The sequence below is a fragment of the Carcharodon carcharias genome, chromosome 25 (assembly GCF_017639515.1).
Source record: "Carcharodon carcharias isolate sCarCar2 chromosome 25, sCarCar2.pri, whole genome shotgun sequence".
Lineage (NCBI taxonomy): Eukaryota > Metazoa > Chordata > Chondrichthyes > Lamniformes > Lamnidae > Carcharodon > Carcharodon carcharias.
In genome coordinates, this window is record NC_054491.1 from 5,551,964 (window position 1) to 5,624,052 (window position 72,089).

The 72,089-nt window shown below is 43.3% G+C and overlaps 1 long non-coding RNA gene across 1 annotated transcript; it reads left to right on the forward strand.

Moving 5' to 3' along the window:
• Positions 1 to 2,605: 2,605 nt before the first annotated feature.
• On the forward strand, positions 2,606 to 52,611 carry LOC121269516. The gene is made up of 3 exons (XR_005941366.1): positions 2,606 to 2,694; positions 2,936 to 3,094; positions 50,628 to 52,611. It is a non-coding gene; the product is annotated as an uncharacterized LOC121269516 (long non-coding RNA).
• Positions 52,612 to 72,089: the final 19,478 nt, after the last annotated feature.

Below are 72,089 nucleotides of genomic sequence, written 5' to 3' on the forward strand. Positions count from 1 at the left end.
TTTTCCTGTTTAATAAATGTTTTATTCTTTTGTTAGAAGTTCATCAGCTGATTCTGGTGGTTCTGTCAGTAGCCACTCTCCATGTATCTAAACAAAAAATAAAAGTTAGGATCTCTCAAGCCGGGTTCCAACCTGGGATCAGGCTTGTCCAGTGGTAAACTCAGCACAGAGTCCATATTTAACGTTATGAATATGACATGCCTTCACTGGGCATAACATATTCAACTCAACTGCAATTCAACGTTTTAACTGCTCTCTGGCTAAAGACATTTCTTCTGAATTTCTTATGAATTCTGAATTTATTAGTAACGCATATAGAATACCACCAGCTTCAGGTTCCTGTCCAAACCACACATCATCCTGACTTGGAACTATCACTGTTGCTGGGTCAAAGTCCTGGAACTCTCTTCCTAACAGCACTGTGGGTGTACCTGCACCAGATGGACATCAGCGGTTCAAGAAGGCGGCTCATCTTCTTAAGGCCAATTAGGAATGATCAGCAAATGGGGGCCTTGCTAGTGATGCCCACATCCTACATAAGAATAAAAAAGAGCCTTGATGAGTTGCTGCAGTGCATCTTATATATGCTACACACTGCTGCTCCTGTGTGCCAGTGGTGCAGGGAATAAATGTTTAAGGTGGTGCATGTGAAGCAGTGGTGTATTGTTGATGGCTGAGTCAGTGAGAGGGAGTGCGAGGAAGAAAGCTTGAATGTACATAGTGACCCAGGGGAGAAGAATATCGCAAGGAGAGTTCGAAACCCTGGACCCTTGCGGAAGGCGTCCGAGAGAAAGCATCAGTTTGGGAGAAAATTCCAAAGCGAGTTCTTGGAGAGTAGAGATTGGAAATCCTCATGTGAAAGACAGAGTTCAATGAGACTGGTTGGCTCACAGTGTGACAAGCGTCTGTGGGCAGTTGATGAGAGATCAATAGCATCTGTTTGAAATGGCATCTATCACTTGGTTTCAGATTGTGATGTGTCTGACCACAGGATGCCTATTGGGTGCTAATCAAGTCTCTTAAGTGTGTTGAAGCTGCATTCATCCAGGCAAGTGGAGATTATTCTATTACACTCTTGAATTTGTGTCTTATAAATGCTGGATGGGCTTTGGGGAGTCAGGAGGTGAGTTATTCGCCACAGCATTCCCAACCTCTGACCTGCTCTTTTAGCCACAGTATTTATATGGCTGGCCCTGTTAAGCTTCTGGTCAATGGTAACCTTCAGGATGTTGATATTGGGTGATTCAGTGATGGTAATGTCATTGAACATTAAGGGGAAATGGCCAGATTCTCCGTTGTTGGACATATGAACATATGGAATAGGAGAAGAAGTGGACCACTTGAGCCTGCTCCACCATTCAATAGGATCATGGCTGATATGTTTGTGTTTGACTTCCAGATCCCATCTATCCTTGATAACCTTTGATTCCCTTGCCTAACAAGAATCTATCTACCTCAGCCTTAAAAGTATTCAATGACCCCAACTACACCACCTTCTGAGGCAGAGTTCCAAAGTCACACAACGCCCTGAGAGAAAAAAAAATTCTCTTCATCTCTGTCCTAAAAGGGTGACCCCTAATTTTAAAACAGTGCCCCCTAGTTCTGGACTCATCCACAAGAGGAAACATTCTTTCAACATCCAACCTGTCAAAGCCATTCAAGATCTTATATACTTCAATCAAATCAACCCTCACTCTTCCAAACTCCAGTCGAAACAAGCCCAGTCTGTCCAATATATCGTCATTAGACAACAAGCTCATTCCAGATATCAATCTAGTAAACCTCCTCTGAACTAACTCCAAAGCATTTACATCCTTCCTTAAATAAGGAGACCAGAACTACACACAGTATTTGAGATGTGGTCTCACCAATGCCCTGTATAACTGAAGCATAACATCTTTACTTTAATATTCAATTCCTTTTGTATCAAGGACTAGCATTCCATTAGCCTTCTTGATTATGAGCTGAACCTGCATACTAACTTTGGTCATTGCCTGGCACAAATGCTACTTGCCACTGCTCAGTTGGTGCATGTGGGCACTTGCTAATGCGATATCTGAGAAATTCTGAATGGAATTGAATGATGATGAATGAGACCACTGCAACCTCCGTGATGATGGGAAGGTGATCGATGAAGCAGCTGAAGATGGTTGGGTCTGGGATGTTGTCCTGAGGAATACATGTAGCAATGTCCTGGGGCTAAGCTTATAAGCATCCAAGATACACAAGTATTTTTATTAATGCTCCAGCCAATGGCTAGTTTTCCCCTGATTCCAACTGACTTCAATTTTACCAGATTCCTTAGTGCCACAAAAGGTTAAAGGTTGCTTTGATGTCAAGAGCAGCCTCCCTCACTCTGAAATTAAGCTCTTCTGTCCATTTTTGGACAAAGGCTGTAATGATGGTTAATTTTGAATCCAAAGGGAATTCCATGAAGGAGAGGAACAAAATGTTCATCGAAGAAAAGCAAATAACAGAACCTAATTATTTTACTTGTGATTTAAAAGTGAGTCATCCTGTTTTTGTCAAGACCTGGTTAATGCAGACATCACAATCTGAAAAAGGAGAGAACCACAAGAGGGCAGTCAGACCACATGCTTTCAGTGCTTTGGAAAGAAAGACAAGCTGCTGTTTGTCTCTTGGTGCACATTCCAACCGATCATCATTTATGTCAACAGACAAAATGTATAGTTGGTAAATTGCACCTCATTTATTAAGACATGCGTGAATAGGCTTGCCTGAGTGGCCTTGCATTTGTAACAAATGTTCGTCTGCTGAAAAAAAAATGATTCTTTTCTGAGAGGACAGGAGTCACTTGATGTTCTCACTGCGTTGAAAATGGGAGACAAAAACACAGGAAGTGGACTGAATCCTGGCTGACAGTGATAAATGTATTAGGCAATTCTAATTTTTTTTTTCTCTTTTTTTAACGCAGGATGAATACCGCTGAAACCCCAGACAGATAGAAGATCCAGCACAAGCTTGGTGCAACCACGGCAGAGACAGATTGCCTCTCCTCCTGCCTACTGGCATATATTAATCCTGTGACGGTGATAGATGGTACTAATGAAGGCCACAGAGAGCAGTTTGCACAGTAAGTTGAAACCTATTGGTTCTCAGGTAAAACAACATTATCACACAAATCGAGTTCTAATATTGTTCAGAAGGTGCCTATTATTTACTGACTATCCTCAAAATTCTCTTCTTGGTGGAAACTGTTGTCCTTTTTAAATGTAATCTCAACATAAAAGACTTAGGAAAATGCATAACAGTAAGGCAAGCTTGTACATGCTGCTGCTAGATGGCATCAGGAATTTCAATCTCTTGCTTTCGTTCTTAAACTTAATGTGCTTTTTTCAAGGAATTATTGACTCAATGTAGTCACCCCATTTAAAATAAATTGAAGAAGTTGCCTGTAAATAAAGGAAATGTCCCTCGTTGTACTAGCAGAAAGTATAATTGTCACAAAGATTTTAGTGACATGGTATTGTAAGAGATAGAACTTTTCTGATGGATCAATGAGTAAATGCATCACATTGGACAGTACCTAAGCCAAAGAAACTACAAGGTTGTTTGAGGCGAGAGAACTGACGTCAAGTAGTGGGTGATGGGGGGGATCGGTGAGGTATCACAATCTCTTTCCATGTTAGGATTGAGGCTTGGACACCAATTCTGGTATGAGGAAACTCCTGCTGATCCATACAATGGCCTTGATTGTGCATCAACAACCCCCCACCACCAATCCCAGAGCGGCAGGAGAGGGTCAGAGTTTTAAAATTTGGAATTAAGCAACCCAACCCCTCTTCCAGTCAGTACGTTATTTGTGGTGATGATTCAAACCTTGGCTGAGGTTAAGGGCCTACTTACCTTGTTGGGTCTCAGCCCAACTCCCCCATTAATATTGGAACCAATGGCTTTCGCTAGCCCTGGGAAACCTGGCCTGCAGCTGTTATATTTATATCAGGCTCCCAATTGTACGTTGGGGACCTGTTTTAAATATGATAATAAAATATCCTTCCTCTCCAAGGCATGTTAGCTGCTGCTGTAACTGGGTTACACACGTAAAGGGTTGGGGACACAGTCCTCATTTTTTTAGGGTTTAACCATGCTGCCTGCCCAGCTCCTCCTGCCCACAATGGTTAATGAAGTTAATAGCAACCCGAATATGTCTGAAACATTTCTATTCTACCGAATACTGTGAAATACAACTGTAGGCTTCAGGTATGTGTCAGGTCATGGACTAAGTGACAATTCCTTTCTATGTCAAAATGTTTGGGATTGACATTTGTAAGCTCTTGATTAAGTCTAATTTCCTCCTTCATGATGGAAGCCTTTTCTTCTAGGAGATGAAAATGTTAAAGATGAGAGATTTCTTTCAGGAGTGGCTACTTTCATTTGACAGAAGTCTGAGTCCTGAGATGTGGAAGATGGTGCTATTTGTGCTCCTTGCCTAACTTATCTTGAACTGCTTGTTTTCCTGCCTCCCAACTGGACAAGTGTAGTGTAGCCTTGTGTTCGGTCTGTCATGAAGGCTTTGAAGCAACAGAAGAGAAAGACACTGGTAAGATGCAATATGGCCAAATAGACAAACAGGTGAAAACAAAATAAACATGCATCAAGCATTCCACTGGGAGGCCACATACTTGACTAGCTGACTCATCACCAATTTCAGAAAGATTGGTTAGGAGGAAGACCCCTGTCCACCATTAGCACCAGAATCCCAGTGAATACAAGTACTGATGACATTTAACGATATGATGCACTTTCCTAACAAGCTGGAGGTTCTGGCAATAGCAATTAATTCCTATTTTATTCAAATGTCTGTCCGTGCCTGACACAGCCTCAGATAGCAAATTAAGCGTCAAATGCAGACACACAACCAACCAATTTGGTGGCATATTCTGCTTTGAAAGTGGAAGCAGCGAAAGATTTAAGAGGGTCCACTGCTCACCTTCTAGAGCACTCAGCCTCCCCACAATATAGTTGGACATTTCCATTTCGTATGGTTTGTGGGGCACCGAACACAGCAGAGTGAGAGGGAAGACTTTTAAAGCAGCAAGTAAAACAATGCAATATCATTACTCTTTCTACAGAAGCAAAGCAGGACAGGACAATAATTGGCTATCATTAGGTACAGTTAAGTCACAATAGGGAATTGCAGTTTACAGGAATATATTTTTGTACAGCTGCAGAATAATCTATTAAGCACAACACTTCCGATGGTTACTATGCAGTCAGAAGGAAAGAGGAGACAGGGAGTAATAATCCTGGAAAATAATGGGGCTAAGATGTTGGAAGGAGAGAGGGAGAAAGAGAAACAGAGAAGGAGCAAAATTGGACATTGGTGAAGGAACAGAACAGGTGTAGCGGTAAAGGACACATCTGATATTTTGTTCTGTTGTACTCAATTGAGCTGAATATCAGACAAAGCATATAACAGGCAGCCAATAAAATACTGGCTGTTTTGTGTCTCCACCCACCCATGCCCAATTTCACTGTTTTAGTCTCTCTCTCTCTCCCCATTTCCAAAAAGTATATATTTGTTGATCAAAAACTAACACTGCTGCCTACCATGTAGCTGGTGCTCAAAGAATTCTCACCTCTTTTTAAGGTTTCATGAAACCTAGATGGCTGGTAGTATACAAAAAAAAGTCACATCAATTGTCAGCACCTGTGTATTAGTGTCAGTTCTGTTACTTGGTCAATTCGTGAAGATCCAACTCCCCTTTGCAATGGATTAGATTGAAAAGCTTTTCCATCTCTAACATTTGGATGTAAGACAGAAGGTTGTGTTATGTCTTGCCCTGTCAGATGTCCTGTCTACCTTGGTGATCAGCTATAAGTAAAACATTACATAGGAGCAAAGTCTTCTCTAATGAATCCAGAAAACTTCAAATGATATCAGTCTAAAATGACTGCTGAAGATGTCAGTGGGTAAATGCTTAACATACCTGAAGGACATTCTTTAAAACTTTAATGGAGACGTTAATCTTTTTAGAATGAATACTTGTCCATTAATAACAACAGTCAATATTAATAAAGCTTTTCAGTATAACCTTGTTTTGTTTTGCACTGTTCACTCCTGATATTTCAAAATTGTTCAGGCACGAAAGGAATTTGAATTGTCCAATAATGATGCTGCAATGGGGCCCACAAGTTATGGAGGAATGCTGCTGCTGTTGTAGGGGTTTAACCATGGAGATGAGAATGCACCTGAGCATAGCTCTCCATCCGGTTGACAAATATTTATCAGGTGCCCCTTTAGTTGATCAACTAAGCCCACCAGTAACTCCACCCATCGCTGAGGACCCTCCTCCCACCTCGAATCCTGGGTCACACCATGCAAGTGCTTTGCCACATTCTAAGTTAAACAATGGTGTGCATATCTTATCAACGAAAGTCCAACACCTTTTACTCTCCCCCTGTCAACCACCAGGTTCCCGCCATTTACCTTCACCTACAACACATTATCTCCTCCATGTTCACCTTGCACCCCCCCCCGCCACCCCCCCTCCCCATTACCCTTGACCCCATAACACTTGATGCCTTTATCCCTGCTCTTCCCTGTTACCCTAACTGTCCAAGTGCAGGTGCCCATTCTGACTCTGACCCCTCCAATCCTGCATCATTCCTCCCCGGACACGGTTAACCTGACCTTTTAGGACCGCCCCCATGATATCCTGCAGTAAACAACCATGACCCTGCCACTCCTACCCTGCCAGATCCAACTCGTCCCTGTCACCGTCACCATGCCCCCTGCCTTCCAGTACCCTAATCTTAACCCTCAGGACACAAACCTTGGCATTCATGGCCCCACCTATTAGAGGCTTCCATCTGCCACCATCAGTACCCAGAAAGCCACTCACCCAACCAAAAATATGACCAACACCCGCTTGAGTGGATCAGCCTCTCTTGGCTCTGGACAGCCTGCACTATTCTTCTCCGGACAGCCTATGCCATCCCTCACGGACAGCCAGCACTGCCCCTCCCTGGACATCCTGTGCCATCCCTCCCCAGGCAGCCTGCACTCTCCCTCCCCTGACATCTTGCCCTATCCTTCCCTCATTTGCCCAGCCACCGCTCCATCCTCCCTCGCTAAGCCTACTTTCTTTTAATTATCCTCCACTGCTACCACCTGGTCTCAAGCAAAGGCTAGTAGTTACAGAGCCTCCCCAAAGAGGACAACGCAGCGACAAGTGATTATTAATCATGGAAGAAGTCTACCTCGCCAGGTGCACACCAGTTACATACAGTCGTAAAAGTGAAAGTTCCAATTTCTCGCTGGCGGGGAGCATAATTTGGCAGAGTAACTTAACTCCAGCAAGGTGGCCTTTTAATGAATATGCATGACATGTTAATGCGTACAAAAGGGCTTCCAGACATTGTTCATTGGGAAGCTTGACTCACCTTTAACGCCTCTTTAAAGCCCCAAGAGCAGAATTCCAAAAGTTCATCCTGATTTTGGGAGACTGATTTTTGGCCTCATGCCAAGTTGAGTTTCCCCCCCCTCACCATGCTTCCTGCTGCTAGTGGGGAAGGGAGGATCCACCCAACGTTTGCTTAAAATGACTGTTGCTGACGTTAGTTAGTAAATGACTAACACTGTTTCTCTCCCTCTTCAGCAGAGAGGTAAGCTTATGTCAGATGAATGTTTGTCCACCAATATCAACGGCATTAGTTACTGACCTCTAACGTTTCCAAACACAACTGAGAAACCTGAGACTATTCAGGAGGCAGCTCTGCTGCCATGAGAATCGCTAGTTTAATGGTCATGGGGGAGTAAAGCCATTTAATCGAAAGTTGCTTCATTCCAGCCAGGGTTGGAGCAGCAGGTGAAGTTTGAGCTGAAGGCCACCTCCTCTTAATGGAGGCAGGGGTGGCCGGAGTGGGAGAGGGAAGAGGAGCTCCACAGGGCCCAGATGGGGGATGGCTCCAATGTGCCAAGTTGGAACATCGAGGTATCTGGATAATTTTGGCAGATAAGTGGTTGTGTGTTACATATATGATGGCAAGGACCAAATGTGTCTCAAGGATTTTGGAGGGCAGCTCAATAGTGTCTGAGGGAGGGTGCCCATAACTCCGGTCCGGGCAATGTGTATACATGCACATGGATGTCTGAATGAGAGGAGCTGTCATCTGTTGTCCTCAAGTCTGGGCTTCATGCTGAGTGTGTGTGTCACGGTAGCTCCCAGCAGTGGACCGATGCTAGATACAGGCCCTCCCATTGGCTGAATTTTGTCAGGGGCAGAGGGCAAGTTTCAAACAATGAGATGACTACATTGGTCATTGTGATGTGTTCACAGAGAACCTCAGGCACCCCTGACGATGGCTTTTGCTGGCCATACTGCCACTGAGGAGGAACTGGTGCAGGGTAGCCCAGCACCAGGAACAACAACGGCCAGAGCAGCAAGGGGTGGCCGCTGCAGAGTCTGCTCAGATAGCATTCTGAGAGGGAGCCTAATCGGGTCACCAGTACCTTCTGGGTGGCCAGATTTGTACAAACCTCAACTTCAACAGTGATGCCTCCTGCACAGTTCAGGGTCCTCATACCTCACACAACACATGATGCAAGACAATAAATGGTGATTGATTAGGCCCACCTCAACCGTGGGTGTTTGGGAATGAAATGCAATGTCCTTAAATGGATGTGATTATTTCAGAAACTAGCAGCATGATGAGAATACAACAAGCAAAAACACGGTGCAATTATTCATATATTTACAATTGCGATAGATATTAACAGCTATGCCACCTTTGTGCCCTAAATCTTTCTTGAAATTTTATTTCCTATTACCATGCCTAAGTGCAGCCCTGGTGTTCCACAGCTGAGGTGGAGGTAGCTCGCTGACTGCTGTGCTCTGTTGACTGTAATGACTTTGGTGTGCGTGTTTGCTGACCAGAGGCCTAGAGAGCCCCAGCCTGCTAAGGGTCTCCTGCACAGGTGCAAGTGCAACCTCCTCAGCCTGACCTGCTGGAGGCGATGGGGTCACTAGCCTTGGGTTGCCTGCCTGACGTGCCTTCTCCCAGTGGGTACCCAATGGCACATCCCTGATTCTTTGAGGATAAGGGACACCTTGAGGGAGGTCGAGGTGCCCCATCCCCCTCTCGCCTAGCCACTGCTGCATTGCACCCATGGCTGGAGCAACGGAATTCAGGTCCGTGCATATAGCCGGCAGCCACTGTGCATTCTGCTGGACCTGGATCTCCAAGGTGGCCGCCACCCTTACCATGGAGGCAGCCAAGCACTCACACGCCAGACCCACAACATCAAACAGAATGTGGATGGACTCCTCTAGCCTTTGGCCCAGCCTACACATGGCCTCTGTCATCTGTGCCTGATGTTCCTGCGCCTGTCTCTGCATCTCCAGCAGGTCTCTTAGGGCCGAGTCCAGAGGCTAGTCATCTGCATAAGTCTCATCAGGGGCCTGGCCTCCAGCTGTCTTCTTAGTGTCAGAGGCCTCAGTTGTAACTACTTCCACTGGTTGTGAACCCGTGTCAGTGATGTGCTCACCAGATGGTGACCCCGAGCCTACACTAGAACCTGACCCACTGAGGTGAATGTCTGCGCTGGTGGAGGACGCAGGTATAAGCCATGATTGTGAATCCTCTGATGATCCTGAGGCCTCCTCCTCAGAGGTGGGTTTGGGGCAGGGGCTGTGGCTGGTCTGGGTTGCTGGCCTCTTCCATTTCTTTCTGGTGCCTGGAATGGAGAACATAAAGATTTAGTGATCGATTAAGCAGGTTCCTTAATCAAAAGCATCTCTCACTCAGTGGGTGCCACTGACAACTGCAGACAAGAGGCATCCTTACTGGCTTCCTGGGGGGGTCCTATCTGGCCCTCAGCACAGGTACGGTCCTGCTCCTCCCAGCTTTTTGGGTATCTCCTCAAAAGGGCTGAGGACTCTGATGTCCGGAATTCCACCTCTAGTCTGGGAGTGCTCACACATGCCGTGGACGTTCTTCTCCTGCAGGAAGGCAGAAGGATAGATTGTCATGCCAATGGTTGCACGAGCAGCTCTGGAGCATGTATGTCAATGGCGGCTGCTGAGTCCTCCCCAGTAAGTGATTAAGACAGAGAATGTCCTGATAGTAGGTTGAAAGCATGAGGTGTCTGGCACACTTTCAGTTCAGATGTCCCACCTGCTGGTGAGTGTTGCAAGCCAAACTCCTGTGTGACATCCCTGTGTACTCACACACTTAGACGGCCTGATGCCCTTATGAGTGTAAGTTTGCAGTGAGTAGATGTATACTTACCCTGGTAGAGTGCAGCAAATTCACCTTCTTCCTACATTGCTGGGCATCTCTGCACTGCAGACTCGTGACACTAACCTCCACTTCAACCTCCATCCAGGCTGCCGTGGTCAGATGCGAGGACTTCCTGCTGCCATCCCAGGGAAACAGCCCCTCCGGTCTTTGTTGGAGGCCCTGGAGGAGAATCTCCAGGAAAACCTCAATGGACTATGGGGCCGCACATTTCTTTCTTCTCTGGGATATTACGGACATCCAGACTGAAGGTCCTGGCCTGCAGTGAGTGAATGGTTGTCCGAGTGCCCTTTAACAACGGCGCCCGCACCTTTGAACCCGCAAGGTAACGGCGGGAATGGCGGCTTCCTGCCCCTCCCCCCCGGCCATGTGATTCGTTTTTCTCCATATGGATGCATAGTTAATGAGCTGACCAGTGCAAAATTGCACATGGTCAACCATCCTCCCCCCCCCAGCAGGACTCACTCCTAATTTGGCATCCACCACCGAATGTAAGCTTCAGAACGGAAGATTCTGCCCATCTTTTCTGCAGTTATCAAGGCGGATTTTCCTCCACTAGTATTGTGACGTAATGAAACACCAAGATGGAACACCAAGGGGGAGGTTAGGTGAGGAAGTGTGGCACATCTGTAACGGAGCCTACTGACCTGCTGTTATGTCGCCCACCCAAACACCATGAGTGGAAAAATCCACTTCAATTTAGTTCAATCTTCTTCTGTTCTGGCCAATTCTCCTCCTTCCCAGAACCACAATAGAGGTTCCCTTGTTTTCACCTCCTGCCCCACCATTCAATAGACCATGCACCATAATTTCCAGCATCTCCGGTACAATGTTACCACCAAACAGATCCTTCCCTCCTTTTTTAACATTCCGAAGGGGTCGTTCCTTCCATGCCACTCTGGTGTGCTCAATACCACCCCCCCCCCCCCCACCAACCCCCAAACACCTTCTCTCCTCCCCACAACACCTTATTGTGCAAGTTCAGGAGGTACAGCACCTCCCTTCTACCTCCTTCTTTCCTACCATCCAGGACCCCACATGCTCTGCCCAGGTGAAATACTGATTTACTTACATTTCTATCAATTTAATATTCTGCATTTGATGCTCATGATGCGACATCCTCTACATTGGTGAGACAAATGAAGATTTGTTGATTACGTTGCAGCATACGTCTGCTCAGTCTGCAGGCGGGATTCCTAGCCTCCAGCTGCCTGCCATTTTAATTCTCTGCTCCATCCCACTCTGACTTCTGGGTCCTTTGGCCTCTGACACTTTTCTAATGGAGCGCAATGCAAGTTTGAGGTACCGCGCTTCATCTTTCGAATAGGCACCTCACAAGCCTTCTGGACTGTGTTCAGCAATTTCACCTCATAATCATTGCTCCTGTTATTGTGGATGGCAGCTGTTGGTAATGTTTCTGCTATTCACATTTACACCTCCTCCAGATCCATCTTTAGTTTTTTTTCTTGTTCTGTTACCATCTGCTTTTGCCTTACATCATCATCATCCCTTCTGTTATTTACCTTCTCCTGCCTCCCACCCTATCACGGACCTTCCCTTTCGTTCTTCCCCCCCACATCCGCTTCCCCGACCTTTCTGACCTTTGCCCCTGTACTTGCTTAAAACCCATTGCACATCGAACATTTTCCAGTTCTGATGTAAGGTCATTAATCTGAAATGAGGTTTGCTTCTCTCTCTACAGATGCTGCCCAGCTGCCGAGTATTTCCAGTATTTTCTGATTTTATTTCTGATTTCCAGCGTTGACAAGGATTTTGCTTTAGAATTTCAATATTATTCTTCAGTGAATGACTCTATAACTGAACTGGCATTCGGAGACATCAGCAGACGATTGATGAGACTCTTTTTTAACTACCAGTCATCTAGTTTTCTGTACATTTAGCCATTTGTTAACACAGCTACTGTAATTCATAGACTCATATACACAATTAGTCAGGCTATTGCTCAAAACATAGAGTACTTGCTCACATCCTTACAGGAAACACAGTTAGGGATGTCTAGGTGCTGTAATTTAGATGCTGTGAACTTTGTCTCAGAGTAATCTAGTACTTTGTGAGTGTAACATTCACCATGAGATATGAGTTGCTGGCAGCAAGTTCAGGGATGCAATTCAACTGAGTGGTTCCAATGACGACATCATCATCAACCACAAGAGTAAAGTGATTTATAAATGTCATCTGCCCCTCAGACTTAATCAACCTTAAGCTCAATGCTTTCCAGCGATCCTGTATATCAAAGGCACAACTGTTGAGAGGCTCCGCTTCCAGCAGGCAATCTGTCCTGTGGCTTGTGTGGGCCTGTAAATCAGGGCTGCAGTGGGCGGAGCCTGGCAGAGTTCCATAAGTATCCCAAACATGAATTTTTATTTACACAGAATGGCACAGAACGCATGTCGGGTAGAATTTCTGCAGGGCCCTAAGCAAAAAGGTAACAAATCTGACTGAGTGTGAGATGGGGCAGAATACTGCTTTCAGCAGAAGGAGGAGAATGCATTATTTTCCCTAATTAATGATCTGTTGACAAAAACTCAATCCATGGTTGCACCTCTCAGAACCACACATTCCTGCACTGTCATTAATGACGGGGGAAAGGCAGACTTACTCCCGATTCATGTAAAATCAATGCAGGAATGTCACTCCCTCATAAGAAGGTAAATGATATTATCTGATGGCCAGAGAAACTGTATTTGAAGAATTTTTGGCAGCAAATTATCAAATGTAAGTTGCTATTCTGCCGGTTCCCTCCCCTCCCATCCTAAGAGGTACCAAAACATCCAGCAGTCCTCGAGCAGCGTACCCGAGTCACTATCCTTCATATGGGAGCCTGCACAATTAGTATAAGTGGGTTAGTCAGTCATGGCAAGCATTATAGCTGAGTTTAATTCTAACACCTGAGTGCTCTTAGCAGAGGCTACTGGATAATGATCATGAATAGAAACTGATGGAGACCCTCTGAAATCCAGGGGCATTGAGATTAGTTAGGTCCCTTGCAGACACCTCATCTGAGCTGTAAGTAAATTGTTTCGTCTTTTGTCTTGAGTTTGGGGTCTAGATGCAGTTTCTTTAGGGCTTGGCAGTTACCCTAAGAATGCTACCATACACTGTTGTTTTGTAGAAACCATTCTTGTTTATTTACAGATCTACATACATCTCAGAATTCTACACAAGGCTGTATTTCTGCTCCTCACCAGGGCCAGAATTTTGACGTCAGCATGTGGGGGCAGGCCAATGGTGATGTCGGGCGTGTGTCTCAATGCCATTGTGCCTCAGTTAGATATTATGCTCAGCAGGCACTTGCCGGAGGCAGCTGCGCACCCACCGACCTGTCAACGGCTCATTGAGGCCATTAAAAAAACAATTAAAGTAATTATCAATGCAAGGTTAGCGGGCAGGCAAAAAGCCCAAGCAGCCTTCGTGTTTTTCAGGAAACCTCATCTACGGGCGGGATGATGCTTCCTAAAGGTTTAATAAAATTATTAATTAGTTTTTGCACAATTCATAAACATGTCCCAGCTCATGTGACACTGTCATTTGAGGGGACATGTTTAAATAATTTTTAACTTTAATACATAACAACTTTTATTCTGTACCCAATCTCCCTGAGGCAGCTCCGTGCCTCAGCGAGACTCCTGCTCTCTTTTGCGCGTATGCACAAAAAAGCAGAGGCCCCAACTCTCCCTCCTCGCCCCGCCTGCACAGGTAGCGCTGAGCGCTACTGGCCGAGCGTCACGCTGGGCAGGCATTAATTGGCCCACCCACGTTAAATGGTGGCAAGCAGCCAATCACAGTCAGCTCCACACCTACCCACGCCCGCTCCAGACCAGCCTGCCTGACATGCAGAAAATTCTCCCCCAGATCTCAGTCTCTTAGTCATGTGATATTGCATCATAGCTGCATCAGTAGTTACAAGAGTATCAGGTGCTCCTTATATTAACCCTTTACCCTACATCTCCCTCCAAGTCTTTATCCCAACTAAGTAATACTCCTATACCCCCCATCAAAGTCTCAGCGTTCACAGGGCTAGTCTCTGTGGCCCTTTGACCAATCTCCCTGATCTGGTCTTGATTTTATTTCGGGGTTGAGGATGAACTGCACTCTTTAGCCATTTGATAGGAATGTCTTCCACCTGCGTCATTGAAGAGTTTTTACTTGCTTTTGGTTCCTTGTCTCCATCTGGATCTAAATATTATGTCCAAGGTACCCCTTGGCTTCCTTCCTAATGATATCAAGGCTCTTCAGTTCTGTCTGATATTTCCCTGGTTTGTCTCAATTCGATAAGATCTCAGTTGTGGAGCTGTCTATTACAATTCCTTCTCTCTGTTGATCTCTTATCCACATTCTCTCCCCGGGCTGTAGCACTTTCAAGTCTCCGGCCTTGTGGTTGAAGTTGAAATTAGGAGCTTGACTGTCTCTTTGTTGCTCCTCATGTTTCCTAACTTTCTCACAATCATCTGAGGTAACGTTACGTTGTTGTGTTTGTTGTAGAGCTGGAAGATGTGTTCACAGCCATCTTCCCATCAATAGTTCTGATGGTGAGAACCCATTTATTAGCAGTGAGTTTCTATAGTTAAGAAGGGCTAAGTTAATATCTTCATCTTTTTAAATAATTCCTTGATTGTTCCAACTGCTCTCCCTGTTTCTCTATTTCACTAGGTGAACTAGTCATGTGTATGAAACCATATTTCTGTGCAAAGCTGTTAACAGCTCGTTAACAAACTGAGGTCTATTGTCTGACACCACTTCATCCGGGAAGCCACGTGTCATGAAGATCCTTCTTAGTGATGTAATGCCTGCCTTTGCTATGCAGTCTACTCACTTTAAACTATCTGGATCGGTGATCAATAACCATGATGAAAACTTTGTCTTTAAACTCAAATAAATCCATTCCCAGATGCTGCCATGTCCTCAAAGGAAAGCAGGAGGGTGCCAGTGTTCACTCTGCTGCTGGCTATTCAGACATAAGGCAATTTTTGAGTGACTGATGCCTGGCCACCAGGCTGACTGCTGGGCTCTTGCTCAGCATTTCACTATTCCCAAGTGACCTTGATGGATTTTCTGGAGAATGTCAAGTCAAAGTGATTTAGGGATGACTAGTCTTTCATTGAAAACTAAGAAATCATCTATGATTGAGAGATGATTTCTCTGCTCGAAGTATTAGCAAAGTACTGGATTGTTAAGGGTATAATCCAGCCATCCAATCTGGTAACACTCTTTTATTTTATTGCATCCATTAATCTGTTGTTGTGCTTGCTTAATTTCTTGCAATCTCTTCTCAGTAGCTGGTAAGTGTTTGTTAATAAGTAAAGCCAATTTTTCCACTTCCTCAATAGAATTTAAATTTTCCAGCCTGACTCGTTGAACTGGTATTCTTGATAATGCATCTGTTGTTGTCTGGTACTTCCTTTGAACGGACTCAGTAACTGAATTGTATCTTGTCAGCCTCAGTCTAAAACATTGACTTCTAGGTGGCATTTTTGCAATTTCCTTTAGGTTAAGAAGATCCACCAAACGTTTGTGGTTGGTTTCAATTTTAAACCTTAATCCCGTGACATAATCAGAGACCGTCTCTCAGACTCATGTGGCTGCGAATACTTCCTTCAAAGTGGCTGCATACTTCTTCTCTGTTGTGTGAGAGGTCTTGAGCCATAATAAACTGGTCTTCTTTGTCCATCTTTTTAAACTTGAAACAGCACTGCACTCAAGTGTCCGCTGCTAGAATTGTTAGCAACTCTGGATCATAGTGCATGAGAAATTCCGGTGAAAGTAGGAGATTTTTGATCTTATTAAAAGCATTTTGCTGGCCCAAATTCCAACACACCTGTTGACCTTGTCTCAACAGCTTTCATAACAGCTCTTTTATTTCCACCAAGTTTGGTAGGGACTTGCCTACTTGATTAAACATCCCAAGGAATCTTTGTAATTCTGTGATGTTTTTAGGCTGTGAGTACTATTGAATAACCTTGGTTTTCAGTGGGTTGGCTGTAATTCCTGAAGCCTTGCACAATGTGGCCTAAGAATTTTATCATAGGTTTTGCGAATTCACATTTGTCATTTAATGTCAAACCTGATTCTTGTAAGGCTTTGAGGACTGTTCTCATTTGATAGTCATGTTCTTCCTTCAATGAGCCGTGTACAAGACTGTTGTCCATATGGCACATTACTTCTTCCATGCCTTCCGGCCATTGTTCTTTGGAATATTTCAGGTGCAGAAGCAATTCCAAATAGTAACCTGTTAAAACAATAATAAATGAGTGATAAAAGCAGTCAACAATCTGGATTCTTTGTCCAGAGGCAACTGCTAAAAACCACTCTTAGCATCCAATTTTGTGATGAGGACGTTTTTTTGCTTAGATGGTGAAACTTTCATCCATTGATGGATTGGGTGGATCTCGCACTCTACCGACTTGTTTAATTAAGTCAAGGTTCTATTTGAACCATTAGGCTTTGGTACTGTGACCATTCCAGAACACCATTTTGTAGGTATGCTTCCCGGAGAGATTACCCCTTGCTATAAAATGTGTTCAATCTTGCTTTCGACTTTGTCTAAGAGTGGGTAAGGGCATCTGCCCATAAGGTTACATGATATTCTATTTTCAGCTTTCTTATGCCTGAAAATAGGGATGGAAATTCACTTCTACCACACTAGAGTGCTTGTCAGCAATGTCATCAACCTTGTAAATCACCCTCAACTGTAAGCATATGTTTCAGTTCAATAATGATGACTCCTGGTTCTGCATAGCTATAGGGGTTCAATGTTTTCTTTATCCTCGTATTTTAATCTTACCAAATGTTGGCCTATTACTTTTAATGTTGTCCCTCCTGGACCTCACAACTGAATGGAGGATAGCTGTAACATGATATTTTTAAGCCATTTTACTTCACCAGGTAATACTGAAACATCTGCACCAGTGTCTATCTTGAATTCTGGGGTAACCATTAACTTCTGATTTAATGCTCCAGCTATTACTTTCTGTTTTGTTAACTTCTCCTAGGAAGGTTGTTTGTTTTAACTTTGGCTCTTGCACTTTGAGATTTTTACTTGGTTTTGTTATTATTTCTTTCTTCCTAAGAGCTATAGGAAGTTTGGATCTGCAGGCTATTTTAAAATGTCTTAACTTCCCACAGTTGTGGCACTCAGCTCCCCCTGCTGAACATCCTTCCCGCTTGTGTAAGGTTTCCCTGGTACACCTAGAACATCTCAAGATGGCGATTGGCATGCTTTTGCTTCACTGCACCTTTTATTTTTTGCCTGACAGACTGAATGGCTTCACTTGGTTTTTTGCAAGGGACATTACCTTCCCCACAAACAATCTCTCTGTTGTGTTTCCTAAGTTCAGTCTGTCATGCTATTTGTACTGCCTTTGTGAGAGTTAAATCTTGTATCACTTGCAAAAAAATCTGATAGGGTTCCATCTCAGACCCCAACTTCTATACAGTCATGTATTAATTACATGATCCCATGGGGATCCCATAGTCACAATTTTCCATGTGTCTGTACGGGTCATTTATAAGTAAGAACACAGATTCACCCATTTTTTTGCCTCCTCTTAATAAATTTTGCTCACTCAATGATTAAATTTTTTTTGAACAGCAAAGTATGAATCGCATGCCTAGAGGACTTCCTCAAATGAGCTTGGCGCCTCATTGACACTGTCTTGCATTAACATTATCTGCTATGGCCCCCACTGTGTAGAGTGAAGTACTGACCTGATCATTCTCTTCCTTCCTATGCAAACCTGACGCTGTTCTGTATCTGGAGAATCTCTTCCCCCAGTTGTCCCAGTTTTGAGCCTGTTGAGGGCCTTCAGTGCTTCGGAAAGGTTATGGCACCGCTAATGTCGACTCTGCGTTTGTCCTAAGCTCTGGACCTATTGCTGCTTCACTAGTTTCATTTGTAGATTGTTATCTGTACTCACCGATGCTGGATTCTAGCTTTATGTGTCTGCTTGTATTTGCAGCACTCATGAAGCACCATTCTCAATTCTTCAACCTTTTTCTTCTTGAACTTTTTCCAAGAATTTGTAGGTCTCTCAGGACTGTAGTTTTCACTTGGAGTTTTCCTGGGTCTTTACACTCTGTCCGTTGCACCATGTTTCACCTTGGGTTAAGGATCTAGATGGGGTGTCTTTTAGGGCTTGTCAGTTACCCTAAGAATGCTACCATAGACTGTTTTATTTGTAAAAACCATTCTTGTTTATTTACATCTCCGTACTCTACACAAGGTTATACTTCTGCTTCGCACCAGATCACAGTCTCTTATTCACATGACATTATATCATAGTTACATTGCTAGTTGCACCAGTACCAGGCCCTTCTGAAGTCAACCATTTAGTACATTGTATTGCACAATATTATATAAATTATTCATTTGTTAGAAATTAGAAACACCTTTGGTCTGCATATATATACATAGAAACAAATCAGTAGAATTTCTGTCTCTCTCTTTTGCCTTGTTCACCTTCAATGCTTTTCATTTCTATCCTGGTGTTTGACAAGTTGTTTACGAAAACTTGCTTTCACAGCCATATCTCCTTCCTCAGTGACTGTCTCTGTCTCTGACTTACCCCATGTGGATTTCTACTGAAGTTCCATCCCTCATGTTTCGAACCCACCCAGGATTACAGGTATATTCAGGACATGCAACGTTTCTCGGACTGCTGTTCTTGTCGCAACCTGAAATCCACACTCAGTTCCATGCGCTGCCATATGAGCACATTCGACCTCTCCCTCCAGCAGCACCGCTGCACCCTTTTTCAAGCTGTGCGTGCCCCCAGTTTCATTTTATTCTTTGTCTCATCCGACGCGTCAACAAGAAACTTTGTCTCTTTCTTTCAGGTGTAAGGTAATGCAAGCTGCAACAACTCATCGACACCAACACCCATCTAGGACCCTCCACCCCTGCCTGTCCCTCCGTCCCCACCCCATCTTCCAATCCCAACCCCAGCCGTGTATTCACTATACCCCCTGACCTTCCCCTCTCCGATGCTGAACGTTCAGTGCTCAGCAAAGGGCTTAGTTTCATACCCTTACACCCTCATCTCAATGAATTTCGGGCTCAGCACGATACTGAACTCTTTTTCCGCCGTCTTCGTCTCCGGGCTCACTTCTTTGGGCAGGAGTCCTCTCCCCGTTCAATGGATCCTGTTATCCACCTCCAATATTCTCCCTCCACCTGGACCCACCCTCTGGATTCTTACCTTCTCTTGATCTTTTCATTGAGAACTGTCGGTGTGACATCAGTCGAGTCAATTCCTCTGCTCCTCTCACCCACTCTAACCTGTCTCTCTCTGAACTTGCTGCACTCTGTTCTCTCAGGTCCAACCCTGACATTGTAGTCAAACCTGCTGTCAAGGGTGGTGCTGTTGTTGTCTGGCCCACTAACCTCTATCTTGCAGAGGCTGAGCGTCAACTGGCAGACACTTCTTCCTACCTCTCCCTGGACCATAACCCCACCACTGTACATCATCAAGCTATTGTTTCCAGGACTGTCACTGACCTCATCTCCTCTGGGGATCTCCCTCCCACAGCTTCCAACCTGATAGTCTCCCAGCCTCGGACGGCCCGCTTCTACCTCCTACCCAAAATCCACAAACAGGAATGTCCCGGCAGACCGATCGTGTCAGCCTGTTCCTGCTCCATGGAACTCATTTCTTACTTTCTTGACTGCATTCTGTCTCCCCTTGTCTAGTCCCTTCCCACCTACATCCGTGATTCCTCTGACACCCTACATCATATCAACAATTTCCAGTTCCCTGGCCCCAACCGCCTCATCTTCACCATGAACGTCCAATTCCTCTACACCTCCATCCCCCACCAGGATGGTCTGATGGCTCTCAGCTTCTTCCTTGAACAGAGGCCTGAACAATCTCCATCCACTACTATTCTCCTCCGTCTGGCTGAACTTGTTCTCAAACTGAACAATTTCTCCTTAAAGTCCTCTCACTCCCTCCAAATAAAAGGTGTAGCTATGGGTACCTGCATGGGTCCCAGCTATGCCTGTCTCTTTATGGGGTATGTGGAACATTCCTTGTTCCAGTCCTACTCCAGCCCCCTTCCACAAGTCTTTCTCTGGTACATCGATGATTACTTCGGTGCTGCTTCATGCTCTCGTCTGGACCTGGAAAAATTTATTAATTTTGCTTCCAATTTCCACCCCTCCATCATTTTCACGTGGTCCATCTCTGACACTTCCCTTCCCTTCCTTGACCTCTCTGTCTCAATCTCTGGTGATAGACTGTCCACCAATATCCATTACAAACCTACCGACTACCACAGCTACCTCGACTACAGCTCCTCACACCCCGCTTCCTGTAAGGACTCCATCCCATTCTCTCAGCTCCTTCGCCTCCGTCGCATCTGTTCTGATGATGCTACCTTCAAAAACAGTTCCTCTGACATGTCCTCCTTCTTCCTTAACCGAGGTTTTCCACCCACGGTGGTTGACAGGGCCCTCAACCGTGTCTGGCCCATCTCCCGTGTATTCACCCTCACACCTTCTCCTCCCTCCCAGAAACATGATAGGGTTCCCCTTGTCCTCACTTATCACCCCACCAGCCTCCGCATTCAAAGGATCATCCTCCGCCATTTCCGCCAACTCCAGCATGATGCCACCACCAAACACATCTTCCCTTCACCCCCCCGGCGGCATTCCACAGGGATTGTTCTTTCCGGGACACCCTGGTCCACTCCTCCATCACCCCCTACTCCTCAACCCCCTCCGACGGCACCTTCCCATGAAACCGCAGAAGGTGTAACACCCTCCTCACCGTCCAAGAGCCCAAACACTCCTTTCAAGTGAAACAGCATTTCACTTGCACTTCCCTCACTTTAATCTATTGCATTCGCTGCTCCCAATGCGGTTTCCTTTACATTGGAGAGACCAAATGCAGACTGGGTGACCGCTTTGCAGAACACCTTCAGACTGTCTGCAAGCATGATCCAGACCTCCCTGTCGCTTGCCATTTCAACACTCCACCCTGCTCTCATGCCCACATGTCCGTCCTTGGCTTGCTGCATTGTTCCAGTGAAGCTCAACGCAAACTGGAGGAACAACACCTCATCTTCCGACTAGGCACTTTACAGCCTTCCGGAGTGAATATTGAGTTCAACAATTTTAGATCATGAACTCTCTCCTCCATCCCCACCCCCTTTCCGATCCCCCTTTTTTCCAATAATTTATATAGATTTTTCTTTTCCCACCTATTTTTAAATGTATTTCCATCCATTGTTTTATCTCTACCTTTTAGCCTATTTCGATCCCTTCCTTTCACCCCACCCCCATTAGGGCTATCTGTACCTTGCTTGTCCTGCTTTCTACCCTTAATGTCACCTATTATCACATTCCTTAGATAATATCACCACTTTCAACACCTCTTTGTCCTTTTGTCTATGACATCTTTTGGTAATATCAACCTATCACTGGCCCTCTATCCAGACCTATCTGTTCCACCTCCTGCTTAAACCAGCTTATATTTCATCTCTTTACTATTTTTCCTTAGTTCTGTTGAAGAGTCATACGGACTCGAAACGCTAACTGTTTTCCTCTCCGCAGATGCTGTCAGACCTGCTGAGTTTTTCCAGGTATTTTTGTTTTTGTTTTGGATTTGCAGCATCTGCAGTTTTTTGCTTTTATATTAGTAGAATGCTTGTTCTTAGATGATGACAGCAGTACTAAGCCTGAAAAGGGGCTCATGGAAACATGAGGCCTAGTGGGAGAGCAACTATTAGATACTTAAACAAAACTGCATTGTACTTTTCATTCAAACTTGTTTAATCCAGACTGGAACCTAGGTTATTTAGTATGTGGAAGAGAATAGAAGTTATTTTAGAGAACAGCGTTATGGTTCAACAGCTTGATAAGGAATTTGGATAGATTGACTGGTTAGCTGTTATGAACAGCTCACTATGGGTGATTTTTGAGAGAGTTATGGAATTGGCAATGGGGAACAGCCTAGGGTGAGATAAGTAAAGGATGAGGTAAAAGATTGATTGATCAAGGCCAGATGTGTCTCAAGAAGCTGAGGGCTGGCGTTAAAGGCAAACTTTTCAATCTAAGATTTAGACAAAGACCTCAACATTTTATAGGGTATTTCAAATTAAAGTAAATCTTTATAGGACAAAAAGGCCTTGCCAATAATTTTCCCAGGTCCATTCCTGAAAAAAAAAAGTATAAAGTAAGAGATTTTGGGAGAGCTCAGTGCAGTAGACAGCTCAGAACTCTCAAGGAGGTCTCTGGCTAAACACTAATGAGGCATTCAAGAAGTCAAGGACTCTTGGGACAACGTGAAAAGGAGACGGAGGAAGGGCTTTTGCATGCCAAGCGACCTGCCCGATTTGGAATGGTATTCGCTACTTGTATATTGTATATTTTTGCTGTATGGCTAATATACTACACTCTGCCTTAAACACTAATTAAGCTCAACATCTACCATACTGGTTGCAATTGATCATGAATTGATTCAATAGTTCTATCCTTCAACTATCTTTCAAAGATTTAAATTAGTACAATTTCATCATTCACAAAGCACTTACCCTCTTATAAGGCCCTTTATTACACAGCCCCCAATAATTAGTCAATGAAATGGAATCTGTATTAATCACAATGTCAAAACAAGCAACAAGATTATTTTTTTAAATGACAGTTTAATGTAAACAAGGCTAGGCTTCTATCAGCTTTTCACAGGGAACAACCAATCCCATGATTAATAAGAAGAAATTGTTTAGTCTTCCTTTCCCTTTATGGTATTATTTGAAATATCCCATTGCCAAAATGCCTTGCAGTACTTAGTCAACATTAAACATTCACCATATGCCTCAAGTTATCAAGATACCTAGAGTACATTGCATCATAGTGTCTGCACCATACCCCAAAACAGCAACCATGTAAACAGGACCCCAGCCATTTGCTCACCTTGCAAGCTTGACATAGAAATAGGGCACATCAAAGCTATCCCTATCAGATCATTGTTCACTATGTATTGCACAAACTCATAAATAGGACAAAGGCCGCTACTTTCTGACCTGAAAAGTGGACAGCCTACCTCAAAACACCCCAGAAAGGCAACGTATCTCAAAAATTTGAAGAACAGGTTAAGGAGACCTATGTAGTGGCTACATGTGGTATTTTCCACTGATAGGATGCTGCTGTTGTTGGGATATCACTTTAAGGGGATATGCAAATGAGCAAGTAACAAGGATGTGACAAGCAGCTTGTGGTGTATGTGCGTAGGAGTTGCAGCTGTGCTGTTTTTGAGAATAGTAGTTGGTGAATCCATAAGGTAGCTCTGTTTACTGAGCCATCCTGTACTGTATCTGCAAATAAAATGAACATATGTAGAGTTTACCAGCTCTAGTGTGAGATTGATGAGTTTATGTAAAGCAGACATAGAAATACAACATGATGGCAGCGATGTGAATTTGAGGACCACAGGATGAGCCACAGAAGAGATTTGATAATACAGAGGCTATATGTGCATTGAAACTCCAGGAGGCAGAGTCCCTCCACAGGCGGTGCTTTGCAGAACCACGAGTATCACATTTTATGGACTAGCCAGATTGGTGGTTAACCCAAGCAGCAAGTTGGTTTTGAATTGGGCAGTAAAAGTTGAAGAGCCATCATGATGTCCTCAAGTGTTGTTTCCGTTCAAAGAACAAAAGTGTGCAAAACGGAAGAAAAACCTGAACTGCAGCCAAAAACTTGAGGGAAGAGAACAAAACAAACACAGCAGCTGCACTGGTGAATCTGCGCACGGTCGAGAGTTTACGAATCCCTTACACATCAGGAAGACGACCACCAAATTTCCCAGCATGAATTGGAAGGCCGGAGATGTCCTGTCTGAGTTTAGGGTTTTCAAACAAAGGATGGAACTATGCTTTTTAGATTTATCCATCACAGAATCGGATAAACAAGTGGTGAAAATTAAAATAGCTCTTGGAAATGAAGGGGTTGCTTAGAGGCAACACTTTGGGCCTGTCTAAGGACGATCAGAGGGCCCATTTAAGCTATGGAACGTGCTTGAGGATCAGCTTTGTGTAAAAGTGAACTTCAGAATTCACCATTTGGAGCTGATGTCCTACAGACAGCAGCCTTGAGAATCAATTGATCAGTTCATCAGCAGGTGCTGTGATAAGGTCAAGGACTGAAAGTCTTTGGAAGCTGAGTTGTCTGAACGCATAATGGAGCTGGTAATAGTTTTGAGGCCAATCAAAGTCTTCCAAAAATACCTTTTGGAGAAAAAGAAAGGAAAAAGAAAGGTCACAACAATGACCCCACACTGCTAAAAGACGGTAAAAATATGAAGCCATTGTAGCTGGACAACAACACCTGCAAGCATTAGGTGCAGTTACCAGTATTGCTGCAGTAGCCAAGGTGCAGAAAATAAGCAAGTCATGTGGGAAGTCAAGTTTTCTGGACCCACCACAAAGCTATCCTGTGTTCCAAGATCTTTGCGAAGTATGAGGTGTAAAAGGACATTGGCCTCACTTATGTAGGAAATCTGGTTCTGGAGGTGTGACCAGAGGTTACAATAAGATATAGCTGAACATCACGTTGGCAGCAATGCCAGGGCGTATGCCAGAGACCAGAGACCCACATAAGCGCAAGCACATACATGAAGTTAGCAGCCAGACAGACCAGGGTGAAGGTTCAGTGTGAAAAAATCAACTGGAAAGTGAACAGGCTTTCCTCACTGTGAATGTGACACAATGTGTGGATGAAGTCAAACAGAGGCTTTAGCTATTATTAACATCACATGCTTGATGAAAAGACACACACACACACACACACACACACATACACACACACACACACACACACACACACACAATCAACATGGGAAAGGGTATGAACTTACCAGACAGAATCCTGAAGGACATGTACCCAGATCATTGGAAGTCAATGATACAACCTATGACACACAAACTAACTACATACAGTGGGCCATCCATTCATTGCATTGGTACATTGACATTAAAATGCAGCTATGGCAAGACTGCATGGAAACCACGAATGTTTTACCTTGTGGACACAAGCGGACCAGCAGTAGCAGAGTTACTGGTGTGTCAGCCCATGACCTACAACAGATCTACCCAGACAGGTTTGAAGTTATATGAAACTTCAGAGGTGATGCTGTACTACACCTCAGGGAAGGTGCAATTCCGTTGATTGATCCTCCTAGAAAGTGCATTGTGCACATACAGGAGAGGCTTCAGAGCGACTTGGGGTGACATGTAAGCTAAATGGCATTATGTGTCGTATGCATCAGCACACCGACTGGGGGAGTTCCAACACTGTCTGAAAAAGGGTGGCACAATCCAGGTATACTTGGATCCAAAATAAATCTTACTCTAAAGAGGTGCCCACACAAGATTCCAACATTAGAGGAATTGGATCCCAAATTCACAGGAACAAAGTTATCTCCAAGTTGGTCACCAAACACAGTTATTGGTCAAAAACAAAAACAGAATTACCTGGAAAAACTCAGCAGGTCTGGCAGCATGGGCGGAGAAGAAAAGAGTTGACGTTTCGAGTCCTCATGACCCTTCGACAGAACTTGCGTTCGAGTCCAAGAAAGAGTTATTGGTCAGTTCATTTGGCAAGAAATCACTACGTTCAGGGCACCATTTAGAAGATACTGCTTCCAGAGATTACTTTATGGTATATCTATCAAACAGGGCCTGTTCCAGCAGCCTATGGACAGAATTAAAGAAAATATTCCTGGATGCATATGTATCGCCAAAGATATTGTGGTGAAGAACATGACCAAAATCTGCACTCACTGATGGCAACAGCTAATCACAAACAACTTGTCCTCAACAGAAAGAAATGTAGGTCAGATTAACTTTCTTGGCTCTATTTATTTAAATTCTGGGATTTGTCCTGACCCAGGTGTTAATAGGATCCAAGCCAGTTAGTGAAGCAGAAATCGAGAACAGAGATTTTCTTTATAGACAGAGTTTATTGATTTTGTTCAGTCTCAGAGCTCTCCTCCCACACACCCAGTGTCCCAGCTATCCCCTATTTACACTTCTTTGGAAAACAAAAACCAATAAAGTAAACAAAAGTCAACGAATGAGAGAAGGTGGCAGCCCCTGGTGGGGCACTGTAACGAAAATAAAAATGTAAAAGGGGATTTTACTTATTAAATCAAAATATCACTCACGGGGGTGATGATGCACCCCAGTCCCCGTGGTGCCCACTGGTCACAGAAGCATACCAGTGGACAGTGCCTGCTTCCTCTCCAGGGCCACCTGGCCATGAACAAGGCCGCTAGGGAAGCAGGCAGTCGGGTTGAATGATCCCCTTGACCACCTGCTGCCAGGACCTGTTGATGGTCATGTTGGTTAGGCCCAGGAGCAGGCGTATGGGGAGGTCCTCCTCCCTCCCCGCCCCCTCCATACTGAGCATGGAGCTGAAGTGCAACCAAAAATTAAGGAGCAGCCCCTTCAAATAATGAAAAGGGGGCTGCAACATCTGGCAGCGTACATACACATGGAGCACAGACTCCCCTTGGCTGCAGAAGACACATGGGGCCTGGGAGTCCATGAGCCACCTTAACCTACAGTTGCATGGCACTGCTGCATGTAACACCCTCCATGCCAGGTCCCTGATGTAAAAAGGGAGGACTCCCAAGTAGACAGCCCCCTCCACTGGGGACCTCCCCCTACTGCCAGACATCAGGACAGAACACCACAGCATGTCCTGATGATGGAGGAAGGCAAAGAAGTGGAGGGCGTGCAGCAGCAAACCATACAGGAAACCTCTCCACACACCGAGGGAGGTGTTGGGACACAGGACCAGTGCCAAATGCCGTCTGAGCAGGGGTCAGCTCGGACCGAAGTCCACCACACATCTCAGCCACCTCGCTGGCCAGAATTCCTCAGCAGGACTAAGATAGACTCCCAGGTGGAGGAGACTGGTGGTACTCATAATGTTCACTGTTTTATATTCGGGTCTGGAGATAATGTTCACTGTTTAATATTTGGTTATGGGAGGATAATGTTCACAACACTGAAGGGGCGACATGAAGAAGAAACAGAAGTCAGTTAAAGTGATCTTACAACTGTAGAAAACCCGGCACTCCAACTGCATCTGAACCACATCCAAGGATGAACTCGGAAGGTGAAATTGTGGAAGACCACCACGAAAACAGTCAACGTTCTGATTAAACACAGGATATCAATGCACCCACAAGCCAAGACCACCTCACCCGCCCACACAGGCAGCGCTGAGCGCTGCTGCTCGCATTTCTAGCTGGGCGGGCCTTAACTGGCCCACCAGTGTGAAATCGCAGTCCGGCCCCAACTGCTCCTGCCCAACCCCCCCCCAAGCCCGCCCGACAAGGGCAAAATTCTGCCCGTAGAACCACAACAGCTGCTAGTCCAAAAAGATGTTCTGCCTATCACACAATTGAGCAACATCATGTATGAATTTCATTACAGTGCGACAATATAACATAAAGCAGAGAGACAATATGGAATAAAGGGGATATTTCTGAAGGATTATGGGAGCAGAGGAACCTGAGTGTATAAGTGTGCGTAAGTTAATGAATGTGGAAGGACAGGTTAAGAAGTAATGAAGCATACGATTAATAAAGCTTAATTGTTAGGGGCAAAGAGTACAAAAACAACAAAGTTTTGTTAAACTAGTATAGAACACTGGAGCATTGTATCCAGTTCACAATGCCAAGCTTTAGGGACAATGTGAAGACATTAGAAAGGGTGCATAAAATATTCATGAAAATGGTTCCAGGGATGAGGAACTTCAGTTACACGGATGGATTGGAGAGGCTGGTCTTTGGAGAAGAGAAGATTGAGAGGAGATTTGATGGAGATATTCATAATTATGAGGGGGCTGGACAGGGTAGATAGGAAGAAACTGTTCCCATTGGTAGAAGTATCAAAAACAAGAGGGCACAGTTACATTTAAGCTAAATGTCCAGAGGGACAATGGAAACATGAGGAAAAAGCTTTTTTACGCAGCGAGTGGTTAGTACTTGGTACGCACTGCCTGAAAGTGTGGTGGACGCAGGTTCAATTGAGGCATTTAAGAGGAAATTGGATTATTAACTGAAAATAAGAATGTGCAGGTCTACAGGGGGAAGGCTGAGGAGTGACACTGGGTAAACCGCTCCTTTGGAAATTCAGCGCAGACACCATGTGCCGAATGGTCTCCTTCTGTGCTTTAACCATTCTGAGATTCTGTATAAGCAAGTATGAGGTGTTATATTTTGTTGGGAAGAATAAGAAGGGTACATATTACTTGCATAATAAGAGTCTAAATAGGATAGAGGTGCAAAAAGATCTAGGAGAACAAGACACAAATCACTAAAAGTAGTGAAACATGTTAATAAGGGCAGAATAGGTAAACAACATTTCTGGAGAGATAGCATTGAAAAGCAGGGAAGCTATGATAAAAATTTTTGGAAAGTTGATGAGACCACAGCTAGGGTAATGTGCACAATTTTGCTTTCCATGTTATAAAAGGATATGGAGGCACTGGAGAAAATGCAAAAATGATTTACGAGGGTAATATTAGAACTGAGTGGATATATTTATTTGAAAGATTGAACAGGCTGTGATTTCTTTTCTATACAAGAGAAGACCGAGGGGTGAATTTCTGGCCCAGATCTTCTGCGGAGTGACAATCATCATCGAATTGCCACTCTGCTCCAATTTTTCCATGCCTTGATGCTGCTCAGAGAACAACATCGCAGCATTATAGTGTCAGGGGGAAGACAGGGCATGACCCCTTCTTACTTATTGCCGTTTGGTAAGTTTAAAGATCTAGTGTGAACGTTAGTGAATGCATGACTGGGTGAGCAGATAAATGAGTGAACGCATAGGGTGGTAGTGTGGGCGGGTGGGTGAGCTAAGCGGGTAAGTGGGTTGGTTGGCAGGTGGGTGAGCTGATAGTTGGGTAGGGTGACAGGTGGATGAGGTGGTAGGTTGGTAGAGTAATAAGTGGGTAAGATGGCAGGTGTGTTGGTGGTAGATGGGTGAGGTGGCAGGTGAGTAAGGTGGCGGATGGATAGGATAGTGAGTAGGTAGGGTGGCAGAGGGATAGGGTGGTAGATGGGTGAGAGACCAGAAGGTCTGGGCCTATAAGCTTTGTAAAATTATACTTTAATAGGCTTACTTCCATCTGTGTAGGAGACCAAAATTAGTGCCGATAAATATAAAAAGTCTCCAATAAATCCATAAGGAATTCAGGAATTCTATATCCAAAGAGTGGCAGATTGTGGAACTTGCTACCACATGGAATAGCTGAAGCAAATGGCATATCTGCACTTAAGGGAAACCTAGATAAGCACATAATGGAAAAAGGAATGAGAGGAATATACTGATAGGGTTAAATGGTGAAGGAAAGGAGCTTGTGTGAAGATTAAATGCTGACACAGACCAGTATGGCAAAATGGCCTGTTTCTGTGCTAAAACAAAAACAGAATTACCTGGAAAAACTCAGCAGGTCTGGCAGCATCGGCGGAGAAGAAAAGAATTGATGTTTCAAGTCCTCATGACCCTTCGACCGAAGGGTCTCTCACCCATCTACCACCCTATCCCTCTGCCACCCTACCTACTCACTATCCTATCCATCCGCCACCTTACTCACCTGCCACCTCACCCATCTACCACCAACACACCTGCCATCTTACCCACTTATTACTCTACCAACCTACCACCTCATCCACCTGTCACCCTACCCAACTACCAGCTCACCCACCTGCCAACCAACCCACTTACCCGCTTAGCTCACCCACCCGCCCACACTACCACCCTATGCGTTCACTCATTTATCTGCTCACCCAGGGTAATGCTTGACAAACTCCCGAGAGCTCTGTACTCCTTCAATTCTAGTCTCTTGTGCATTCCTATTTTAACCAGTCCACTAGGCTCTAAGCTCTGGAATTCACTTCCTACACCTCTCTTCATCAAACTGGAGTCAGCCTAAGTTAAATATTGTACCCAAGCTTCCAGCATGTGGTTGTGAGTTCACTGATAGTTCTCAAAAGCAGGACTTTATATTTTTCAACAGCTTGAAGGGCCAGAGATTGTGATTATTAAATAAAAACAGAAAATGCTGGCAAAGCTCAGCAGGTCTGGCAGCATCAGTGGAGAGCTAATGTTTCGAGGCCGTATGACTCTTCTTGAGAGCTTTTATTAAAACTTGGAAGATGACAAGCTTTTGTAAACAGAACAACAATGTGTGGAAGGACTGACCCAGTTCTCCACTGGGGGCAACGAGATTCTTTTGGAATAAATGTGACAGAGGAGGGGCTCTCTCTTCAGTCCTGGTTGGTGGTAGCCAGCAGTGTGATTACCTCCTCCATGACACAACACAGGGAAAAGCTTAGTGACCTTACCAGATCAGCTGAGGTAGGAGAACCTATCATTATCTTCAATTGATGCAGTATACTTAATGTGGATAAATAACACTTACCTCCTCACCATGCTGCCTAAACTGGAGGGCGGTCATCAAACAGAAAAGTCCCGCTGAAAGAGGATCAGTTCTAGTCAGACCAGATCCAATTCTCCTGCAGTCAACCTTGATTGACTACTTAGGGGTAACTGTTTCGTAACTCTCCAAGTTTTAAGCTTTTTGCTAATAAAAACTGTTAGATTTGCAGTCAGATTGTGTTAGTTGTAATTCTCAATCTCTCAGATGCTACAGAACAGCCATATAAATTGCACATTTGCCATACAATGCATATCCCATATATCACTCCAAAGTACCTAACTATGGACATGTCATTTTTAAAATGAGATAATTGAGTCAGTTCCAATATTCTGTATACACAGGTATGCAATTTACCATCTAAAGACATATGATGCTTGTTATTGTTTACTCGATACTGAGACAAGAGATCGTTCATTCTCAATAATGTCCTGAAAATTACCCATTTGTTAACTAAATTGAATAAAGGAAGTGGAACCAATTTTGTCAAATTGGTCCAACCTCATACTCAGAGTCGATCTATATTTCATTCCAATTTAATTATCCCGGGCTGAACCTTGAAACATCAATTAGGAATCTGGAAATTTGGAAATTTCCGTAATAGTAATACACAATTCTTACTCAGCAATCATTGATTAATACTGAAACTGGAATATATGAGCCCCTGGTACAATAACTCTTTATCTCTGTGGCAAATCGCCCTCCTTGCCTTGAGGGACTGCCAAAAGAAAAGCTCTTTATAATGTTGGACTTCACACATGTCATGAATATGAACGGTGCCATTAAAGCCCTTTAGTGAAATTTGTACTCACCTCTAGAAATCTCTCTATATAGCATGCACATTGTAGTTTAGTTCAGGCAATCCAGAATGTTTGTTATGTATCTTGAAGCAGTGCATGACAATTGGTTTAATTTTACGAATAGTTTACTGGCAAACATTCTGTGGTGGGAAATATCCATGTGTTTGTCATACTTGAACTACTACCTAACAGGGACAAAGGAAAGCACAAGTGATTTTGAAATACAAGTTTTGGGCTTCAGCTTAATCTCTGAGTGTTGCTTATTCTAGAGCCATTAGAATTTGAATTATCACCTTAAATTGTGCCAGCTCGCTGTTGTTGTATATTTGTTTTGTCTACTTAGACTGCACTTCTAACCAGACATCTGCAGCACATTTTAATCCCTGCTTTCTGAAAATGTCTCAATTAATTATTGTAAAAGAAAATAAAATGCCCCCATGTAATGCTAGAGCATGGTTATGTATACCTTGGGTTCTCTGATGAGACCAAAGGCAGAATTTTACGACATCGGGATTTTACGTTCAGTGCGGTTTAGAATGTCTCGCTGCATTTTACCGCCTGTCCCTGCCAAAACAAGGCAGTAAAATTCTGCCCCAAGATACAGTTTTTAAACACTTCGCTGGAAGGCTGTAGTTATTTTGTATATTTTAATAAATCCTTATGATTTGTATTACACATGGTTAAGATATCAATTAAGCATAATTTGGGGGAGTTTAACTGGGTAAATACTCCATTAAACCTACCGGCCCCACCTAACTAATTGTTACTTTCTATTACAAGTATTATTTTTCCTAAGAAGCGTCCCCAGCAACTTAGACGACAATTAGTAACATGAGAGCTTGTCCGCGATTCAAACCCAGGACCTCTCACACACTAACTCAATGGGAACTCCTAAGCCAGAATCGTATTCCTAGACCAATGAGCCGGTACCGTCCCTTATTGTGCATTAAGTAATTGAAGCTTGACAGGAGTAAAATGGAGACACACACTGTTAAGCTCACTTGCTGCTCTTGGCCACTCAGCGCTCGCAACAGTATTTTGGCTCCTTTAGACTGCTGTCCAAGTCTAGTTCAAATAGTAGGAGGTTATTTTAGAAGCCTGTATAACTCACTGCTAAGGTGACATTTTAAATATTGTGTGCAATTTGCAGCATTCTCTCTGGAAAGGATATTGAGAGACAGGAGAAGGACAATGATGATTCTGGTACTTTCACTCTACTTGTTTCAATGGACAATGCACTGAGAGAAACCTTATGCAAACCCTTAAAATGATAAGAAATGTAAAATTTGTAGGTGCAACTTTGTGTTCATAAATTTATGTGGTATTTGTACAATTGTTAGTAAACCTCAAATGGAAGTGAAGATTAAAGTTTTTCCTATTAAAGTATTGAGAAAAATGGATTAAAATGAGCAAAAGTTACATTAATTAGCTGTTTTAGAAGTTGGTTGACTGTCAACGGCAGAATCTTGTGTGGCAATGGTGGTCTCGGCTGTTGGCTGGAGAGCTGGTGAGAGCCCTGTGTCACCTCTCTTCGGGAAGGCCCACCACATCTTGTTCCACTCAGGCATTTGACAGGCCTTCACCAGGGTCAAGGGCCCTGGGGGCGAGAGTGCCACCCACCAAGAGCTGCTGACCAATCAGAGGCCAGCAGCTCTATGGAACAGCAGAGCCACCGGGATGGTGACGCCCAGGAGACACCTATCTGAGGCCTAAGATGGATGCTGGGTCCCAGGCCAGAGGTGAGTGATAGCATGAGGGGGGAGTTGCAGGGTGGAGCTCAAAGGTGAGGGGGAGGAGGAGGAGGGGGCCGCAAGGCTAAGGGGGGGATGTTCTCAGCAGGTCCCCCTTCCTGATACCTGGCCCCTCGATTCATCACTGATAGATGCACTGAGTGTCTTTTAACCAGAGAACCACCCTCCTCAACACCATTTAAGTCTCTTAATGAACTCAGAGACTTAATCAGGGTGGGTGTGGGCAGGTGGCGGGTTTTCTGCCCACCACCTTCCCATTTGATTAAATGCACATGATTCCACCCAATCTGTTTAAGGTTGAAGCTCATGAAGACAACTGAGCAATAATAACAAGAACAATAATGGGGGAGAGAAAAACCCAGGCCAATTTGGAGGGGAAAACCTGGGAAATTCCTCCCTGAAACTGCCCCCATGGTGATTGAAGTCTGGAGATCACTCTGGCCCTGAATTCCTTGCAGCACCTGTTTTTTTTAAAAGGTGATCTGTGCCCAGTCTGAAACAGGTCCATCTCTCACTTGAAGAAATTCACTGTATTGGCATTTACCTGTTGCAAGAGTCTGTTATTCTCTGGGGAAAAAAACTACACCCTGACATCTAACCTTCACCTGGTCCTGTACAATTTAAAATTATGACCCTTGGTCCTTCCTAACCAATGTAATTGGAAAAAACTATTAACTTGAATACAATCTATTTTTCTTGTCACCTTTTAAACCTTGATCAGGTTATCCCTCATGTAGATGACGGAAAGCTACGTGGAACAAAATTATGCTTTGGCTATTGTGAACATGGATGTATCATCAGTGACCTCCATGTGAGCAGAATGGGTTGTGAGGACAGATTCTCATTTGATTATCTTGAGGACTTGGAAATTACGCGGATTTTTTTTTGGAATATTTTCCCTGTGATAAGTCACCTACCTCTTTCAGGAGATTTGAATGAGAAGATGCCAAGATAAACAGAACTCTACTTTGTTGACAGTGTGCTTTAATTGATCAAATGAGACCTTGCCTGGTTTTATATTGTTCAAGCACCAGAAGGGAACTTGTGCTGAATATTTGTCTTTGTAAGTCTTGGATTAATTATCCTGCAAAATCTGCTGTTGCTAAGCTGCTTTAGCAAACTCTATTACACTCAAAGGTAATCCATCTGTTCACTTACCCCAGCTGGTAACTTTGATTTAGTGGTGGCTACTTGATCTCTAATAGACAACTTAGATTGTGTTTTTCTAGTTAGTTTTTTCCTCTCAGAATATAGGTAGAGAAAATTTCTGATCACACTGTTTCTGATAATTGCCCACAATAACTTCTAAAGTCACCTAATAAAAATAATTGAAGAGAGAAGCTTCAATATAGCCTGGTTCTGTTTGGTTGCTGTCTGAAACTTTATTCTCCAAAAGTTCTTTGCACTTAATAATGAGATGCTGCAGAGAAAACTTTTCTTTCTCCTTCATTTAGTAAGATTCAAAACTAAAAGAAGATTGAACTGAATATGACTCATCCATTCCATGCCAGAGTCTGTATTCTTAAATGTTGAAAAGGAGTAGTGATCTGTCACTCATTTACAACACTATTGCTGGAGCAGCACTGTGAACAGTGATGGTGCATAACCAGATACCATGAACCCAAAAGAGATGTTTTCAGCTACAATTCAACATTGTGTCAGTCAAAATAAAACATCTGCAGGCTACCTATGGAACACTGCCAAATAATGTTGTCAACTTTAAACTTGTAGGCTTTTTGTAGAAGTGCAAAAGCAGAGCTTATAATTGCCTGGGGAGCTAGACTTGGTTACGCAAGCAACAATGAATAGAAATGCTCTGGGTTATGCATTGACAGCTCAGCGTAAAATTGTGCAGATGTTTCTGTGCTCTTGACATAGAATCATACAGCATAGATGTAGGCTGTTCTGCCCATCATTTATGTGCTGGCACTTTGAAAGAATTGCCCAATTAGTTGCATTCCCCTCCTCTCTCCCAATGGTCTTGCAATATTTTCCCCTTCAAGTACAGATCCAACCCCACTTTTAAACTGTGCATTCCGGATCTGAACTGCATAACCTTTTCACCTCATCTTTCCTTCGGTTCCTTAGCCAATTATGTTAAACTGTGCCCTTGAGTTAATGACCCTTCAGCCAGTGGAAACAGTTTCTCTCTATTTACTCCCTCATAGTTTTGAACAACCCTATTAAATCTCCTTAACTTTCTCTGCTAAGAGTTGAATGATCTCAGTCTCTCTAGTCTCTCCACATAACAGAAGACTGTCATCTTTCAGCTTTACTCTGTAATATAAGTAGCATAGTCTCCTTAAAATTAGTATGAGGTTGAGATGCTTGCTGAGCTGCTTACATTTTTTTAAAACTGTCCAAAGAGTTTGTCCATCTTTTTGTTTGACTGGTATTCATTTACACATTGACATGGTGTATGAAAATATAGCAATAACTCCATTGGACATCACCTTAGAAAGTAACTTCTTAAATGTTCCATTAAAAGACATGGCTAAATGAATAGGTTGGTTGAATAAAAATAACTTAATTCAATCAGGCGTTTGTGATTTTATGGCCTGTCTTTTGGGATTTTGTGCCACTCATAAATATTGTTAGGCTTTACAATGTTTTCCATCATTTTGCTCTATGATAATGTGAGATTCACTTACCAAAGCTCACTATATAGAGTACTGTGCTGAGGGAATTGTTCCAGTCTCAAACTTAGTAATTTATGGGGCAGCAGCAAGAGACTTTGAATTCATGAAGAAGCAGTTTTACATCTCACAATAAATCTCACGGTGCACTACATACAATTGAAGAACATTTCATTAAAGAGAGTGGTAGGTCACTGAAGGGCTCTTACGTATGCTCTGGTTCTCTTTCTGATGTTTATAGTATAATTAGATATGAAAAGTTGTCACAGAAGATCAAGAAGGTACTATGAAAATGCTTCGGTATTTAAATTGCCTCAGAAAAAAAACAAAATACTCTTCACCTCATAGCACTTCAAGAGACTTTTTATTTTAATTAACTGGTATTACATGAGCCCACTAATTTAATTTTGAACATCACAAGTAACACATTATTTACTTATTATTTAGGTTCATTATTTCTAATGGAAGGTGAGCATGGCAGTACATGAGACAACTTCCCTAGAGCTCAGCAAAATGAGTGTCCATTTAGACAGTGCAGTGAATTGTTTTTGGCACCCCATGTTTCTTGGTCAAAGTCTTCCTGAAATATATAATGCCACGCCCAATCCCCTGACAAGTTTACTTTAATTCTCTTAATTAACCATTAATCCTTGTGTTGCTTTAATCTGAATGCGATATTAACAAAGCAGCTTGAATGCTAGAATTGCCTCTCATAGTGAAGATGGAATGGTTATAACATGTCTGAGTCATATTTCCCTTTCATTTTTCTCCAATGTTTGTGTGTGTAAAACCAGTTGTAACTGCACATAATGGTGTCAACTAGTATCCTTAGAATAATTATGATCGGATTTAATTCCTGATGGTCAAAATTAACAGAGGAATAGTCCAAGTTAATTATGGGTCAGCAGCTGCAGTGAACCATGTAAATGTGTTACTTCATATAGTCATCAGCTAACCTTGAATTCTTCTTGTGGCATTGCTAATGAAAGTACCTATAATCAGAGCTTTAGGTTTAATCAACAAAAACATTGGAAGGGATCAATGTTTCTTGGCATAACTTATTTTGGAGGGAACAAGTACAGTGGCCCAGGTTTTCGCTCCCGGGTTGGGTGCAAAGAGATGGGAGAATTCCCAGCCCTGTGAACCCGGCCTTTAAAAATGGCAGCCCGCAGATCCAATTTTTGTTCCAGAGCCAAACTGAATTAGAAGCTGGGCCCACTGACCCCAGAGCGAGAGTGGAGGCTGCCGGGTGTGGAGGCAGGCACTTTGTTGAATTCAGTTAAAAAAAAATGAATGAAACAAAAAAAAGCCTTCCAAGTCATTGCAGCACATATCATGCAATGGTAACCCTCAGACTTATCTCAACAGGCAGAATGAAATATCAAGCATTCAGTTATTTTGGACTCAACTTTTCTAAAAAAAGAAATAATGCTTGCCCGAGTTAAATCTATTGAGAGTGTTGACAGTGCCAATGAGTTTTGACAGTTCAGATTTGACAGTTTGTTGTCAGCTTTGTCAGCTCTGAGAGTTCTTTGACATTTTGACAGTTATTTGAAATTTTGACAGTTCTTTGACAGCTTGGCAGTTCTTTGGCAGCTTTGAAATTGCTCTGACAGCTTGACTGTTCTTTGACAGTTCTTCAACAGCTTCAACAGTTCTTTGATAGCTTGACAGTTCTTTGACAGCTTGGCAATTCCTTGACAGTTCTTGGACAATGTGACAGTTCTTAGATAGTTATTTGACACCTTATTTGTTCTTTCACAACTTTGACAGTTTATGCAATTTTTGTGCACGATCATGTCTCCTTTTAACAACCCCAAAGCATGCTTTACCTCTCCAAATGGTGTCGTACCTCTCCAAAAGGGTTCCTTACCTCTCCTAAAGGTGTCCTGGGATCATATCCAAAGAGGTACCTTACTGTTCCAAAGGTCTATCCAAATGAATGTACCAAGTTCAGACCTCTTTTTACCTGGTCTAATCTGCACATGTCAGGCTTGACACTCCTGGCCTACCTAGTTCAGAGGAGGCAGTTGATTATTTAAATGGCCAGCCACTTCTGTAAACCACAGCCCAATGCCAGTCCCACCCCTGTGAAAATAGAAAGTTTCATGTTCAGGGGAGGAACTTAGGATTTTCAGGCTTGTCTGCTATTTTTGATGGCTATTTCCATGATGGAAAGCCATCATGGTGAAAATCTGGGCCAATGTGTTGAGTAAATGCAATAAGCACTTATGATTGTCTTTGAACAGCAGTAATGTTTTCCAGCCCTTATATATGCCTATTGTCCTATAACTGTAAAAGGAGTTGATGTGCATCATCAACTGCAGTCCTGGTGTCTCTCGCTGTCTCCATCATAGAATACTGTTCCACTATCCATTCATGCTGAAGCTGTAATTAATGCAAAATAAAAATGAAAGGAGATTCACTGTGTGCGACACATGACTACAGTATGCAAGTTCATCTCAGCTAAACCTCATTTTTGATTCTTTCAGTAGTGGTCATTAGGTTGAATCAGTGTAACTGTGAAAATTGAAGGCTTGGCTGCATCTTGTCTTTGAATTGAAGTAACTGTGAACAAGTCTCATGTCTCCTTCCAAACCCTACATACCAAACAAAGAACAAAACTGAATCCTTGGTCCAGAAACAGTATTACAATGCTGAAAGGGTTAAGTAATGATGCTTTCACATCTGTCTCAAAGTGTAAGTGTAGTGAATAGGCCATGTTCCACTTTTACCAGTATTAATGTATTCTGTATTCTCCATCCTGAAGAGGACAGGAATGTCATCCATAAGAACAACTGGGCTGAATATCAGCTCAATTTTAGTGGTGTGCCTCAAATTAGCAACTTATACCAGGCTTCTGTAGCAGCAGGTGAGACAAGCATCGACAACTGCCTGACTTTGAATCTGCTTATTATTTACAGAAATATTCATTTGAATTTTTGGAAAATTGGCCAGATATGTTATGCAATATAATCCTGTCTATAAGTGAGCAAAGAATAAAATTAAAGTGGGTGACCTGTCTTCAGTTTGTGTGTTGCTGGTCGTTCTTCAGTTCTCAATGAGTGACTGAAGTGGGAGCGACGCAGAAAGAAAAAGTTGCCAATTCAGATTACATTTCCCCAAATGTCTATTTTGATGTCTCTGATGAAATATATTGAAAATAATCTTTGTCTCAGGACAAGTTTAACACAGATCTTAATACCTGCATTAAAATCGATAATGCAGATTAGTGATTTTAACAACTGTCAATAATTGAATGGGACTAGCTTTGAAAAACAACTGAAAATATGATTTTATATGTGTGAGATGATTATATTATGCAAGTGCTTGAGAACCAGCATAAACATAGGTTTAGATTGAAGAAATGTACCTTTCAGAGTGTGGTATGTGAAACTGCTGCAGATACGTGCACTGCTTGTGAAGCTGCTGCAGATACGTGCACTGCTTGTGAAACTGCTGCAGATACGTGCACTGCTTGTGAAACTGCTGCAGATACGTGCACTGCTTGTGAAACTGCTGCAGATACGTGCACTGCTTGTTGAAATACCAATGCTTTGGAAATCAGATCTGGCGTCTGTCATTTGGGGAATTTATCTGATTTGATCATTTAATTTTTGCAGACGAATTCCATGCTCATTAAGATTAAAAGAGTTAATTGCTGAAGAATGTGACTTACTTGCAGTTTCTTTTCTAATTATTACAGTATGTGATGTAGCAGGTCAGATATGGGCTTAATTTCAGAGTAAAGGCCCTTCTATAGGGAAAAATACAATCCACTCTTGCTCCTTTCTTGTTAAAACTGCAAATTAATACCAATTCCTAAGCATTTTTTGTTAAAGCTTCATATCTGCTAGAAACTTTTAAGAATGCCAAAATTAATTTTATTTGAGACTTTTCTAGGTAGCAGGAAAAAAAAGGAGACTTTTCTATCAGTTTGGATCATCTCTGAACCCAAGATTCACCAATGGTATAACCCAATTTTTATGGCAACCAATCCTTTGCACCAGTGGTCTCTGCATCTTCTCCAATGTGAATGGCTTTGCAAAACAGGTACATTTGAACAACATCACTAGCCACTGTGACCTTCTGAGCCACTGGCATGGGGTGTCCACCCACACAGTCAGAGCTGATCTCAGGCTCAATCATCTGGCAAATGGAGGTCATGGTCTCCTTTGAGAGATGGAGATAGGTTATTGTGTCTTATCAGGATTGCCTGCCCCAATGTCCTTTCCCTCCTTGGACCATTGCCCGCCAGCAAGTAAGTAGTTGCTGTGCTGTGGGGTCAATTTGTCTACACACGGTTAGCAGTGCTCTTGTTTTCAGTAAGACCAGGGTGCCCTATGAAATTACCCGGGTCAATGTTGTGCCCAAAATTTGGTTTGCTGCCAGTGCGTGGGTAGAAATGATGGGCAGAACTTTTTGTCCTGTGTGCGGGTGCATGCCTGACCCCAAAGGGAGTAAAATAACACGCGATGATGTCAGATGAGCGTCCTGACGTCGTCACACACTCACGCTGGGCGGGCGCACACGGGTGCCAGAACAGTGGCCGCCATTAATCAAGCAGCCAGTTAAGGCCCTTTGACAGTCCAATTGTCTGTGATTTTTCCTTGCCCATGCGATTTTCTGCTCGTCGCACTGTCCAAACGGGCAGGCGGGCAGCCGACATTTTCACAAGCCTCATCCAAGGGCGGGGAAAAAAAGGGTCAGCAGCATTGCCAGTGTGAGTAGTGGGGAGATTTTGGAGATCATTTGCAGCTGGTTGTGTCTTGGTACTTGGCAGCTTCATCTCTGTTCGGGGATTCATTCTTAGCATTTTATGGCTTCATTTCAGGAATCATTGCTGTCTGCCAGGCGCCCAGAGGATTCAGACCGTGTGGACCCTTCCAGATATCAGACAGCCTTCCCTTACCCTGGTGATGGGGATTGTGATCTCTGCTGGAGGCACCTCCTCTGAGGATGAAGAGAGAGGCAGAAGGGAGAGGAGGCCAGGTGTCCCTTTGTAGATTCCAGGGGAGGGACTTGTAGGAAGAGAGGTGCAGGCACAAGGAGTGCAGGTAGTCCACAGAAGACACCACTATCCTGCTGCCAGGGTTAAAGACGGCAATGCAGCTACCTCAATATGTCTGAGCTGCAGTGCCGAAGGAGGCTCCATCTCTCAAAGGAGACCGTGACCTCCATTTGCCAGATGATTGGGCCTGAGATCAGCTCTGACTGTGTGGGTGGACACCCCATGCCAGTGGCTCTGAAGGTCACAGTGGCTCTCAACCAATGCCTCCTGCTCTTTCCAGGGCTCAGTGGGGGATCTGTGTGGAGTCTCCCAATCAGCTGTCCACAGTTGTGTCAAGCCGGTGACAGAAGCTGTTTTCAGGCAGGTACTGATCTTTATTCTTTACCTTACGGAAGGTGCCAGCCAGACACAACGAGCCAGAGGCTTCGCGGCCATTGCTGGCTTCCCCCGCATCCAGGGTGTTATCGACTGCACACATGTGGCCATCAAGGCACCAGCAGGTCAGCCGAGTGCCTTCATCAACAGAAAGGGATTCCACTCCATGAATGTGCAGATATTGTGTAACCAACCACAGGATGCTGATTCTGCAAGTCTGGCAGCTCCCATGACAGGTACACGCTGAGACACTCCCAGGTGTTGAGGCTCTTCAGTTCTCTAGCCCGACTGGATGGATGGCTGCTGGATGACAAGGATTAGCTGTTGAAGACGTGTCTCATGACACCTCTCCACCACTGTGATGTTCGTGTTTAATGCTTATGCTTGTAAAAGGACATTTTAGTTAAAAGGAATTGTTATATAAAACCTGTCAGTAGGGTGTGCTAAGTCCCGGATGTATTGCTCTCTGGCGGAGAATAAGGAATAAAGGAACCTTCTGTTTTTCAAACAGGAAGTTGGAGTTCAGGAGCAGGTTGCTGTGTGTGTGAATTATCCCCCCTTTGTGGGGGGTTGTGTGGGGGGTGGGCGCAGACCCGATCGGTGCCCCCGATTGGTCTGCGTTGCCATCTTGCATGGCCGGGCCAAATAAGGCCCGCCCAGCGTGAAGAGCACCCGGAAGTGCTGTGCACTCCCTGTGTGGGCGGGTTGGGGAGGTGGGGTTCCTACATCGAGAGTGCGCTCTTGCGCCTGAGGCACAGAGGTGCCTCGGGGAGATTAGTTTCACTTATGAAACATTGATTAAAGGTAAATCTGGTGAAACTGTCACATGAGCTGGGACAAGTCCATTAATTTTATTAAAAACTTTTAAAACATTTTAAAAACATTCATGAAACCCTATCCCGCCCATGGATGTGGTTCCGTGAAAAATGCGAAGACCGCCTGGGCTCTTCGCCTGCCCCACCCCACCCCCCCACCAACCTTAAGGTTGGACGGGCTGCTCAGTTTATTAGTTTAATTGATATTCAAACGGCCTTAATAGGCCTTTGACAGTTTGGCTGCCTGGCCCACCGAACTGAAAGTCTAATTCACGCGGGGTGATGTCGGGACACCCGCCCAATGTCACCGCGCATCATTTTACACCTTGGGGAGTAGGCCCCGCCCCCACTTGCTGAGCCAAGGATTCTGCCTTTATTGTTAAGCAGTGACAAAACCCTTCAAATGGCGAGGAGGGTGGGATCATCATTAATAGAGGCTTTTGATCCAGCTGCTGTGAACTTTGTAGTTTATGTTGAGCAAATGGACCATTTTTCATTGCAAGTGGGATTGAAGAGGAAAAGCAGGCTTCAGTGTTTCACACAGTCATAGGGATGAAAAATTTCATGTTCCTGAGAAATCTCATTGCTCCTGACAAGCCAGCAGGTAAAAGCTTTGGAGAGCTTGTGGACGTTTTGAAAAAGCCCTTCAATCCCAGACCAGCAATTATTGCCGTGAGATTCACCGAAGAGAACTGCGTGAAAGTGAGTCAGTTTCCCAGTTCCTGGCTGAGTTGAGAAAATTAGCTGAACATTGTGACTTTAAAGGTTACCTGGAAGAAGTGTGGTGTGATCGCTTGGTTTGTGGACTAAGAAATGAAAGAATTCAGCATAGATTGTTAGCGGAGCAAGAGTTGACACAGAGGAAAGCGTTCGAGATTGCGCAAAGCTTGGAGATGGCAGCGAAACAAGCTGAAGATTTGAAAGCACATTCCAACAATGCTGAAGTTAAATTAGTAAAGCCAGGGTATACTCACTTCCAACCACGTTCCCATTTGTAATGGAATAGGGCATAATGCAGAAGCCTGTAAGTGGAAAACCGCAGATTGTCGCTACTGTGGATAAAAAGGACACATACAGTGTGAATTCAGATCAAAGGCTGATCACTGTTAAGCAGTACTGCCAAGAAAAAGGCATCACAAGGAGCGCACAGACAAGTGCTGAAAATAAACAGGCAGTTTAAAAAGATTCACTACTTGGAAACAAAATGCAAAAGGAATACGTGTCCAGAAGAGAGAGAAATTGAAACTAACAGCCACAATGCAGAAGAGCAATTGTATTGCATTCAGTCTGATCTGAAATTAGATGAAGGGCTATAAGTTGACATTGCCTGAAATGGTAAAATGTTTGAAATGAAGGTTGACACTGGAACATCTGTTTCTTTTGCTTCAGAGAAGACATGGGAGAATATTTTCAAGAAATGCCCATTGGAGAAAATCCTCCTCTAGCTTGGCACCTACACTGGTGAGCCTGTTCATATACTTGGAAAAATGTCCGTTCAAACTAAATATGGAGATCAAATAGCAAGGTTGCCACTTATCATTGTGAAAGGGGATCGTCCATCGCTTATGGGCAGGAACTGGCTAAAAGAAATTCGGCTTGACTGGAGTAAAATAAATAAAGTGCATTGCAACCTCATGTTGCAGTCCTTGTTAGACAAGCATACTGATGGTGTCAAAGAAAGTCTTGGAATTATTAAAGATATTGAAGCTAAACTTGCTGTGAAGGCCGAAGCTTCTCCAAGGTTCTTCAAACCACGTTCAATTCCTCACTCAATGTGATAGAAAATTGAGCAGGAACTAGAACGACTTGAAAACTTTCAGATAATTGAGAAAGTTGATTGTGCAGAGTGGGCAGCTCCATTAGTTCCAGCAGTGAAGGATGACAGGTCCATCAGAATATGTGGTGACTATAAAATTACCATTAATCCTTTCCTGGAAGTGCATCAGTACCCACTCCTGAAAATTGAGGACCTGTTCGCTGCTCTGAATGGGGGTGAATTATTCACAAAGTTTGACCTATCACAGGCATTTTTGCAAATGCAGCTGAGTGAAGATTCCAGGAAGTATACAACCATCAGCACAGACAGCGGTCTGTATCAATACAAACGACTACCATTCAGAATCGCATCATCACCAGCCTTATTCCAGCAGACCATAGACAAAATTCTGCAGGGCCTCCCTGGTGTAATCTGCTTCCAAGACGACATGCTCATCACCGGGAAAAAAAAACCCAACTCTTTTAGAGAACCTAGGCAGGGTCCTGCTTAGGCTGGAAAAATACGGCATCTGCTGTAAGAAATCCAAATGCTCATTCCTGAAGCTCCCAGTGGAGTACCTGGGACATGTGATCAATGAAACTGGCCTCTCAAACTCACCTAGAAAGCTGGAGGCAATGGTGAATGCACCACAACTCAAAAATGTTAAGGAGCTTTGTTCGTTTTTGGGACTTGTGAATTACTACAGCAGGTTCATTTCCTGTTTGGCCACCAAGGCAGCAGCACTGAGTAATCTGCTGAAGAAGGATGCAAAATGGGGTTGGTCACAAGCCTGTCAGGAAAGTTTCAAGGAACTCAAGCAAGAACTCACTTCTGCTGAAGTCCTGGCGCATTTCAATGAAAAGTTACCTGTCAGCCTGGCTTGTGATGCATCTGGATATGGTGTTGGAGCTGTCAGTGCCCACACATTTCCTGCTGGCAGTGAAAGACCCATTGCATACACCTCATGCACATTGTCCAAGGCAGAACAAAAGTATGCTCAAATTGAGAAGGAAGCTCTTGGACTAAACTATGGAGTCAAGAAGTTCCACCAATATTTGTATGGGCGTAAATTCATGTTAATTACAGGCCACAAGCCTTTGACCTGGTTGCTTACCCCAAAGTCACTTGCCGCTGCGTGCCTACAAAGGTGGGCACTGATCTTATCTGCTTACCAGTACAAAATTATATTTTGCTCTACTGAGAATCATGGAAATGTGGACACACTTTCCAGACTTCCATTACACCACAGTTCCACAGCCTGAAGTGAAGACACTGATTTCAATGTGAACCAGACTGAATGTTACCTGTTAAAGTGGACCAAATTTGACTTGAAATACAGAGGGAAGCTGTGCTCTCCAAAGTTTACCTGTACATACATAAGGGTTGGTGTGTACCTCAAGAAGTGACTACTGAGCTTAAGCCTTGCTACATGCTTAGATTTGAGCTGACTCCACAAGACGGTTGTTCGTTATGGGGAATCAGAGTTGTTATTCCTCCAAAATTCCAAACACGAGTGTTAGAAGAACTTCATCTCAGTCACGTGGGAGTCATCAAAATGAAAGCATTAGCTCCTCTACATGTATGGTGACCACACCTGGATAAAGACATCGAAGGCATGGTCAGTGATTACCTTCCAGGCCAAGAAATGAAGTCTTCCCCTTCACCTGCCCCATTACATCCATGGGTTTGGCCTGACCACCTATGGCAGAGACTTCATGTGGACTTTGCCAGGCCACTTCTCACTCATACATTCCTGATTGTGGCTGATGCCCACACAAAGTGGCCTCATGTTATTCCCATGAAGTTGACAACTTCTGCAAAGACCATTGATGCTCTCCGGAATGTGTTCACTATTTTTGGATTGCCGGAGCAGATTGTGTCTGACAATGGCACACAGTTCACCTCATGCGAATTTCGAATATTCATTAAAAACATTGGGATCAAACAGATTCTCATCTCGCCTTATCACCTGTCGTCAAGTTGCGAAGCGGACCGCTTTGTCCAGACATTCGAAATGGCCATATTGAAGGGGAAGAGCAAACAGTTTGGAAGTTGAAGCTGAAGAACTTTTTGATGATGTATCCTAACAATCCAAATTCAACAACAGGTGTACCTCCTGCTGAGCTGATGTTTGGAAGGCGACTGCGTACCAGAATGGATTTACTGTGTCTGGACTTGAAAGGAAAGATTGGTTCAAGGTAACTTGACCAGAAAAGGTCACATGACACAAGTAAACCAGCTCATGAGTTTAATCTGGATCAGTCTGGTTGGGTCCGAAATTACTGTGGGACAAGTGGCTACTGGGAAGAATCATCAAGCGTTGAGGAACACCGAGCTAAGATGTTGAATCTTTCTGTAGAATCTGGTGAAAGGAACACTGACCAGATTAGAGAAGCCAAATCCAACTAACCAATTTCCAGCGATCTCCAGTCACAGTGGAAGATTTCTGGGAAACATCTGCTTCAGTTGGTGAAACCCAACTTGATTCAACTGACAAACCTGTAGCTGCAGCTGTTGAACCTGAACAGAAATAAGTGGAACTGCAGAACAAACAAACGGATATACCTAAGCCAGCTCTCCTCTCAAGGCCAAAGTGAATCTGACCGATTTGTTCCTGGCTAAAGGGGGAGGAGATGTAATGATTGTGTTTAATGGTTATGCTTTTTAGTAAAAGTCCATTTTAGTTAAAAATAATTGTTGTATGAAACCTGCCAGTAGGGTATGTTAATTCCCGGAAGTATTGCTCTCTGATGGAGAATAAGGAATAAAGGAACATTCTGTTTTTCTTACAGGAAGTTGGCGTTCAGAAGCAGGTAGCTCTGTGTGTATTCTTAATTGTTAAAAAGTGACAAAGCACTTCAGACACCCAGGAACAGAGGCAGAGAAGCGATATAATATGAGTCCTACCTCCACAAGGGCGGTGGTAGAGAGGACCATAGGTCTTCTCAAGATGTGCTTCCAATGCCTGGACTGATCGGGGGAGCATTACAATACCCCCCAGAGTGGGTGTCACTGATCACGGTTACATGCTGCGCTCTCCACAATCTGGCACTGGCAAGGGGGGATCCACTGGAGGTAGAGGATCTTGATGCAGCTCCATAGGCCACAGATGATGAGTCCAGTAGTGAATCTGAAGAGGAGCACAGTGAGGAGAATGCTGAGGGCGTGGAGCCAGACCTCAGTAACCTGCAGGGAGGCAGGGACACCAGGGATGCCTTGATCCAATGCTCCTTCAGCTAGGCTACCATAGATCAGCTTCAACTGCACGCCAGGGCTGTCACCTCCATCCTGGATGTCTGAAAGGACTCTTTTATTTGAACCCAAAGAACACTCAATGCCTGTGCAATAAAGTTCAGTGCCACCTATGCCCAGCATCACAACCTGCCATTCCCCACACCAATGAAATAAAAAGGTGAAGAATACTCAGGCCATGACAACAAAAACACAATTTATGTCATTCTGCCAGTTCAATAATCGTAACAGAACATTTCTGGTATTCAACAGCAGGCCAGTATACACAAAGTAAACAAAAATGAACATAAAATCACAGTGACCCGTCCCTTTTGTGCTCGTGGAGTCTTTAACTTATGTTTGTGAGGACTATGTCTAGGTGCTTCTCCATCACTGGCACCAGCATTGAAGATAACCTGCCGACAGTGCTGTCTTGTTGGCCTTGATGTTTTTGTCAGTCATCCTGTGACCAGTGGAGCCAGTGCTGGCCCCACCTGGCATCTCCCCAGTTGACGTGGCCGCATCAGATGCTCCGGTCACTGGCGGAGGGGCAGGGGAGCTGCTGCCATCAGCCAAAGCACCCTGAGAGGAGCCCACAGAGATGACAAGCAGTTCGTGCACCAACGTGAGGTCACTCTGGACCTCCCTGCTCACCATTGATGGACTGGCACCTATCTGGGATACTGGGTGCCCCATCCATCTCCCACACAGGCATTGACCACCTGAGGTTATTGCCTGTTTGAGTTCTTGCAAGTCCGAGTGCAACCCCAGGGACCCCTCATTCTGTCCCTGGAGCTGTCTCTCTATGTAAGTCACCACTTTATCAATGGAGGAGGCATCCGCATGACAATCAACGCAGTGACCATGGCATGCAGACCCTCATGGATCTCGACCAGATCCTCCCTCCACATTCCTCTGGACATCCAGCATCTGCTGCCTAATGGACGACTCCAGAGGCTCATCATCAGCCTTTGACTGAGCATTGTCCTGGTCCCAGCAGTCCTCCAACTGCCGGTACCCTGGGCACTCTCTGCCTCTGCCTGCACCTCAAGCGATTGTGAAGTGTCCTCACCAATGTGCAGCGAGATGCCTACCAAGGTGCTGGTACCTGCGCTGGTGCCTGCTTCAGAGAGTGGGTGTGACGTAGGTGCAAATGACACCCGGTTGTCCTCCAGTGTCAGGGATGGCCCTTTGGGGTCCAGAGGTCGGATACCTGCTGGTGAACTTAAAAGGGAGAAGGAGGACATGTCATTAGTTAAAGCCATCACACTTTCACTGTGCATTTCAGGCACCCTGGTGAAGCCATGGAGATCTGCATCATGGTGCCCTCTTCTCCCAATGATCAATGGGGACTCCAGATTCGAGGCTCACATCAATGAAAAGACTTCACGAGAATAGTTGCACAAGCCAAAATTTTCACCATATGCTCTGCACCCTTCATCTGGCACTCCCGCCTCTCCACACCTGGTTGCATGTTGGACATGCCGGCTCTCAAGCTCTAGGGTGTCTGGCTCATACGTCAAGAGAATTAGGAAGCTAGTTGGACCTCCGCCAGCCCACGGACTTTCTATCTTGTTGTGGGCCTTCTTCTCCTGAAACATTGATTAGTCCACTCCCTACTGATAGCGCCATTGCAGCCTGGCCAACCCCAGTTGTGGAACACCTGGCAGGGTGCATCCAAGTCATGGCCCTCAAGCCACAAGGTCACCCGCTTGGCCAACTCTGGCATGATTGACAGTTGACACTCAGACTCTGGCATTCCTGACACATTCCAACACTGTACTCACCCTTCCTGAGGGCAGCAGGTCATTGTAGTGCGAATGGCATTGCACCCATGTACGCTGCACCATGTCATGGCTGCTGACCAGCGCTGCCACCTTCTCCCATGCCCTTTCGGTGAGGTGCGGTGGCCTCCTCCTCCCATCCCTGGGGAAAAGGGTGTCCCTCCTGGCAGCCGCCTCCTCCAGTGGGACGGCGAGACACTCATCAGAGAAGTGGGTGGGCTGAGTGCCCACCCAACTTGCCCTCCCGCCTGCCGTGTCCAGCTGCACCCGGGTCCATAGCGTCAGCTCAGGGAACGTCCTCTGTGGCAGCCCTCCAGGGGCTGCCTGGGCCGTTTTGAAGCTGGGCGCTGGGTCACCATTGGACTCAGTGGCCCATTGATGCCCACCCTGTCTTGACGCCTCCTGGGCAGTGCAGAGCTGTGTTGCATGCTGGGCAGGCCATAATTGTCCCGCCAGCGTGAAATCGCAGTCAGGGCTGAATTGCGGGCAGGAGTTCATTTTGCGGCCGCTCCCAGGCTTGCCTGCCCGATGTTGGGAAAATCCTGTCCGATGGTTCTGATGGAAGGTCACAGACCTGAAGTTTTAACCCTGTTTTTTTCTCCTCAGGTGCTGTCTGACCTGCTAAGTATTCCCAACATTTTCTGTTTTTATTTCAGATCTTCAGTATCTGCAGTTTTCTCTTTTGTTCTAATCTGGCATTTTGACAACCATTGCATTTGGAAGGATGTGTCTATTGAATTGGATGCAATGATACATCATTGGGCCATGTTTCACTGTAATTGACCTTTAGATGAGCCACTTTAGCTATGCTAAATCTATACTTGGAATTCACATTGTATTTATGAGAATATATTGGGACACTTGAGATGTCTAGGCAAAGATCAGATCCTTGTTGCCATTAGCACTCAATAAAAAAACAAATAGAGAAAAAGCAATAGACTTATAATCATAATTGACCATAAAAGCATGATGGTGAAAAGTTAGTCCATCAGTTAATTGCAGCTGTAGTGAATATAAATGTTATTTTGTAGGAAAATGGTATAATGGTCTATAGATTTTCTGTTTTATTGCTCTCATCATGGGCACTTTAGGCTGTGTACACATCCATATCTAGATGAAGGAAATATTTTCATAGGACTGCAATAATATTCTTAATCATGAGTCGTTTCTTTGGAGTACTTCATTTTCCTTAATGAATCTTGTACTTGCTCGGCCAAGACCTAATTAATATAATTTCCTGTCAGGGAGAAAAGTTTCATTAAGCCTATATAATTTACTGGCTGAACTGCAGTTTAAATATTGTGCCCAAAATTGAGCTATTCAAATTCAGGAAGGATGTCAAGGGCAAGAAGGAGATAAGAGGTTCGCTAGCATGATACCAGGATTAATAGACTTTAGTTTTTGAGAAACTAGAGAAGAAAAAGTTGAAAGGAAGTCGAACAGAGGTGTTCAAGAGGAAGGGATTGATAAGTTAAATAGAAAATGTATACCAATACTTGGATATTGTCAGTATATCAGACACTGCATTCCATAGGATTCACTTTGATATGGTGAGAAGGGTTACATTCTTTAATGACCCAGAACAAAAGTGATGAATATAACTCTTGGTAGGGACACCTGAGTGAGACAGGTTAAAAGAAAGCAGACTAAAGGCAGCTCACTGACTTCCAGGTAGAGACCGGTGAGTCAGGTTAACAAAATGTTGATGCAAAAGAAATTATGTTTTTCATTATAGGAACAACCTAAAGATGAGATGTCAGTTACAGAATTGCACGTCAACTTTGGAGAACCACGATCTGCTGGATATAATGCAAGAAATTAAGTCAAATATCTTGCTCTGGACATACAGGACTGGAAGAATTTGGTTACCTGATGTACCAAAAGTCACAGATTTTTACTAAACTAATAATCAGACAATTGACATGTTGCACATGGGAGCAAGTGTTCAGAAGTCTATTTGTATCAGAAGTGTGAAGAAAGCTCAGCACACCTGGATGCTCTCTGTCTCATGCAAACTGGAGGGCAAGGACATATCTGAATTTAATGGACAGCTTTTATAAAGAGCCAATTCCATAGTTGAAAGGGAATTTACATCAAGAAGTTTATGATGATTAGTTTGAAATGTGTTTCTTCATTTACCAAAGGAGCTGGAGACAACATATGATAACTGGCTGTAAAATTATTAAATACAATCAAAGAATTCATTGTAAATTGATTAATCAGATGGAAAATTGGAAGTGTCACTTGGCAGTGCCTAATAAATGACCCCTAAACCATTGGTGATTCTATGGTTTCCAAGATGACAGAACCAGATATTTCTGCCTCAAATTATGTATTTTTGGTAGTAATTGAGGTTTTGGAGGCTTATTGGTCCAGCTATTCAAAAGGAAGGAAAAGACACAAATAGATTGCAAATTTTCTGATACCCTGAATTCCTCCCCAGGTCCAATTGGAGATGTCCAAAACAGGCATTTGGTTGGTTTAACATGAGATACAGAAAATACCCAACTTGGCCAGTGTAGTAATTATGGTTTTAATTATTGTGTAATACACCTTTAAGAATAAATGATTGTTAAGGGAGATCATATGATCTTTAGTACCCAATAGGAGAGTAGCACAGGCTACCTTAGCAGTCAGTAGCTAGTAGTTTGGAGTTAATGTGTAGTGATAGAGTTTGAGTTGAAAGCACATATGTAATTGCTGCTGAGTACCTTATAAATAAACTTAAAGTTTCCACCCAAGATCTGCTGATCAACTCCATCAATAGTACCAACTCGGCCACCATTCACAACAAACTGGCGATGAGGATGAAACAAGTTTAAGACAAGAAATCCAGTGAAAAGAAATTGAACCTGTACCTCGCCCAGTGAGTGTGGGTAGACGTGCTGTTCGAATCGATGATGTAAGTCCCTCTCAAGATGCCACAATTCAGAAGAATTGACCTTTTTGATCCAGCCACCGACGTTTGACCTCATTACATTGAATGTCTCATGTTCTTTTTCCAAGCAAATGAGATTATGAGAGATAAGAAGAGGTGAGGGGCCTCTTAAGTACATGTGGGAATAAAACCTATGGCTTGCTTTGAAGTTTGACGGCATCCAGTGACCCAGATTTGACAACTTTTGATGAATTAGTGGAACTCATGAAGGGTCATTATCAATCAAAGCCCTCAGTAACGATGCAAATGTTCAAGATGAATTTAAGAAATAGAGCCCCAAGTGAGCCAGTTGCATGCTATGTGGTAAGTTTGAAGCAGTTAACAGAACATTGTGAGTTTGGTACATCTCTAAGCAACATGCTCAGAGATTGTTTAGTGTGTGGTCTGAATGAGGTCATGATTTAGGAGAGATTGTTGTCCAAAGCAAATTTGGATTTCAAGAAGGCGCTAGAGCTAGCACTGGCCATGGAAAGCACAGTAAGAGATTCAAAAGCAATAAAGGGTGTGCAAAATGGCACCATCTTCCACATCAGGTGGGAAACCCCAGCCAAAAAGGGCGCAAAAATGCAAAACTCTGCAGAGAAGCAGGGAACAGCCCCCATTCACCACAAAATGGCTTAGCGGTGAAAACAAAGAATAATTTCAATAGCGGTGGAAACAAGCAGTTTTTTTAACATTTGGCAGTTTAAAGAAATTGAATGTTATTTTTGTCTTAGAAATTGACTTATAATGAGACAGTGCAAGGAAAGATTCAAGCAGGCTTTTAAACAAAAGAAAAACAACTGTGAGATCTACAATGTAGAAGAGCCTGAAACAACAAATTCAGATACTTACTCATTGTTTAATCTGAGAGTTGGAAAGTCAGAACCAATATTTGTAAAAGTGAAAGTAAATGGCAGACCTGTTAGAATGGAAGTGGACACAGGAGCTTCCACTACGGTAAATGGGGAACATATTTTCAGATATGCGAATAATAGTGAACATCAATTAAATTTAGAAGAAACAGCTACCAAGCTAAAAACATACACGGGTGAAGACATTCAAGTCAAAGGTATAAGTAGGGCAACTGTTCATTATGGAAGCCAATCGGCAAAGCTGCAGGTGTTGGTATTGAGAGGACCAAGCTTTCTAGTGCAAAATTGGCTAAGGGAAATCAACCTTCAGGGGCCACTGAGATTCCAAAAGGAAGCTGGATGCGTTCCTGTTTTGAAAAGGAGTGCATAAGGACTCAACAAACTGCAGAAATACAGGCTGTCTTAAACCAAAACCTGAAAAAACAGCAGAAGAAACTCAAAGAGACCCTACTTGATGACAGAGTTCGAGATGAGGTGAGCAACCTTTGAAAGGGAAAAGAAAGCCTGTTAAAAGGACCTTCACACACTACAAGATTCCCTCAGGTCAAAGTTTGTACCACTGGAAAGGTACAAGGAGAAATGGAAAGAATTCAGCACTTCTCTGAACAAACTGAAGGATAAGTTGGCAGAGGAGACTCCACAATGTTCAATTTTCTAGGAAGCAACAAACAAGTACAAAAAAGAGACAGAAGAGCTGAAGAATTAGCTAAATGAAGCCAAAGAGGCTTTGGAAGCAAAAGCCGCAGAATTTTCCAAAAGGCAGATAGGTGATGAAATTTTGGGAAACTCAGCCACTGAGCTCGGACAAGTTAAACTTGCATCTGAGAGCAATGTGGCCAATAGCGAAGTCAAAAAGAAGGCCGAGATTAAAGTCTGCGCTAGAAAGAAGAAGGAATGTAGAAAGAAGATACAGAAATACTAAGAGGATTTTAATCCTGCAGCACTTAAGTACACTTTTGTGCATTAGCCTGGGAATCAAAACACAAACGCTGATGCACTTAGTCATTTGTCTTTACAAGAAAATGACGAGGATGTCCCAGTTCCGCAGGAACTTGTTTTACTGTTAACTTTCTTAAATTCCTTGCTGGTATGTGCTCGACAGATCAGAGACTGGACAAATCGAGACCCAGTCCTATCTCAGGTACGAGAACAAGTGCTTCATGGCTGGTCACAAGAGTCCGTATCTGATGAAATGAAACCGTACTTTATTGGAAACATGAAATAACCAGCCAGGATGGCATCTTATTGTGGGGAGCACGAGTGATAGTTCCTCCAAAGGGTAGGCAGCCACTGTTAATTGAACTACACAGCACACATCCAGGAATATCCGAATGAAGACCATAGCACGCAACTACCTATGGTGTCCTGGAATGGATGACGAAATGGACAGTTTAGTGAAGAACTGTGTGCAATGTCAGCAACTGCAAAAGTTACCTTCAACAGCTCCATTACACCCTTGGGGGTGGCCAGGAAGACCATGGGTGGGGTTACACGTTGACTCTGTTGGACCTTTCATGGGAACAATGTTTCTGCTCATTGTCAATGCCCACTCAAAATGGATGGACATATATGAAGTGAAGTGACCAACGTTGACTGCTACAATTGAGAAACTATGTCAAAATTTTGCCATCAACGGACTACAGAAATAGTCATTTCTGATAACAGCACAGCACTTACAAGTGCTGAGTTTCAATGGTTTATCAGCCTCAATTGTATCACTCATGTGAAAGCTTCATCATATCACCCTTCCTCAAATGGACTGTCCGAAAGCGCAGTTCAAATGTTCAAGATAGGCGTGAAGAAGCTAACTGGAGATGCTTTAGCAACCAAGCTAGCACACTTTCTTTTCTGTGTCACACCTGCAGAGTTATTGTTGAAACACTATCTCAGAATGAGATTGAGCTTAATAATGCTGAATTTAGAGGGGAAGGTGGAAAGGAGTCAGGTAAGTCAGAAAATTAGACATGACTGGCATGGTTGTGAGATGAAATTTACCATGGGAGAGACAGTATAGGTGAAGAACATTGGAAAAGGACCAAAGTGGTTACCGGGTGAAATACTGCAGTGACTGGACTTCTAGCTTACCACATGGAGGTGGAAGGCCGAGTCATATGGAGACCATTCAAGGAAGAGAGAAGAAGATCATCAAGAATTGATTCCACCAGTGTTCACGGCCGGGCCCTGTTGAGAGTGCTCAATCCAGTACAGACATGTCTGATGTTCCTCTAAGAGTTGAGGATACAGAACTGCAAGAGCCCACCGAAGCACCTGATGTTCAGGCAAATCCAGACAAGGAGACTCCTGACAAAACACCTGTGTAGAGCTGAGATGTTCTATATGCATAAAGAAACTACCATTGCCAATGCTTTATAGAGCTCCTGGAAAATAATGTTTTCTGCTTTACCCCATCGTCCCTCCAGCGGGCAGATGGTAAGGATATTTAAGCTGTTTGAGATATTGAGTTTCCTCTATTGCAATCTTGAGATCCTTCAGGTATTGAATGACTACATTTGGGTAATAAAATCCTATAATCTTGCATAAAGATATTATTTGTATTTCTACACTTATGAGCCCTGTCCAGTTGCAACTGGAGTTATTTTAAGTGTTTCTGTAGTTTGTGGTACCACACAGTAAGTTGGGTTAAAATATAGGCCATCCTACATTACTCTAATAATACATAATTCTGTATAATAGCTGCTGAGCTCCTTTCTCAGGTGTCAACAATTATAATATTTGGGTGTTGGATTTAGTGTGACTTTACTTGCCTAAAATATTAATATAAACTTCATCAGAAGTGACAGACAATATGGCTCCAAGCTGGATACATATTTGCTTATTCTCAGTTTTAGGTATTCTTGTGTTTTAAGCAGCACCTGAAAGGTGTAGAGCTGCCTAGCCCAAGTTGACGCATATAGGAGAAGGGTATCTGACATAGCAAGGGTTAAGGTGGGAGTGGGAAACAGTGCCTCCCACAGTGTGATGTAAAGAGGCACATAACCTGGGATTAGATTCAGTTGTGAACTGCACAGAGACCTGTATAGAAGTAAGCATGGTGTCAGACCATAGCTTGCTATACCCTATATATGTGTTTATATTTATGTGTTATCAATAAAAACCTAATGTTCAACCATATAAGACTCAGAACTTCTTTGTGAGACCTACTGAACATACAACTTACATCAATGCATTCCTGATCTAGGCTGCAACCAGCCACATTGACCTAGAATTGTTATATCTGCAGTGGAAGATTAATTTCAAACATATGACTCTTTTTTTTAATAATGTTCAAATTCATTTCATTTCCACAAGGAAATTTATCTCATCATTTAAGTCACTTCTCTTATCTACTACTATTGAATGATGGTGCATGAGCTGTTCCTTCAGTGTGCTTTTTTTCCAATATTAGTCATATAATTGTTGCCTTCAGTACAAATTGCTTTTGGATCATTATCCAGAATATGAATCAATGTAATGAATATTTATTGATTAGTAATTCTTCATTCCTCAAGTAGGCTAAGGGCTTGGTTGGTAATGATTTTTTATTGGCCTTTTTAGAAATGGCAGAATTGTTGGTTCTAAATTTAAGAACATAAGAAATAAGACCAGGAGCAGGCCATGCAACCCCCTCTAGCTGGTGTCACCATTCAACAAGATTATGGATAATCTTTTAGCTTAACTTCACTTTCATGCCCTACCTCCATATGCCTTGATTCTTGTACTGTCCAAAAATCTATCAATCTCTGTCTTGAATAAACTCAATGTCTGACCATCTTCAGCCCCTTGGGGCAGAATGTTCCAAAAATTCACAACCTCCTCATCTCAGTTTGAAATGGCTGACCCCTTGTCCTGAGGCTATGGTCCCTAGTTCTAGAGTCTCCAGCCAGAGGAAACAACCCTTTAGCATCTACCTTGTCAAGTTTTCTAAGAATGTTGCACCTGAAAAGCTCTCTGTAATAAAGTTTAGCCATTTTTTGCTGAAACCTCTCCACTCTGTCGAATCATTACACTATTTTTCACTCGCTTAACCCTTGTGTTCCCACAGGTCAAGCTAGCAAATTCAACAGTGGCCAGTTTGACTTAATTCAATTGTGTCTTATGTGCATTCTCACAGCATAACAGGAATGTGCAGCTTAAAATTAATCAGTTACATTCAGATATCTCAGTCCATGTCACATGAAACATTCACAGAAACAAGATTCATTTTTAACAACAAGTGTAATAGTGCCAATACAGTTGATAAGTTAGGCAAGATGCGGCTATAGTAGTTGATCATACCCAGTAAGAACTTGAGTTTGGTTACATTGGATGGCGAGGGTGCATCTTTTATTGCCCAAACTTTCTCTTCTACTGGATGCAAACCCATGGCACCCAACCTGTGACCCAGATAAGTAACTTCTGGTACATGAAATGTGCATTTTCCCTTCTTTAACCGCACGCAGGCTTCCGTAAACCTTCGCAGCACCTCCCCCAGGTCGGCCAAGTGTTCGGTCCCATTTGACCCTATGATCAGAGCATCATCTGGGTATACTACCACTTGGGGAATGACTTGCTCTTCATTGTTCTCTGGAAATAGCACATGCAGATGATATTCCAAAGAGTAGGCACCTTTACGGATAAAGACTCTTGTGTGTGTTAATAGTCACATAGTCTCTTGATGTGCTATCCAGTCCTAATTGTTGGGTATATTCAATTTTGTATAAGACTTGCCTCCAGCTAACTTTGCATATTAGTCATCTATCCTTGGAATAGGTTACTTGTCTAGTTTTGCTGCCTTGTTTACAGTCAGTTTATAGACTCCACAAGTGCGTATGGTTTGATCAGGCTTAACTATGGGTGCTGCCCATTCAGAGAATTGGACAGGTTGGATGATGCCCAGCTTTTCTAACCGGTACAGTTCTGCATCTGCCTTCTCCTTCAACGTGTAAGATACACGCCTGGCCTTAAAGAAATATGGTGTTGCCTGAGGATCCGCATATATTTTGGCCTGCACACCTTTTTACTTCCTTAATTCATTCCGAAATACCCTGTCATATTTCCTTAGCAGTTCAGGAACTCCTATTTTCAGGTGAAATATCTCAAAACAGTCAAGCTTGATCTTCTATAACCAGTCTCTGCCTAAAAGACTGGGTCCTTCTCCTTGCACTATTATCACATGTAGCTGGGCTGGTTGTTGCCTATAAGACACTGGTACAGTGGCGATGCCCTTTCCCTGAATATATTCTCCATGTCTTCAGTTTAGCAGTTGTCCCCTCCAGGTTTATCAGCTTTCTACCTTCACTAAGGTATTTGAAATTGTGCTCTCTCCTCACTGTAGTTGAGGCACCTGTATCCACCTCCATTATTAGTGGCTTCTCATTAACTTGAATTGTGACAGTAATATGTTTGGTTTTCACAATAGTTACGTTATACAGGGAATAAATATCGGTTTCAGCAGTTTCAGGTCCTGCTGTATTTTTTAATTCAATCACGTTGGTTTGCTGCTTTACGGGCTTTACCTTGCCCTGAATCGCCTTACTACATGACCTTTCTGATGGCAGTAATGGCATTCTGCCTTCTTGAATTTACAAGTCTCTGGTCCGTGGTCACCTCCGCATCTCTAACGACTTAACCTTGGAGTCGCTGCTGAAGCTACTGGACCTTTTCATGTTTCTAACAATGGACATGTCATCCCGCTTCGATGCTGTGGGTCTGGTTTACGTGCCACGTTCGACAGTGGGTTCCCACCTCACATGAAGAATAGCTCCATGTTGTATGTGTTGCAAAGCCTGTGAGTCTTTCGCAGCACTTTCCATGACGAGGGAGATTTCCAGGGCGTGCTTCAAGTCGATGAAGACCTCGGCAAGCAAATGATGCTGAATCCTGAACTCCACAAACTAATCAAGCCCACGGTTTATCATTTAATACGTCCCCGCAGTTGCAGTGTTCTATCAACTGCTTAAGGTTTGGTCTCCCAGGGCCCTAACTCTGGAATTAAATTAAAAACACTGCATTATTATGGATGGCTTTGGTTGGAAGTGCATTTTCACGATGTCCACTAATTCATTCAAGGACTTAGAATTGGGCATGCTCGGGGCCTTCAGGTTGCGAATGAGATTGCCTATCTTAGCGCCACATACACTCAAAAGGATTGTTTTCTGCTTTTCCTTCACAGTAATTTTATTCGCTACGAAATAAAATCTGAGGCGCTGTACATACTGGCGCCAGTCTTCCATAGTCGCATCATAAGAAGAGTGGCATGTCTGGTGAGTAGTCTTTTCTTTTTCTTAAGATTTGATGTACTCATGGTAACAAGGCAAGGTGCAGTATTGGGGCTATTTTACCCTTATTGCCAATTGTAATGACTTGACAGGGTGGACAGGTTTCAACAAGAAATAGATAAACTTTGTTACATAGAGCTTTTCAGGTGCTACTTGTATAATCAGGACTCTCTTCAGGAAGCCCCATGCTCCTGGATTGCCTGCGCTTAGGGTTCATTGGTTATAGCATCCCAGAACATCATGTGACACCTGATCGACAGCAACAGAGACTGTACCCTCAGTTATTCCAAATAGTAATGGTCAGTTCACCTATGCAGGCAAGCACTTAAACAGAAATGCATTCTTAAGGCAGGATATAGCCATAAAATGACCAAGACCTTCTGATAATATAAGGTATTAGTCAGTGTTTATTGCAGACATTTCAATGGTACAAATAACTATGATTACCAAGATACTAACAAGGTGGACCTCATTAAGGAAATCTTGTAACTTCTTCCGATTTCATGGAATCATCATTGTGGTCAATGGAGCGAGAAGCCTTGAAATTGTGTGAAGGTGCACATGTGTGATGCTAATCAACCATGTGGGATGTTTGGGGATCTTGTAACAGTCAAAAAGGGCATTGTGAAACAGTTTATAAGGGCTCTGTCCATGAGGGGTGACATTGCTTTTGACCAGGAACAGAGTCGACCATGCAGGAAGTAACCAATCTCTGATCACCACAGGTTTTGGACACCTGTACAGAGTGGTGTAAGAAAGGTGTACCTTTCGTTTGTCCTTTGTTGAACAGTTGGATGTAGGCCAACACGTCAGAAGTTAGGTTTTTCCCCTGAGCGCCTATTACGATCCAAGCTGAGGTTGCCCCTGGACAAGCCTGCTCCCAGAGTGGAACCCAGTTTGATAGATCCTATCTTTTATTTTTGTTTGTTTAGATACGTGGAGAGTAGCTACTGAACAGAGTCTTGGTAGTCAGCTGATTAATTTTTAACAAAAGAATAAAACATTTATTCAACAAGATGAAGTATATTACAATACTCCTTCACTCGCAACTATACCTTTACAGATGTATACAGATTTGTAAGGATAACACAAGTTACAAAATCTATCTTATATTCTAATGTTCACAGTAAGTACACAGTTCATATAAACATATGGCACCCTTTGGTCAGACACACTTCACTCTGAAACCAAGTGACAGGTGCCACCTCAAACAGATGATATGGATCTCTCCTCAACTCCCCTCAGGCGCTTGTCACAATGTGAGCCAACCAGTCTCACTGAATTCCATCTTTCACATTAAAGTTTCCAATCTCCACTCTCCAGGACCTCACCTTGGAATCTTCTCCCAAACTGACCTTTTCACTCAGACACTTTCCACAAGGGTTCACCTCCAGGGTTTCATAATTTCCTTCTGACGTTCGTCTTCCCTGGACCACCCCATGCACTCAAGCTGTCTTCGATACACATTCTCTCTCCAACTCAGCCATTAACAGTGCACCACTGCTTCGCATGTCCATCGGAAAGAGTTACGGACCTTCAGTTGTCTCTTTGAACCTGCTTGTTTCTTGCAAGCTGTTCTCACTTTAAACCTGAAGCTTGGAGCCTTTCTCTCTGCCCCTCATTCTTAACTTCACTTAACAGGACCTTTTCCCAGGTTCATGTCCTTTAACTAGAAGAACTTTTTTGGGCTTTCTCTTCTTCCACTCAACTGGGATTTGGGGGTTTTGCTTAGCTCAGGATTTGCTATCTGTCCCCTTTTAGGCTGTCTCTGCTTCACAGCTGCCTTCAAACCAACTGAACTCAAACAGCTTCCAAAACTAACTGCTGTTTTTCTTCTTCTGTGTGTGTATCTATGGGAGAAACTTGCCTATCTTGGCCCCCTGTTGCTAGGCAACAGCACTGTTCTTCCTACTCTTGTGTGTTTACTTTCACTTTATAGGCGGCGTAAACGTCTCACTAGAAATGCAGGCAGCCTTTTCAAGTGAAACTAAAACTCCATTTGGCCTTTCTTAACACAGAGATACAGAAATACAAATCAAACTTAAACTTTAAATCTACAACTTGTTCCTAACACTCACAAATATAAGTATAACTTACTTAAGCTATCTCTATTTCCTAATAGCGTCTGATCAGTGTTCCAGGAGTGAACAGGAGCTAAGGTATTGTGAGTGTTATTCAGGGAACATGCAACCATTTGTCTCCTGGTTGACTTACAGACAGAAGGCTTGGTTAACAAAGACTAGTAGTTTCTCTGTGGTTTAAAGTAAAGAGCTAAAGAGACTGAGGGGTAAGGCTGGGGACTGTGTGAAAGATTCAGCTTTGTGGGTATCATCCAGACAACAGGTGTGTAAAGCTTGATCTCCTAGTTTAAAATAAGGCATGGAGCTGGATGAAAGAGACCAGTTGTCCTGGGCCAGAATTTCGACGTTGGCATGTGGAAGTAGGCCTGATACGCCAACACGTAAAATGACGTGTGGTGACATTGGGCATGTGTCCCGACATCACCACACGTCATTTAGATCTTTTGTTCGATGGACATGCCGGAGGAGGCTGCGCGTCTGCTGAACTGTCAACGGCCTATTGAGGCCATTAAAAAACCAATTAAAGTAATTATCAATGCTGCCTGTTCAACCTTAAGGCTGGCGGGCGGGCGAAGAGCCCAAGCGGCCTTCACATTTTTCAGCAAACCTCATTCACGGGGGCATGTATAAATAATTTTTATCTTTATTAAAAATTCTTAATATGCACTTAATCTCCCTGAGGCAGCTCCGTGCCTCAGTGAGATTTCTGTGTTATTTCACATGCATATGAAAGAGCGCAGGCTCTGACTCTCCATCTTCCCCTCGCCTGCACAGGTGAGCGCCACCGGCCATGCGTCATGCTGGCTGGGCCTTAATTGGCCCGCCCACGTAAAATGGTGGCGCGGAGCCAATCACGGTTGGCGATTGGCTCTGCACCAGCCCACCTCCGCTCCTGACTGGCCGACCCGATAGGCAGAAAATGCTGCACCTGTAGTTTAAAAGGTAAAACATGAACTGGATGAGGAGGATTCTGTTTCTGTGGAGTATTTATAAATTGAAGACATCATTGAATTAAAATAAATCAGCTTGTTAATTTTGTTTCTCATTGGTGGGTCCTGCATGATGACATCTTCCTGTTCATCAGCTATTCATATCCTTGTGATTTGGAAGTATAGTTCAATAAAATTAGTTCAAGAACTTTGTCATCCTCTACCTTTGCCAGCATCGTTATCTATTCTATTCAAGTTAGAGTCCTCTTAATAGTTCAAGTGTTATATTTCAGTGAAATCACTTCTCATTCTTCTAATTTCCAGAGAATGTAGGCCAATTCTATTCTGCTCATGCCTTGAAGGACAACACCCTCACCCCAGTTATCAATCTACTGAACCTTTATCGCAACCCCTCCAAGGCAAACATATCCTCCCTTAGTTGTCGGTGCCTAAGTGTCATGCCAAGTGGCATAGGCAACTTTCCAATCACAGCAATGATGGATGACCTCGTTGCTGGAGTTCTGGTTAAGCCAGTCTTTCATGCTGTCTTGCTGCTTCCTTCACTGCCAACCTCTTGCTCTTCTTCTGTTTAAATTCCTGGTGGTAATTAGGCACTCTGACCCTTCTGCACAGATAACATGCCTGAAGAACTTCATTTATATTATTTTGATTTTTAAGAATTCTCTTGTTCTCTGCCTCAGGCTTCTTCATTAGTTCTTGCCCCCAGCCAGCTTACCTTTAGGAATCCCTTTGAAGCAACACACTACGAAGTTGTTGATTTTCTTTTCTCCCTCTTCTCCAATGCTCCAAGCTTCACATCCATAATTCATTACTGACCAGACATAACATTGTAGTAGACAGATTCTCATTTCAAGAGTCAAGCTGATGTTTCTTAGAATGTTGCTTAATTTTGTAAAAATACTTTTGGCTTTTTTAAATTCATTTACATGATGTGGGCATCGATTGCCCATTCCTAGTTGCCTTTGAGAGGGTGGTGGTCAGCTTCCTTCTTGAACCGCTGCAGTCCATGTAGGGTAGGTACACCCACAGTGCCGTTAGGGAGGGACTTCCAGGATTTTGACCCAGCGACAGTGAAGGAACGGCAATATATTTCCAAGTCAGAATAGTGAGTGGCTTGGAGGGGAACCTCCATGTGTTGGTGTTCCCATCGATCTGCTGCCCTTGTCCTTCTAGACAGTAGTGGTTGTGGTTTTGGAAGGTGCTGCCTAAGGAGCCTTGGTGAGTTTCTGCAGTGCATCTTGTAGATGGTACACACTGCTGCCACTGTTTGTCGATGGTGGAGGGAGTGAATGTTTGTAGAAGGGGTGTCAATCAAGTGGGCTGCTTTGCCCTGGATGGTGTCGAGCTTCTTAAGTGTTGTTGGAGCTGCATTCATCCAGGCAAATGGAGAGTATTCCATCACATTCCTGACTTGTGCCATGTGTACTGTGAACAAGCTTTGGGGAGCCAGGAGGTGAGTTACTCACCACTGGATTTCTAGCCTCTGACCTGGTCTTGTAGCCACAGTATTTATATGGCTAGTCCAGTTCAGTTTCTAGTCAATGGTAACCCCCAGGTTGTTGATAGTGGGGGATTCGGTGATGATAATGTCATTGAATGTCAAGAGGCAATGGTTTGATTCTCTGGTGTCCAATCCTTTCTTGAATTTCAGTATTGCTTTTGACATCTGACATTACTGTGCTTGCTAGATAGTTGAATTGATTAACGTGTTCTAACTTGCTTCCGGTTACTGTGATGTTGCATACTGGAATGTCCTTTTTCTTTGTCAATACCATAGTGTACATTTTCTTGTAGTTGAGTTTAAGCCTGTATCTACCTCTCTCAAGTAAGGAAACCAAAACTGCATATGGAACTCCTGGGGTGGTCTCACCAAAGCCCAATATAATTGCAGCAAGACTTCCTTACTCTTATTCCAATCCCCTTGCCTTAAAGGCTAACATACCATTTGCCCTCCTAATTGCTTGCTATATCTGCATGCTAATCTTCTGTGATTTATGTACAAAAGCTCCCGAACGTCAGCATTTACTAGTCTCTCAACTCCTAAAGAATATTTTATTTCCCACTTATGGAAATGATTCATTGAGCGTAAACACGTTAGATGTAGTTGGAAAAGGAATCTTAGGAATGGGCAGCAGTGTAGGTACTGTTTAGAAGCATTTCACAGATTCTCCACCATTTGCAGGAATGTTAGTATCTTTTTCAAAACACATTCAAATGAACAGAAAGCTCTTGACTGTGGTGGGACTGAAATCTGTAGTGTCCAAACCTGGGACTGTGTTGGGGAGGTGGGGGAGAGCGGTAGGTGGAGGAAGGAACAGAGGTCGGAACCTGGCAAGAAAATACTGCAAACTGGACATATTCATCATGGAATTACAATAGAGGACTAATAGAACACCATGGTGTGCTCTTTTTGAATATTACAAATTCTATATAATTTGAGCTATGCGTGTGCAGGATGGCTAATTTTCTTTAATTTGTGGTTTACATTTACAAAAATGTCCGAATCTCCATTAATACCAACATTTACTCCTCTGGTTTTCATGGCCTTTTTTATTAAAATGAGAAACATGGTGGCAAATCTTGTAGCCTTGGACAGCTCCAATTTAAAGATTAGTCACTGTGATAATTAAGAAGCTGTTGTTATTTCGAGGTGCTCAAGTAACTGCCCAGGGGAATTTGTGGCTCCCAACATGGGAATTTGGCCCTCAAAGCCCCTGGCAAATTTGTCGTACATGACTTTTTATTTCCTATTCACAGGCTTGTCCTGTTTTAGCCTATTTCATGGGGCTAATGGTTTGGGAAGACCTGTCGTTAGCATTCTTTTTTCACTGTTGGATAAATCCTGATAAGACCCCTGAAGAGATCTACAATTCAGTAACCTAAAATGAATGAAAATCAATGGGAAAACGTGACGTTTCTATGATCTGTGGAGCACCATGACATGCAAACATGTAGTCCGCTAAGACAAGACATTTATGCCTCTGGATTAAATTACACTACATATAGCTTTTAATGGACTGTCACAAGAAAGCAAGACCTGGGAGGAAAAGAGTTGTAAGTTTTGAGATATTAAGAAATAGAATTGGAATAGGATATTGTGTGCTGAGTCTTTTGGTGATGATGGTGAATCAGTGGATGTGATAGTGGCAAGAAATTATTGTTGCCTCATCATCTTGTTTAGGTTAATATCGCTATTGAAACTGGCTGTGGATTTCAGCACAAGTCAAAACCTAAAGATTATGATTCATGCAATAGCAGTAGATTGAGAAAACTTGCTAGCCTTTATCCCTCCTCACTAGATTTTACTCAGGAGTTTCTATCTTATTATATATTTTCAACCTACTTCCCTTCGCCGTCCATAGATAGATCGACACCATCTCCTCAACTCTGTCATGTGCTAGCATTTGTATAGATGCTGGTCCACAAATAAAGTGACAACCCCTTCTGCACAACACACTTATTAATTCTGAGACAAAATGTAAAGTTAATCTCCCTGATATGTAAAATGAGAACTCTTTTGGCAGCTGTGCATTTTTAGTTCTGCAGTGAAAAGGTTAAATATAAAATGACTTTACAGAGAATAACATGACAGCTCCGGGTGGCTGTAATAAAGCACTTTAAAACTTTGAAGGAAAAGTAAGGAATGTGGCCTTGGCAAACATTTCAAATTACAGCTCGGCAAACAGACATTTGCTGGTTCATTCCTCAGGGCAGTACCTTGACCAATCAGTGACAAGCTGCCTCATTTAAATGCAAAACAATGCTTGGCAGTTAACTGTTGGGCACCATTAACTGGTGCATTCTCCATGGTAATGCCTCTACCAATCAGAGCCCACTTGCCAACCAATCAGCACCCTCCTCTCATATATTATAAATTGTTGCTCCCTTTACATTTGGTATTCTTGTGAATTATCCTGATGAGTGCAAGGTGATAAACTTTGACAAAAATGTCCCTTTTTCAGCAATACATAATGGCAAGTCTGAAATGCTCTTTAAAAAAACCCACCCATTCAAAAAACTGCTTCGATAAAAAAAAGCTGCTGCTCCTTCAGCTCTATAAAAATGTCAGTCAGGCAGAATCATTATGTTAGCAATAACAGAAGCTTTACCTCACTTCACAACTCTTAATCTTGCCCAAAGAAATACACAAACATTGAAAAAACCTGTTTAGAGAATAACTTATCATTATCTCATAAGGAGGTCAATCAATCAAAGAAACACACTCCACTCTCACCTGTGAAAACAGACCTCTACTGAACTAATCCATTATTGAGGCTTGGAGCTCAACAAAGCGTTCGTAATGAAGGCATTTGGAAAAACAGGTATCTGCTCCTGCTCACGCAGTTCATAAATGTGATGAAAATTCTGTTTTTGCTGTTAGCTACAAGATAGAGGCCGGGATTTTCTGGTCCAGCCCCCTGCTGGAATATTCCGGTCCCGCTGAAAGTCGTGGACATTTGCCTGGCTTGCCGTATCCTCCCCGGTGGGTCCTACTATGGCGGGGCTGGAAGATCCTGGCCAGTATGTGGACGGAAGAGACAGAATTACTCGACATTTAAGGATGCTAAAAGATTTGTCCTGACATGGCTGGGGGAAGAATCATCGAGTCGTTGAAGTGAGCTGTGCTGCTGAAAGTCAGTTTGGGAATTCTCAGAGAACTGAGGAACTGGACCTTCGATAATCACTGGATGTTATGACTCGGTGAAACGGGGAGAATTTAACCCGTTGGAAACTAGGATTAATTTTGGACTCTTTCCTGAAAAGACTGCAATTCTGTGGAGAGTATGCCACAATTTATAATGCAGCGTGGGGTTTTAAGACAATAATAAGGGTTACTTTTAGTTGAGAGTATTGCCTTTTTTTATTACTCATTCAAGGGATGTGTGCTTCCCTGGTTAGACCAGCATTTATTGCCTAAACCCAATTGCCTTTGAGAAGGTGATGCTGAGATGCCTTCTTGAACCGCTGCAGTCCATGTGGTGTTGGTACACCCACAGTACTGTTATGGACAGAGTTCCAGGATTTTGACCCAGCAACAGTGAAGGAATGGTGATATATTCCCAAGTCAGGATGGGGAATGGCTTGGAGGACAACTTCCAGGTGGTGGTGTTCCCATCAAACAGCTGCCCTTGTCCTTCTAGATGGTAGTGGTCATGGGTTTGGAAGGTGCTATCTAAGCATCCTTGGTGAGTTTCTGCAATGCATCTTGTAGATGGTACACACTGCTGCTTCTGTGCATCGGTGGTGGTGTGTATGCATGTTTGTGGATATGGTGCCACTCAAGTGGGCTGCTTTGTCCTGCTGGCATCAAGCTTCTTGAGTGTTGTTGGAGCTGCACTCATCCAGGCAAGTGCAGAGTATTCCATCACACTCCTGACTCATGCCTTGTAGACTGGACAAGCTTTGGGGAATCAGGAGATGAGTTACTTGCCACAAGATTCCTAGCCTCTGACCTGCTCTTGGATTCTGGTCAATGGTAACCCCCAGGGTGTTGATAGTAGATGTTTCAGCGATGGTAATGCCACCTAATGTCATTGGCCGATGGTTAGGTTCTCTCTTGTTGGAGATGGTCATTGCCTAGCACTTGTCTGGTGTGAATGTTACTTGCCACTTGTCAGCCCAAATCTGATGTCCACATCTTGCTGCATTTGGACATGGACTACTTCAGTATCTGAAGAGTGACAAAAGGTGCTGAACATTGTGCAATCATCAGCGAACATCACCACTTCAGACCTTATGATGGAAAGAAGGTCATTTATGAAATAGCTGAAGCATCTAAAACAGCAGGGTCAAAGGGGGAAAAATGGTAAAAAGGCAAAATGAATGGCTCTTTACTTAAATGCATATAGTATTCAGAATAAATAAATGAATTAACAGCACAAATAGAGGTTAATGGGTATGATCTTATAGCCATTACGGAGATGTGGTTACAAGGAGATCAAAGCTGGGAACTAAATATTCAGGCGTATGTGAATTTTTGAAAGGACTGGCAGGAACAAAAGGGTGGTGGGGTAGCTTTGTTAGCAGGAGATGGAACATGTACGATAGCAAGAAATGATCTTGGATCAGAAGATGTAGAATCAATATGGATGGAGGTAAGAAATAACAAGGAGAAGAAGACACTGGTGGGAGTAGTCGATAGGCCCCCTAGCAGTAGCTATACTGTCGGACACAAAATAAATCAGGAGATAATGAGGGCATGTAAAAAAGGCACTACATTAATTGTGGATGACTTTAATTTTCAGGTAGATTGGGAAAATCAAATTTGCAGAGGTAACCATGAGCAAGAATTCATAGAGTGTATTTGGGACAGTTTTGCTAGAACAAAGTGTTGTGGATCCAACCAGGGATCAGGCTATTTTGGATCTGGTAATGTGTAATGAGGCAAGTTTAATAAATGATCTCAGAGTAAAAGATCCCCTAGGAAACAGTGACCATAACATGGTAGAATTTAGCATTCAGTTTGAGAGTGAGAAACTTGGTCGAGAAACACCTGTGATCAACTTAAAGAAGGTTAATTACACAGGAATGAGGGCAGAGTTGGCTGGAGTGGACCGGAATTTAGCAGAAAAGATAGTTGATGAACAATGGCAGATATTTAAGAAAATAGTTCGTGACTCACAACAAAGCTATATCCCAGTGAGAAAAAAGGATTCTAGGAAGGGGATAAAACAACCATGGTTAACCAAGGAAATTAAAGATAACATCAAATTGAAAGAAAAAAAATGCAATGTGGCAAAGATTAGTGGTAAGCCAGAGGTTTAGGAAATGTTTAAAAACCTACAAAAAATGACCAAAATATAATAAAGAGGGAGAAAATAAGCTTTGAGGGTAAACTAGCAAATAATATTAAAATGGACAGTAAGAGCCTCTTTAAATATATAACAAGGAAGAGAGAGGCCAAAGTGAACATAGGCCACTTAGAGAATGAGGCTTTGGAAATAATAATAGGGAACCGGGAAATGGCAGAGGAGTTGAATAACTACTTTGTATCAGCCTTCATGGTAGAAGACATTAATAGCAATCCAAAAATACTAAATAATCAAGGGGCAAAAGAGGGGGAAGAAATAAATACAATAACTATCACTAGAGGAAAGGTACTAGGGAAACTAATGGGGTTAAAGGCTGATAAGTTCCCTAGACTTGCTCAGTAAAGCTCAGTTTGGGTCCGCCAGGGCCACTCAGCTCCTGACCTAATTACAGCCTTGATTAATACATGGGCAAGAGAGCTGAACTCCTGAGGTGAGGTGAGAGTGACTGGCCTTGACTTCAAGGTTGCATTTGATCAACTGTGACATCAAGGAGCCCTAGCAAAACTGGAGTCAGTGGGAATCATGGATATAAACTCTCCACTGGTTGGATATCCTAGGATGCTTGAATATTAAAGGAAGTAGCTACAGAGATAGTGGATGCACTGGTAGTAATCTTCCAAGAATCCTTAGGTTTTCGAAAAATCCCAGAGGATTGAAAATCAGCCAATGTAACATCCTTATTCAAAAAAAGAGGGTGACAAAAAACAGGTAACTATAGGCCAGTTAGCTTAACATCCGTCATTGGGAAAATGTTAGAGTCTATTATAAAGGATGTAATAGCGGAGCATTTAGAAATGCATAATATAATCGAGCAGAGTCAGCATAGATTCATGGAGGGGAAATCATGCCTGGCAAAGTTATTAGAATTCTTTGAGGAGGTAACAAGCAAGATAGATAAAGGGGAACCAGTAGATGTAATATATTTGGATTTACAAAAGGCTTTTGGTAAGGAACCATACATAAGGCTACTTAATACAATAAGAACCCACAGTGTTGGTGGTAGTATATTAGTATGGATTGAGGCTTAGCTAACTAATAGAAGATAGGGAGTTGGGATAAGGGCGGCATTTTCAGGATGGCAACCTGTAACTGGTGGAGTGCCATAGGGATCAGTGCTGGGTCCACAATTATTTACAATATATATTAAAGATTTTGATGAGAGAAGTGAATGTACTATCGCCAAGTTTGCGGGTCACACAAAAATAGTTGGGAAGGCAAGTGGTGAGGATGACACAGAGTCTACAGAGGGATATAGACAGGTTAAATGAGTGGGCAAAAACTTGGCAGATGGAATATAATGTGGGAAAATGTGAGGTTATGCATTTTGGCAGGAAGAGTAGAGTAGCTGAATATTATTTAAATGGAGAAAGACTGCAGAAAGCTACAGCACAGAGGGATTAGAGAGTCCTCGTGCATGAATCCCAAGAAGCTAACATACAAGTTCAGCAGGTTATAGGGAAGGCAAATGGAATATTGGCCTTTATTTCAAAGGGAATGGAGCATAAAAATAGGGAAGTCTTGCTAAAACTATACAAGGCACTAGTTAGACCTCATCTAGAATACTGTAAACAGTTTTGGTCCCCTTATCCAAGGAAAAATATACTGGTATTGAAGGCAGTCCAGAGAAGGTTCACTAGGTTGATTCTGAGTATGGAGGGGTTTTCTTATGAGGAGAAGTTGAATAGGTTAGGCCTGTACTCATTGGAGTTTAGAAGAATGAGAGGTGACCTTATTGAAACATATAAGATTCTTAGGGGGCTTGACAGGGTAGATGCTGAGAGGTTGTTTCCCCTTGTGGGAGGGTCTAGGACCAGAGGGCATAATCTAAGAGTAAGGGGTCACCCATTTAAGACAGAGATGAGGAAGAATTTATTCTTTCAGAAGGTAGTGAACCTGTGGAATTCTTTCCTGCAGAGGACTGTAAAGATTGGATCATTAAGTATCCAAGGCTGAAATAGACTTATTTTTAATCAGTAAGGAAATCAAGGGTTATGGGGAAAAGGCAGGAAAGTGGAGTTGAGGATTATTAGATCGGCCATGATCTCAATGAATGACAGATCAGACCTGAAAGGCTGAATGGCCTACTTCTGTTCCTACGTCTTATGGTCTTATGGGCCTAGGACCCTGAAGAACTCCTGCTGTGATGTCCTGGAGCTGAGATAATTAACCTCCAACAACCACAACCACCTTCCTTTGTGCTAGGTATGACTCCAACCAGTGGAGAATTTATACCCCTGATTCCCATTGGCTCCAGTTTTGCTAGGGCTCCTTGATACCACAGTTGGTCAAATGCAGCCTTGATGTCAAGGGCAGTCACTCTCATCTCACCTCGGGAATTCAGCTCTTTTGCCCATGTTTTAAGCAAGGCTATAATGAGGTCAGGAGCTAAGTGGTCCTGGTGGAACCCAAACTGAGCGTCAGTGAGCAGGTTATTGCTAAGCAAATGCTGCACTGTTGATGACCCCTTCCATCATTTTACTGATGAATGAGAGCAGACTGATAGGATGGTAATTAGCTGGTTTGGATTTGTCCTGCTTTTTGTGTATAGGACATACCAGGCAATTTTCCACATAGCTGGGTAGGTGCCATAGTTGTAGCTGTACTGGAACAGCTTGGCTAGGGACGCAGCAAGTTCTGGAGCACAGGTCTTCAGTATTATTGCTAGAGTATTGTCAGGACCCGTAGCTTCCGCTGTATTCAGTGCCTTCAGCCATTTCTTGATATCACTTGGGGTGAGTCCAATTGACTGAATCTGGGGACCTCTGGAGGAGGCCGAGGTAGATCATCCACTTGGTATTTCTGGCTGAAGATTGTAGCAATACTTCAGCCTTATCTTTTGCACTTACATGCTGGGCACTCCCATCATTGAGGATGAGGATATTTGTGGAGCATCCTCCTCCAGCGAGTTGCTTAATTGTCCACCACCATTCACAACTGGATGTGGCAGGACTACAGAGCTTAGATCTGATCCGTTGGTTGTGGAATCGCCTAGCTCTGTCTATCACTTGCTGCTTATACTGTTTGTCATGTAAGTGGTCCTGTGTTGTATCTTCACCAGCTTTACTTCTTATTGTTATGCATGCCTGGTGCTGCTCCTGCCAAGCCCTCCTGCACTCTTTATTGAACCAGGGTTGATCCCCTGGCTTGATGGTAATGGTAGAGTGGGGGATATGCTGGGCCATGAGGTTACAGATTGTGGTTGAGTACAATTCTGCTGCTGCTGATGGTCCACAATGTCTCGTGGTTGCCCAGTCTTGAGTTGCTAGATCTGTTCGAAATCTATCCCATTTAGCATGCTGGTAGTG